The sequence below is a fragment of the Xiphophorus couchianus genome, chromosome 19 (genome assembly GCF_001444195.1).
Source record: "Xiphophorus couchianus chromosome 19, X_couchianus-1.0, whole genome shotgun sequence".
Classification (NCBI taxonomy): Eukaryota; Metazoa; Chordata; class Actinopteri; order Cyprinodontiformes; family Poeciliidae; genus Xiphophorus; species Xiphophorus couchianus.
Window position 1 is genome coordinate 5,991,937 of NC_040246.1, and position 60,948 is coordinate 6,052,884.

The 60,948-nt window shown below is 39.2% G+C and overlaps 2 protein-coding genes across 2 annotated transcripts; one reads left to right on the plus strand and one right to left on the minus strand.

Moving 5' to 3' along the window:
* Positions 1-16,166: 16,166 nt before the first annotated feature.
* cldn11a (claudin 11a) lies at positions 16,167-19,598 on the plus strand. The gene is made up of 3 exons (XM_028000625.1): positions 16,167-16,392; positions 16,519-16,683; positions 18,594-19,598. Exons 1-3 carry the CDS (start codon positions 16,167-16,169, stop codon positions 18,860-18,862), a joined length of 660 nt encoding a protein of 219 aa, XP_027856426.1. The 3' UTR covers positions 18,863-19,598.
* A 2,568-nt stretch (positions 19,599-22,166) lies between these two features.
* slc7a14a (solute carrier family 7 member 14a) lies at positions 22,167-54,441 on the minus strand. Its single transcript, XM_028000624.1, has 10 exons — positions 54,178-54,441; positions 39,829-40,360; positions 39,291-39,527; positions 37,132-37,349; positions 36,246-36,392; positions 32,353-32,561; positions 32,116-32,263; positions 30,596-31,091; positions 30,278-30,514; positions 22,167-28,850 (listed from the first exon to the last, which is right to left on the minus strand). Exons 2-10 carry the CDS (start codon positions 40,133-40,135, stop codon positions 28,552-28,554), a joined length of 2,298 nt encoding a protein of 765 aa, XP_027856425.1. The 5' UTR covers positions 40,136-40,360; positions 54,178-54,441; the 3' UTR covers positions 22,167-28,551.
* Positions 54,442-60,948: the final 6,507 nt, after the last annotated feature.

A 60,948-nucleotide genomic window follows, 5' to 3' on the forward strand; every position in this document is an offset into this window, starting at 1 on the left:
ATATCACAACATCAATCTCTAATGTATTTTGTTTGAATTTTGTCATATAGCCTGCTACGTTGTAGAACAACCTTTCCATCCCCATTCTTTTTTAAAAATAGCTCAAACTCAGTCAGATGAACACCCATTGCAGCTCTGACTGTGTAGTAATTGAAGTTCCGTCCTGTTGTCCTCCTGTTTTAGAGCCTTTAACAAGTTTGTTTCCTGCATTGGAAGTAAACCTTCCAGCGTTTACTCCATCATTGAATCAAATTTGAATGAATGAGTATTTCATCAGTCCCTTCAGCTGGAGAGTCAAATACAGTCTGCTGCTACACAACATAAAAATTAAACATCTAAAAAGAGATGGACAAATATATAGTGAGAACAACATGTTCACTGCAAAAACACAGTTTCTAGAACAAATAGCTTATTACACTTTAATTAAGATAAAACCAACTTATCAGTAACTTATCATATTTATGAAAACTTGCCAGTTTCATTGGTAGATTGTTTCACTTATAACATGGGCAAATTGTCTTGTCATAACAAAATTTATCTGGAATCAGAACTACTACTGTTTTCATCAATATTAAGGAATTATTTTCTTAAAACAAGCTCCTACAACTTGCTGAAAAGATACTTGTAAGTTAGTTTTGTCTTATGTAATAAGATATATGCACTAGAAATGAGACTAAAATACTTGGTCATATTTGGTGTTTATGCAGCGTTTGAATGGCAACAAACTCTAAAATCACAATCTGACCATTATCCCTGTTCATACTGAAAAAGATTTTTTTTTAAATCTCCACAGCATAATGTTTAAACCATCGTGTTTTACTGTGGTTACATATTTAGGATGAAGTGTTGTATCATGTAGCTTTTCGCATGCATAGAAGCCAAAAAAAAAGAAGAGTTCTGGTCTTATCTGACCAGAACACCTTATCCCACATGCCTCCTGCGACGTGAAGCTTGTAGCAAACTGCAAACGATGGCTTTCTTTCAGAAGTGACTTTATTCTTACCATCCCTCCATAAAGTCCTGCGGCTGTGTGGAGTGAACAACTAGTAATTGCCCCATCAATAGATGATCTTAACCCGTTGAGGTTTTTGTATTCATGCACCGTGAGCGCTCATTTCCATCAAATTTTCTCTCTCTCTTACTAACTCCCTTCCATTTTGTTTTTCCCCGCACCAGGCTTCCACCTCACTTCCTCCTATACAACCCCTGTGACCCTCCAGGCCAAGTTCAAAATATGAATTACTAAAGTCCTTGAGAAACCCTGATTCAGACAATTCCATGTCAGCTGCACAGCCCTCCAGCATCCCCTTGTGATACTTGCCTGTCCATCAATTACTTCTCTTTAGACAACCTTGCTTCTCTTCCTCCTCCCCACCTGCTACACTGATACTAAATCACTCCAGCAGTTATCTCTGCCTGCAGGAGGTGAAGGAGGAGAAATACTGAGCAAAGTAAAAAAAAAAAAGATTTGCAGCTATAGCACGGGGGATCTTCCGAGCCCATTCCCAATTCTTTAAGATTCTACGCGGCTACGCACAATTCAGTTTCATTTGCACTTTCTATAAACAAAATAAAAAGTTTCATTTTCAGCTGCCTGTCACTGAACATTTCTAATAGTGCGCTGACGTGGAGCACATCTATAACACTTAGGTGAGCCAGCAGGACGGAGCAGTCCCAGTTGTACAGATGCAGCGTTTGACTTGAATGCCAATCGAAAAAGACGTCCAGGGTAATTAGTTTCCAAAATTCCCTAGCTTCAGCAAGTTCAGTTGAGATTACATCTTTCAGAAAAGGAATGCATGAAAAAAAAAACAATAAAAAATTCTCATGTCTTGCCAGACACACATCCACCTTCTTCATGTAATGACTTTTGAGCTACCAAAAGGCTTTAAAATGCATATGTCAACACACAGAGAAAGATTGAGTCTCAACTGTATTGTGCTTTAAAAGTTTCTTACTCTCTTACGATTGCCTAGGTTACTCTTAGAGGCTTCATAAGTGAGTTTCTGTCCGTATGGGTCGACATAAATACAAGAGAGATGAATAAATGATGTGACCCAATTCACCTTTCCAGTAGAGATGAATCGGGCAAATTGTGCATGCACATTTACAGAGTTGTGCAACGGCATTCATATCTTGTCACCATATCGCCACAAACTTCAAAGTATTTTATTGACAGAAACAACAAAGTATCGAATGAGCAATAAAGTTTAGGGTAAATAATCCATTGTTCTCACAATATTTCAAAAGATCTGAAAACATTGGTGTGCATTTGTATTTAACCACCCTGAATCAACAATGTGTAGAACTACTGTACTTTCCACTGTAATTCCAGCTTCCAGCCTTTAGAGGTATGTCTGTTCCATATTGCTACAGATTTTAATTTCTAGACTTTCTTGTTTGCAAAGTGGTTGATTCTCAGTGAGACTGGATGAGGGGGATCAGTAAGCAAATGTTTTAAAGTTTTGCCACAAATATTTCATTAGATTTAGGTCCCTACTTTGACTGGGCCATTCACTGGAATATACTTTGATCTAAACCATTGCATGGTAGCTTTAACTTCAGTTTTCCAGCTTTAATGTGAACCAACTCTCAGATCTTTTCCAACCTCTAACAAATTTTCTTCCTGAATTGCCATGTGTTTAGCTCCTCCATCTTCCCATCAACTTTTTGTTGTTTGTAGTGTTTTATATTGTGGAAGCAGAGTTGCTTAATGTATGGATGTCCAAGACAACTTTCCCCCCGGGAACAGCAAAGTATACATCTATCTATCTGACCAGCTTGACTGTCCCTGATGAAGAATAACATCCTTCCAGCAAATGCTTGCCATGTCCACTACATGCAAATGGCGAAATCATTCAGTTTAATTTCAACAATTCAACAATATCATCACTTCTTCATTAATTTAACAACGGTTGTGGAGTACATGACTAATAATAGTGGATGTTTGCAGCTATTCCAGAGTTACCCTGGGCCTTTTTTGGCTGCTTTTCAGATCGTTCCTCTCCTTGCCCAGCCTGTCAGTTTAGGTGGAGAGCCACGACTTGGTAGATTTGCGGTTGTTGCAAACTCTTCCCATTTCAGGGATGATGGATCGACCAGGACTCTGTGAGATCTTGAAAGCTTTGGATTTTGTTTTATAGGCTAACTCTGCTTTTTAACTACACCATAACTTTACCCCTGACCCGTCCGGTGTGTTCCTTGGTCCTCGTGATGCTTTTTTTGTTCACCAATGCTCTCAAACCTGTGAGGCTTTCATAGAACTGATGGGCTTAGGCTGGGGTTAAATTACTCACAAGGGATTTCTGCTTGATAATAAGGAAATTGTTTGGTTGGTCGAAATAATTTATGTTTTTAAGGGTGTTGAAGTAAACAGACCAGAATTAAGATTTCTTTTTCATTTCACAATGATGCACATTTTGTTTTTAGTGCATCAAAATCCTGATACAGGTTTGAGGTAGAGAAGCTAAAGGACTTCTCTTTAGACCCTATGCCTATTTCAATCTTGCTTTATCCCTCAGGAGAAAAATAAAACCATCACTAGTTGTTTCACACACAAGTGGGCACAAACTCTCAGTGGCATGAGACTTCATGAGTAAAATTTAGTCTTTCACTTGGTACTCCGACAACAATATCCACACAAGACCATCATATGTCATAATTACTTATTTTCCATTATAACACAGTCCATACTCTTTACTCACACCTTGTCTCCAGCCTGGTGTCTCCAGCCAATGCAGCCGTGTTAATGGGCAGTAAAAATGTCCTGGTGGACCGATGTCAACCCCACTTTCATGAGAAGTTATTTGTGTGACAAAGAGCCCTGTAGCGAGCCAGTCAGAACAGACGAAGGGCTCACAGAAGGATGCAGACCATTTTAATATCAAGATGATGGAGAGTCTGCTCTGGTATTCTACAGAAAGGCCCATAGCTAGACGGCCTGTTTGGAGAAAAGAATTAGGCTCGGTCCGGCCCGCAGTGCAGGAAGACAGAAAGTTTGCAAAAAATAAAAATAAATAAGTAAATAAATAGAATCAACACAAAAGTCACGGAGTTGTTAGTGGGGAAATGATTGATGAGATGCAAGGTCAGAATTTCCGTTGGTTTATTTGCTGTGGCCTGACTTGAAATGGGAGGATCATTGCTGTGTTTTTCGATTTCTTGCCTTGAATTTCATAAAACCTGGCTGTCCAAAGTGTGTGTGTGCGTGTGTGTGTTTTAGCATTGCTCACATTGTAATGCCAATTTTTCCAGTAAATACTATACTATGGGGACCCAATGTATGAGTGTGTATGTGTGCATGTGTTTTACCATTTGTGTGAGTGAGTGTGAGTGCAGGTTTCTAATCTTTATTTATCCACCAAGGGTTTGCTCAGCACTTAGGCTATTTTTGCTGCATGTTTTGCTTTTCATTTCTATCTAGTTAAAAACATTACCATCTAGGCATTTTCGAGAGCATTTTCAAGGCCGATGTGTCAGCTGCTGAGCAGTTTCTTATGAAGCAAAAAGGGAATAAGCATCTGATAAATGCTGGATGAGTTTGGACACTTATTGAAATGATTTTGGGGTATTTTTTTCCCCCTCTGGCTGAGTATGCTTAGCTGTAATTTGCCACACTTAAGATGTGACATTATGCAATCACTATAGAGTAAAGGTTCTGAAGCTTGGTCCTTAAGGCCCAGTGTCCTGCATGTTTTAGATGTGTCTCTGCTCCGTCACACCTGATTCAAATGATTGCGTTACCTCCTCTGCATGCCCACCAGTGCTGCAGAAGCCTGTTAATCTCCCATTCGTTTCGGTCAGATGTGCGACAAAGGTGAAACATCTAACGCATGCAGGGCAGTGAGGCCTGAGGATTGAGAACCTCTGCCTTCAGACTTGGAGGGACAGTTCAGTATTTTGGGGATAGGTTCTGTTCAACCTAACATTCTAAGCACTGCATTTCTTACCTGGTAGAATCCAGATTAATTGGTTCTGGAGTTTGCCTATTAGTTTGTACCCACCATGACCTCTGTCCTTTCTGTCAGCGTCTCGCTACATAGATGACAATTTGAGCCGTGTCCAGTGGTGTGCACTCTCAGTTTTGGCTAGTTTTTTAAAAAAGGTAATGTATTTCTGAAAATGCTTAAAACTGACACTCATGCCCAAACTTTGTGGGTAAAGTTTGTGCAGATGACTTGGGATAGTTAATTCATACCAAAACATTTATCTTGATCGGAAATGTTTAACGTGTTCCATTTTAAGTTTGCGTTTCACACAGGAAGGTCATTGTCGCAACCTCCAACTACCTAAAGTGTTGCCAGGTGCAAATATGGCAACACTTTAGGTTCATGAAGTAGTATTACCATTGTCTGCTGTGACGTTTTTCAGATTAGAGTTTTAAAACAGTAGAAGATGGTTTTGACCTTGTCTTGTGTCTTGGATTAGCTGTTAGTTTAAACTTCTAGGACCAACAAGTACTAAACAAGTCTAGATTTATAATGAAGATGGTGACATGTTAACTATTTAAACTGTTTGCGCCTTTATATATATATATATATATATATATATATATATATATATATATATATATATATATATATATACCAGAACCTTGGTTTGTATCCTGAACTACCCAAAATCACAAGCCAAATTTGACTGGCTGAAACTTTGCAACAAAGCCAGCGCAATCTGAAAGCGTGTGCTGGAAAAAGTCATTAGGATTAAAGGCCCAATCAGATACTAATCAGCTCATCTTCAGGGACAAAACGGGGTCTCGTTTGTCGTGTTCCCACTGACGATACATAAATAAGACAAGAAGGCAGGGGGACAATGCACTCTTCAGATCTAGCACTGGATGCAGACCAACAAACAGCATCAGAGGAGTAGGTGTACGAGATGCCCTTCCATGGCTGGCTGAGTAGCTGACTGGCAAGGGCACACCGATTTGGGATGAGTACGCTGGGCATCACTGAACCAGGCGCCGACAGGGGAGGTAGAGGATACACGTGCATATTTTCATGCACCCACACAAGCCTGTGGGGATTTCTCCAGCACGCTATCAAACACGCAGGCACAAATACACACCCTGTGACTCCCTGCACACAAACACACAGCAGCACACAAGGGCGACAAAGTCTCCATGATTAAATTGGCTTAAAGACGGGGGAAGCTGGGCTGGCAGTCAGAGAGTAAAGGCAGATAGGGGGTAAATACATTTAAAAGCATTTATATGGTTGGTTGGGATGCACTTGTGTGAGTTGGAGTTGAAGTCGGTGAAAAACTAAAAAAATACAAGTCTTTAAGGAATTTCTTTCTAACAAGTTTTTAGAGAATCATATAAGATCCATCAAATAAGACTTGTAAAATGAGTAATTCAATATATACATTTAAAGTTAGTTAAAAACTTGAAACTCTTCAATCTTTTTAGAATTCATCATGTGCACTAATGACCAGGCCCAAAGCCTGAGTGATGGACACATAAAGAGAATTAAAAGGTCAACCTTCTATCATCTAAAGAACGTTTCCAGGATTGATTGATTGATTGCTGCAACAATGTATTCACGGGCCAGCCTAAAAAATAAATAAATCCTTCAGCTGCAGCTGGTCCAGAATGCTGCTGCTCGTGTTCTCACAAAAACCAGGAAGGTAGAGCGTATCAGCCCAGTTTTAAAGTCCCTACACTATCTCCTGTATTTTAGAATTCTCCTCTTAGTTTATGAATCACTGAATGACGTTGCACCAAAATAAATTAAAGATCTGTTGTTAGAGCCTCAATCTACCAAACCATTAAGGTCTTCTATAGTTCACGCTGCATCCCCAGAACCAGAACAGCGTTCAGCTTCTACGTGCCAACAAATTTCCAGAAAACTGCTGAAGCACTGAATTCCTTTAAAACCCACCTGTTTAGAGTTGCCTTTGATTCCCAACAACTGGGATGTACATCAATATTATTTGACGTATATTTGCTTGATGATTTCAATGATGGCATTTGACAAAATGTAATGTTTGTTGCTTGTTTAATAATGTTAGGGTTAAGTTGAGAGAGCACAGTGTGTCGCTCTCTCTGTTTCTCCAGGCTAACGGCTAATGCATGCTACACTTTTCATGTTTTAATAAGAGCTTCAGAAATGATCGTCAAGCCCCTCTCCTCACACACCTGTTCACAATTACGTGTTACTAATTACGTGTTGGTCCATCCTTAAAATATCTGTTAAATGGGATCCTTGTGAGTTACATCAAAATCAATGGGGGGTACAAATACTTTTGCAAGCAGCTGCAAGTTTGCCAATATAATTGGTCAAGCACATACGCACACAAATAGAGTCCTCACACAGCCACGGTCAGACGTAGGCTGGTGGTTACAGCTGGAGTACTTCCCAAACTGCTTCTTTGACAGGCAGCTAAGCCGCATTAGCTGAAACAATGGAGCACTCAATCTCTTCCACGTTCCCCGGGGAGTCCTGGCGGGGGTTAGTGGGGTGAGTGAAGGGAGATTTAGCCTTCTACACATGGGGGGGTTTTGGCTTCAAGCTTGACCCTGTTTCAGGATGTCTGTCCGTCAGGCGGTAGCTGAAGATTACCAATGTGCCTGAAACAGATGATAAGTACTCATCTTCCAGAGGTCGCAACCCCTCGCCTTTTATTTCTAATCCAATCCGTCGAATAAATAATGAAATTCACCTTCGAGGTGATCCTGGAGTGGATCGACATTCTCGTCAGCTATCACACTGAGAAGTGTCAATGGTCTGCCTTCTTCAAAGCCAGATGATTCCCATGGATCAGTTACAGGCGTTTCAAATGCCAGACTGAGTGAGGAATCCTGCTCCAATCCTTGCCTGTTTTCCTGTCAGCGTGTCTTTCAGCCAGTATTGATTCCTTTTTTAGCCCATTGGGTCCAACAGAACACAGCACTGCCATATCGTATAAAGTTTATATAGAAAAACTGTTGTTCAGCAAACACAAAGCCTTTGGAGTTGTGTCTTTTGATGATCCAGTGAACACAACTTCAGTGTTTTGAATTAGTTGGAGCACATTTTTGGTATCGACCAAAACCAGGAATATCTCCAGTAACTAAATGCTCCACAGAGTTCTTTGGTCAATTGGTGACTTGGTCGTGTAGTGGAGGACATATATAATGAATTTACCCACTAATTTCACACAAACAATGCTGTTGTGCCTGCAATAACATTTATTTATTATTGTTGCGCCTGCAATAACATCTTCTGTCTTGTTCAGCCATGTGGCGACTGACACATTGCTTTCTTATCGCTATCACAAAGAAATGCTTCAGGCCATTACTGGTCAGCAGCGGAAGGCAGAGTAGCTGGAAAATTTGCATAAGAGTTGCATGTCTTAATTACTCAAGAGTAAAAAGTATTTGTTCAAAAATCTACTCAAGTACCGAGTAAGCATTTAAGCATATAATCTATTGCAACGCATAATTACACCGACAATTATTCAATCCCCACAGCAAAATTTGGTTTACTGACAAATTATACAAACAAACTGCAGTTTGCTGTCTGTATCTATAATGTTGACTATATGTGGGTTAGGAGAAATACATAAAACCTGATTGTGTGTTGTGTTATCCCATGGAAAGATAAGTTCAAATAAATTATTTTATAGCTCAAATGAACGTGACATTCTTATAGTTGCAGATTCTGTCCAGAACTCTTCTTACTGTTGGTTCTCTTGTAAAAATGACCATGACAGAGGAATAATAGAGAAAGTGAGGAAAGGTTGGAAGAAATTAGTAAAATGTGCACTTTTATGTTGAAGCGTTTTTTTAAATTATACTTTGCGATCCCTTGGTTCCCATTCGGTCCAGCTTCAGCTTGGTCTACAGCTGCGGAGCCTTTCATCAAAATGATATACGAGTCACGACACGGCCTCCTCTCTCTCTCTTTATCTCTCTCCATCTCTCCCTCATGGTCTCTCTCAGTCCCATCGTCCGACACGTTCCCATCTCCTATATTAGATAATGCACATCCCACTGTGTAAAATTCAATAGATTATTCTCTATTCTTAGTGACAACAGAGAAACAGGAAAAGAAGGGGGTGGGGGAATTACGAAAAGCAGAATGATGAGCAGGCTAATTTAAGCAGTTTCAGACTGCTGTAGATGGAGTGAAATGTTGAAGAGTGAGAAAAAATGATGCAGAGTCAATGAAAACAAGTTTTCATGGCATTGTTTTGAATGTGTTTGGGGGAAGAAGAAGGCACCTTTCCTAATCCAGTCTCCTCAGCTCTGCCACCGAAGTAAATCTCTTCCCAGTAATAATGAGCCATTATGACAAATACCAAGAGTATATTTACTGCGTTGACAGAGTCTGTGCTCCTCAGTCCCAGAGGGCTAAAAAGAATTATAAATCACCTTTGTTTTCACTGCTCTTCCCCGTCCTCCTCCTCCTTGGCCTCCTCTTCCTCCCTCCTGCTTGTTCAGAGTTGTAACGTTCTCCTCTCCCACTTCTTCAGCCATATGGGGACTGACATATGTATCTCTCATCTCCTCCCACGGAGAGACAGAGCTGTGCCGCTCCGTTATGCTCTGTGTGGTGTGTCGTTAGCGGAGTCTGTGGTTAGGTACTGAGCCTAATGGCCAGCAGCGTTTGTTTAGATTAATTGATACTAATGGCTAACACAGTTAGCAGTGAGTGATGGCTGCTACACTGCAGACACACAGGAGGACCACACACAAATCAAGTTGGGACTCTGCCGCAGAAACAAGCTCCATCTGGTCGGCGGTACAATGGACGGTCTGAAATATGAGACTGAGATGCACAATGCATAAAGGATAAACTAAAGCTGCAGATGTACTATACAGGAAGATTTGTTTGGGGGGGGGGAGTTATACTATCAACTCATACCTGCTAATAAAAAAAAAGTAGGTTCAACAGCTGTTGAAAAATAATATTTTATCCAAAATGGTACAGACAGAAATAAAAAGGAAATTCCTTTTTGTGAGGCATTGCATGAAGCTGCAATGCCTCACTCAGTCCCATTTGTACGTTTTGTTTTTATTTTTATTTTTCGTCAAATTACGAACACAAATTGCGATGTTTTTTCTATTGGGATGTATTTTGTTAAACCAACACAAAGTATTTCATAACTTAAATACTCATTAATATAAATAATAATAATAATAAAAAAAACAAGTCAAGTTTGTTTGTATATCACATTTCAGCAACAAGGTATTTTTTTTACATCTTAAAGAAACATCAGTCACCAATTGTGAAGTAGGCAATGAACATTACATTTTGTCAAATGCCATCATCAAAATCATTAATACACATCAATATGTTAGCAAATGTTCCTTTTACTAATAATTAAATGCCACTCCTCTAAACAGGTAGTCTTGATTTAAACGGAACAACAGTGTTTCAGCTGTTTTGTATTTTCTGGTTTTGTTTGCTCCAGATTTGTGGTGCACAGAAGCCGGATGCTGCTGTGAAGTTGAAGTCATTTACATATCTCATAAGAGCTACAAATACTCCAGGAGAGATTAACTCGGGGCTTAACGCCACCGGAGAGGTTGACCATCAGGTGAAGACTCATTGATCAGCCGCTCCTTAAATCTCCAGTCGGCTGATGAGATGACTGCAGCCCGCTGTGCAGTCGGCAGCGACACAACTCCAGTAGAAGTCCTCCAGTCCAGGGAAGAGCATCACACATGCTTTAAGAAAACACACCCACACATCAGGATCCTGACAGCCACAGCGTCCTTCTTAGTGCTTATGTGTCGACTCTTATGTTTCTTGGAAGGGAAAAAGTGTCCCTAAAAAGATTAATGATGTCTTCTCATGTTTGGGTGTAATTTAATCTCGGTATAAGTGCTGTTGTTCTGTGAATGCCTTGGAGGTTTGCTACACAGCACAATTAAATAAACAGCCTCACAAACTCAACGGAACACAGCAGACAGGCCAGGGATGAAGCTGAAGAAATGTTTGCTGCAGGTGGATTACAGAACAGTGTTTAAAAACTTTGATCGTCGTACTGAGCAACGTTCAGCCGTCCAAATGTGCAAAGAACTGGCAAACCTACAGAGAGACGGACATCCATCGTGGAGCAAGCACAGTAACCAAGAAGAAGCAGCCATGAGGTCAGTCTTCCAGCAGGACAGCAGACCTAAACAGACAGCCAGAGCTGCAACAGAATGGCTTGGATCAAAGCATACTCCTGTGTTAGAATGGTTCAGCAAAAGTTCAGACCTAAATTCAGTTCGCAATCTGGGGTAAGTCTTGAAAATTCACTTTCACAGATGATTTTTATGCAATCTGACTGATTTTGAGGCATTTTGCGAAGAAGAACGGGCCAAAAATGTTTGACATTGTGGCGTGTCACAATGTCAAAAAGTGTGAACACTAATGCAAAGAACTGCAGGTACAATTCATTTTAATTTAATGTTTGCATAAAACATTTAGTAAATCTTTATGACACATAGGTAAAGGGTAAAGTTCAGGAAATAAACTGACTTCTCAACGCTGTAGAGAATTGTAACAGAACCTAAGGAGAATCAAGTGGATTATGAGTTATGCCACAATTGCCAGACCCACAAAAGCTCAACAGAGACAGCTTCTGCAGAACATCCCAATGAGATTCTGCAAGTTTCCAACTTTTAGAAAGACGGCTGGTACTGTATATCTGGGCGCGCAACTTTAGGGAGAATTTAAATAGGTTTTCTTAAACATGGGACAGTCTCGCCAACCAAAAAAGTCCTGTGCATTTCAGAACTATTTTGTTAAATGTTTCTATTTTTCCTTCTTAGAGAATCAGCTGCAGAGATGTGATTGAAACCTTATCATTCTGAGGCATGTCATTCATTCGTGGCTCAGACTGATCGACGCTGCTTGGCTTCAGCTCCTGTTAATTATAGAATGTGCCCTGACAACTATTTGAAAAATAGTCATCAGCACGGGCCGGGATGACTCATCCAGTATATGGCTGTCACTCAATCACAGTGGGCCGGCCCCAAAACGCTTCACTCTCTCCTGCATCATTCTCCTGGTGCTCCTCTTCACCTCGTCATCCGTAACTCATTTTTTCTCAACTTCATGGCCCCGTCTGAGCTTGAACCGCTGCTCGTGGTTTGTCAAGAAGAAGAGCCAATCATTGCTCTTCATTTCTTACACCTGACTGTCAGGCAGGTCTGACAGCATTAGGGGTGAAAGAGGAATATCTGTGTCCTGCCTTCACTTCTTCCTACCCTGATTTCTCGCTCGCACAATACACATGCTTCAACTTTTTTTTTTTTTTAATTTCTCCCAGAAGCACAGGGATCCGTCCCATCATCCCTCAGTGTCAGCACTGTCGTAGCAATCCTTACCTCATTATCATATAATTCCCACTCTCCTGCCTCGCTCCTCGTACATGTCAGATGAGAGACCGCTTCTGGGAGTCACAGAAGGATATCTTTTGCTCATGCTCGGGTTTCTTCTTTCTTACTTTGCTGATCACGCTCTTATTTCCTCATGCACACACACACACGAGTGTGTAGTTTTCGTAATGACATTTTTTAAACTAATTTGTGACATCTCTGTTCTTCTTTTGATGAAAAACAGGGCAGATGTGCTTTCTTCCAGTACACTATGATTCATATAATGAGGGAATAATTCTTAAATCGATAAGGCTTGTTTTAAGACCGTCCACCATTAATTTTGAAAACCATGAAAAATGGAGAAATAACGCACAATTGAAAGGGGTCTTTGTTATTACAAAACAAAACAAACTACCACTGTGAGCATTTAGTTGTAACAACTCAAACATTTTCACTCTTTAAGACTTCTTTGTTCATAAAATACAATAAAATAACAGAAGTTTAACAAAGGGCTGTACACACACACACACACACAAGCAATGGTAATTAAAAATAGATAAGTTAAGATCATTAATAGTTTGCTTTTGTTGCTTTTAGTACAGAAAAGTCGAATATTGACTATTATAATTGTTGTTATTACAGTTATATAAACTGTCAAATATAAGGAGTAATTGACATAAAGCTGTTCTTTATTAATGGGTTTAAAAGAGGACTATGTAAAATTTACTTTTTTAAGCTTTATATCATGTTACAATGTAATTTCATCAAAAACATACATGAGGTGTTGATTTGATTCTTTCATACCTGTTTGAGAAATTGGTAGCACTTTATTGGAAGGCGTGTGCATAAGACTGACATGACACTGTCATAAACATGAGATAGCACTTATGAACATGAAGGAGTCCTCGTGAATGTTTATGACTGTTGTCATGAAGTGTCAGTCAGGAAATAATTACCTTTTTAATGGACTTTTAATGCAAATTGTAATAGAACTTTGGATTAAAAGGTTCATTATTGACCAAATAACGCATTGCTTACACTGAGTGGACTTCTAATACAACTTTTAGTGCAACCTTTCATTAATAGTGTCATTATTTACCAAATGACACTTTGTGAGAACAGGGGTAAACATTCATAAAGACTCCTTCATGTTCATAATAAGTGCTATGTCATGTTTATGACAGTGTCATGTCAGTCTTATGCACACCCCTTCCAATAAAGAGTCACAGAGAAGTCCTGTAGTCACTGGTCGCAGCCAGTTGGTGGAGCCTAAAATGTACATTTTTCAAGTAATTCTTGCTTAACCAACGCTGATACACCCACACACACACACACAGACCACACAGTAATTTCCACAATACACATGTAGAAAAGACAGATTTTGCTTTGCAAATGCATTCTGGGCCAAAGACCTTGCTGGAGCAAAGATGTGTCCAGATGGATGAGAATCCAAATCAAATTAGTAACAAAGTGCTTTAAGGTTAGCAAATTCAATGTTCATTATCACCGAGCCTTGATCTAAGCTCCTTTGAACTCTTTTGGGAAGAGATAAAATGCCTCATTGCTCTATCATTTAGCAAACATAATAATTTTGATAACCTAAAATGACCCTAAAAAAAGGGAGTCAAATTTCATTTGAGTCAGTGAAAAAAAAAAAGCCTTTCACAACGTTAAAAGATTTCGACTCTATTGAAACTTGTACTCTTGTCTTATCTGATTGACCTTTTCCATTAAACTTTTTTCCCAATAAATGTCGGCTAAAAGCCTAACCCATGGTAAAAGAACAACCACCTGCAATGGCTGCAAAAAGACACATAATCCCTACTTGAGTGTCAGCTGGAGGTCATGTTGGTGCTGGCGGGCTGATCAGAGTGGAGTCGGAAGCTTCTATATTTCTTTTTTTTTGCTTAAGGGAGAGCTGTAATTGCCTAAACTCTGCAAAGAGCCTGCAGCTCTCCTTCTAATCTTGAGTAAAAGTCGTCTGCTGCTCTACGACTGCTGGACACAGTGAACAACTCGTATATCTTTTAAGAGATTATAAAGGTACACCGAGTGGCTCCACCTCAATTTCCCCCTGCAGTGGAACCAGGTTGAAAGCCTTAATTGATTATCTTCAGTGCAAGGTTTATCCCTTTGAAGCAGCAGCAAGAAATATTAATGTACTAACGAGGTGTAGTGCCATTAGTCTGAAAATGCAAAAAAAGAAAAAAAAAAACTGTAGGAGATACATCACTGGAAGTGAAAGAAGTATTTCCAGTAAATTCCAGAGGAGCAATAAATTGTTGCAGACAGAGTCATACATTAAGAGAATGCAGTCTTTCTAATATTCGTGGCGTTCATGCTGAAGCACAAAATAACCCTGAAAGTAACAGATGCAGAGAGTCAAACCCAATTTGAGCCAGCACTGCTGGAGACCTGAGGGCCAAGAGTTGGCCGAAGCTCCTCAGATGTTTTCAGTCCATATACATTTTAGACTGATTGTTATGCTCTTGCGGCTTTACAGTGTCCTGATGTGACTGATGGAATACGACTTGACTCCATCCAACAGGGGCAAGTGGGAGGAAACAAATACAGTAAGTCTTCATGTTTTGCAGCTGTCTTCTATCGCCCCCTGCTGTGATTTCTGGCATTCGATAATTAGTTCTGAGATATGAACTCCAACAGGATTAATAGTCAAATTAAATAGCAATTTAGGGATGCAAAACAGACGAACCTATTCTCTGCAATGGTGGAGCTAACATAAGCCTTTTATTATAGTGAAACATGCGCAACCCTGGCTAAAGTTTACAAAACATACTCCGAAGACGATTGTGGGAAATTGTGAGGTGTTGTAGTGAAGATATCAAGAGAAACTGAGACGTTATTTAATATTCAAGGAATAACGTTGAATTCAACGTCATCTTCAGGGTTTTTGCTAACCCTGAAAATGAGCAAAAATAATTTAGACGAACTAAAAGTCAAAGTTTTTGAACAGTAGAAGCTAAAAGCCAAACCTAAATGTACTTGAAAGTCTATGATGTAAAAAACAATGTGGACAAAAGATACCATAGCAAACTCACAGATTCTGAACACCCAGGAGTGACTAGATATTGCTAACACATTTCTACAAGACATAAGAAACAAATAGACTTGAAACGTCTGAGTGCAGTGATAAAACTAAAATCAAATCTAAAGGTGCTTTGGCAAGGTTCGTGAGTGTAATCAACTACGTTGTTTTTGTTTTCTTTACTTATTTTTGGGCTGAAAAGATTTTAGTTTGTTTTCACTTGTGTTGTAAAACTCAAAACTTGTGATTTAAGTAAAACTGAATTATTTCGTTTTTCTTTTCTCACAGTTTAAAATCTTAGCACAATAACAGCGTGTAGACCTTTAAATCCACTGTGCATATGTATACCACTTGCAGAAATACTTTGCAACCAGCAGATGGCAGCATCTTTCCTATTAAATATTCTCATCTCCCAGCGTAGCTACCATCACACATGATTTATTTTAAGAAAGGGGCAGTGCAGTCTCAGAGAAGTGAAAAAAAAAAGTTATTCTCATGCATAGCCTCTGATTGGATAAATGTTTTTGGGATGTTTTGGGTTTTTTTTCTCTCTCTCTCTCTCTCACTGAGGCAGTCCTTAAAAACCTTCTAATACTGCTAGAGTTTTATTCTTTTGACATTTGCAGCAGACCTGATTTTCTGGATCCACCCCAGGCAAAAGCTTACATATTTAACTGGATTTAACATTTTTTATTGGAATATTAACCCTTGATAAGAATTTTTCCACCTACCCCCACATTTTAACAGAATTATTAAATCCACTCAGACTTCCCCAGAAGCGGTTTGTGACTTTGGAACAAGCTCTCTTGACGCAAACTTTGTGCCATGGCAAACTCTTGCCTCCAACTGTGCGGCTTTCTCCTGAGCAGCCTGGGCTGGCTCGGGATTGTGATCGCCACGTCCACGAATGACTGGGTGACGATGTGTAAGTACGGCGTGACCACCTGTAAGAAGCTGGATGAGCTGCAGTCCAAGGGACCCTGGGAGGAGTGTGTCATCTCCACAGCACTCTACCACTGTGTCTCCTATACACAGATCCTGGAGCTGCCAGGTAGCTGCCGTTCAAACTCTCACTTCAGCTAACGCAGATGGAGTCATTTTTGTTCATAATGAGCCCAATAACTTGGCATAAATGGAAAATAAAATGTATAAATTAAAGAAGAATTTTGTTCCACAGCCTACATCCAGACCACTCGAGCCCTAATGATCCTAGGGTCTATCCTGGGTCTCCCTGCGGTGATTCTCCTTCTCATGTCTATGCCCTGCATCAGCATTGGAAATGACGCGCAGAGCGCCAAGAACAAACGGGCCATCCTGGGAGGCGTGCTGATGGTTGTTGTTGGTGAGAGACATCATTATTTTATTCACTTCTTTAGATACAGTGAATGTTAACAAAATGCCACCATGAATACGGTCAGCATGATGAGTTGTACGTCTCTGAACTTTCCTCATTTTGACCTGTTTGAACCTGAGATCAAATAGTTACAAAGTGTTGAGGATAGAGTTTGTAAAAAAAAAAAACAATTATCCTCCTCTATCTCACCTCAAAAAAAAAAAAGACATTCCTACAATCCACCTACTCTCATCCACACCCTGCGTTTGTCCTGAGTCACATAAAAATTTCCCCAGGGGGCCAACTTTACCAAGATTATAAATATGGGACTGTTGCTACAGCGTTTTTCCACCGCCCCGCTTCCCTGGAAAGCAACTTTAGCACCTGTTTCCCAATCATTTCTTTTCCAACGCCTACATTTTCACACACACAAAAAACACTCTTGCCAACCCCTGGCTGATGTCTCCACAGCTCCTCCATAAAAATACAACCTAGACACATGTTTGATTTTTGTGTAATGTGTTTGAGGATTTATTTTCTATGTGTATTTTTGTTCTTATAACTTTACCCGCTGTGTCAGGTCCTTCCACACCTTCACAGAGCGTTAAGCAGCATGCTAGGAATGTGGTAAACTCTTACTGCCTCCTATACCTTTCAGATTTCCTGAAGCAGGAGTATTTTTTAGGAGCTATGCAACCCTTGAATAAAGCTTATTTGTGCTGACTGCACTCTAAAAACTATTGGGTTAAAAATAGACATGCACAAATTTCAGACTTTCAGACTTTCAGACTTCCAAATCCGTTTTCCTCAACAGCTGTAAAATCAAGAAAAGAAAAAAAAATATCAAAACTTTTTAAAGGCAAAAGTTTTGAATTCAACTGAAAAGATTAGGGCTTATAAGAAAATGCCTGTTTACCCATAAAGTATATGTCTCTCATGTTTACCTGTTTTTTTCTTTTTTTATCAAGGCCAAAAAATTGTTAGAGTGAACGTACTGTTAGTTAAAATAGACCAAAAACGATATTTGGTTTTGATGAAACAAAACCATTAAAACCACTGATAATTTTTACTGATGTGAAATTCTGCATCAGCAAAACAATTTTGCTTGTCTCCATTCTGACTTTTTGACCAATTCTTTGGTCAAAGTGTGAGTCTTGATAAGAGTTAACTACTGAGCAGCTAAAAGGGTTACCTGAAGTGAAAAGTTGTTTCCCAGAATGGAATAAAGTGATTACCACCACATCAACAATATTAAACAACATAACTTACCTTCATACCATTTCCTAGTTCACCTTGTAATTTACAGTTTTATAACACAATATGGATATATGTGAAGAATCAGGCTTGTACTAAACTCTTCTCCAACTGAACCCAGTGTGTAAGATTTTTTGGACCAATCTTTGTCTAAAACTACCCTTATTCTGTCCCAACAACATAAACCAAAACACTTGGGTTATAAAATAACCAAGCTTTGTGTGTGTATGTGCTCATATATATATATATATATATATATATATATATATATATATATATAACAAATGGGCCTTTTAAAACAAGATATTTGTTTTGGTACATTAATGAAAACATTTAAGCAATTTTACCCCTTTAGTTTCTTTTTCTTTAAAATTTTTGTTTGGCTCTAGTGGCCTTTATTTGAAAGTGCTAGGGCAGGAAAGTAGGGTAATGAGAGAAAATGAAGGAAGACACACACCAAAGGTCACCTGGCCGGGAATCGAGCCTGCGAGGGCCACGTCGAGGACTAAGACCTCCTCATGTGGGTTGTGCTTAACCCCTGCACCACCACAGCACCCCCCACCCCCCTTTAGCTTCTCTTGGTGCTGTCAAGCACAAGGTCTTTGAGTGTATTCATCTGCACCATATAAATGCCTAACAAGGACCTTTTCTCTCTGCCTCTTTAGCATTGTGCGCTTTGGTGCCAACCATCTGGTTCCCGATCGGTGCCAACCAAGAGCTCGGCCTCATGTCTTTCGGCTTCTCCCTCTACGCCGGATGGGTGGGCACCGTTTTCTGCCTGCTGGGCGGAGTGATGCTCATGTGCTCGTCGGACTCCTCCACCTCCTCTCCACGCAGCTACCAGGACAACAACCACTATTACTACTCCAAACACGGAGGTGGCAACCTGCCAGCAGCCTCCTCCAACCATCATGCCAAAAGTGCCCACGTCTAAGGTTGGAGATCCCGTTGGGTCCCATGGGGATTCTTGTACATAGAGACATTTGCACAAAAGGCAAACATTTATGACGTCCATGTTTTACCGTACGATGTGAAGGAATACAGACGCGAACAACAGAGATAGAACATTTAATTACAGTTTGATCCTTGTTTTTGTCCTAAATGCCAATTTTCCAACCTCCACACAAAGAGGTGTGGTGTGGACTCACCCCACTGTTACATAAATGTACAATCTCATAATACAAAGGCTTGTTTAATGAGAACCCTGATTCTCATTAAACAAGCCTTGGAATCTCATCAATGTCTTTTTCACTGAGTACAATTTTAAATCTGTTTAATACTTTTGTTTTGATCAAATATGGGTGTGGTTGTGTTAATTTTTTTTTTAAGCTAAATTGTTCTTTTTTCTGTACATGGATTTTTTGGACAGTATTACTAACTCCTGAGTGATGGACTTGATTAAAACGATTTATGACTGCGTTCAGCTAAACTGAACATGGACCCTGACGTGAAGGTTTACCAAGCAGTGTTTATATCTCTGTAAAAGAATCGGAATTTACAGAGTAAATGTATTTTTTTGTTTGTTTTAACGGTCAACAAAGAGCAAAAATTAAATGTCACGTTTTAGATATACACTCTTTATTTTTATTTTTTCTAATTTTGTTGTTTTAGGTTTAATGAACACTTGTTTGACATAAACACATGCGGCATTAAAACATTTCTTAACCACACGTCCTAGTGTCGAGCAGCTATTTCTGTTTTGCAGGCATGTTAAAAAACAATAGTTGTAGCAAGTTTATTTCTTAAAACTGTTGCAGTAATGGATGTGATTTCGGAATGGAACTACATCACTAAAGCATAACAACTAAGTTCCTAAATTGTTAAAATTGGAGGCTCCTTCCAGTCTCTTTCAAAGGCAAACCAGACTTGTGAATACTAAACAACACAAAACACTAACTCTACCAGAATGTGTCTTTGGATCAGTTTTGCAGGTTCTAAGCCCAGATAAAGAAAGAGGACTGAAATTTAGTTGGATGTACAAAATGGATAAATATTTTCCATTTTGTACAAAAAATCATTTCAACCCACAAAGACTTGTTCCCATGGGGATTTTAAAATCAGTCTTTTCAACTCACTCTTTGGTAGTTTCAACATTTGATGTCACTTTTTTATTTATTTATTTACATTTTTTTGTGTTTAGAATCTAACCCAATGTGCTAGCTAAAACCCAGAGTCCAACCCTGTGTTAAATCAAACCAGGTCTGCTTCTATTTGCAGACTAGTTTCTTCTGAACTCAGCAATTTTTAAGAGTGAAATTTTCTCATCTTCGGTTTTCTGATGTGATGGGTTTTTTTATCTCACTCGTCATGTTTTAAATAGTAATAGAAATTTGTTTGCATATGGAAAATCCCGCACGCATTGAGATAAGCGGCAATGCGTCTCGCGATGACGCCATACGATTTCCGCTGCAGATCGGTGACTCAGATTGACTGTCTTAGCATATCGGAGTCTTTGTGCAAACAACATTAGCAATTTGTATCTAAGCTAAAACAAGAAAAGATGGTGTATTTCTGTAATCTCTGTGACCTTGACTGAGATAAGCACAGAAGAATCTGTCCCACAGACTCAGCCTCCCAGTCTCTTCTGGTAACCACACACACACACACACCCACACGCACAGTGGGTGATAACTGTGCCCAATGTGTGTACTCCTTTGCCTAAATCAAGGTCGCTGAGTCACTGCACAGATGAGAACATCGTGTGATTTCTCTTTGTCGTCAGCTTATCTTTAAACAGATACAAACGCGCGCACACATCACTGATCTTCACTCAGTTACTGTTTCATTTTTACTTCTTCTGTGATTTCCTGGCATGTCTGTGATTTCCTGGCATGTCTGTGACTGCAGGTATGTCATCACAGCCGAGCGTGTGTTCCCTGTAAAGGGAAGCCATTCCTGGTACAGAGCCATCGACTTCACAAGAGACAGATGGAAGAATCCTGAGCAAATAAGCTGTCCTGTGTTGATGAAATAATAATATTTAATACACTATGATTAAACACATACCAAAACTCCCCAGCTCTTTATGCTTAATTAATTTTCTGCTCAAGTTTCTAGGATCCATAAGCAGTTGGTTAACTATATTGCATCGGGAAGCACTGCTAATCCTCTTGATTCCGAAATTAATTAAAGAGGTACAAAAATTATACTTTTTAAGAATTGCAGTAAGCGGCCCAATCAAAACAGAGCAAAAGTGACCTCTTTTTGTGCTCTGTGTAATTTTGCTATTACAGTTGAAGAAAATGGCTCCCACAGCATGACGCCACCACCTCTTTGTTTCATGGAGAGACTTGTTTTCCTTCACATATACTGTAGAGTTATTCATGTAAGATAAGTAAAATTTACATCCCATCTGCCCAGAATACCTTCTTTCACATGTTTGGTGAGTTTCCCACCTGATATGACAGCCTTTGCTTTCATTCAACTGTGAGGTTTTCTTGCCAATTATCCGTAGTAGCCAGACTTGTCCTCAAATTATATGTTAAGTTGCGAGTTATATAATAGCTTCTTAGCTGTTCTTACGTGTTAATTTAGACGAGTCGCACATTTCCTTAAGATTTATGCTTTTTTCAATTATTCTTCCATATTCTGATAATAGACTGAGCACTCCTTCTTGAGAGATTCAAAACCTATAATAAGGTTTAATATCCTGACTTTGCCTCAAAATCTGCCACCGTCTCCTGGAAATGAGAAAGAGTTTTTTGGGGGTTTTTTACCCCACCCATAGCTCCTGTTGAGTTTGTTTTACTAAAATAAAATAAAATAAAAAAATCCTGAGGATCATTACTGACTGCTATCTTGCTCTCCTTTACTTTGGTCATGCAGACCTGAACATGTTTTGATGTAGAAGGCTTGTATGAAAGAACCAAAACAGTGCAAAGGCTAACAATCCAAAGGCAACGTTAGAAGTCTTGTTAGAAATCCCTCTTCAAATTCAGCATGTGAATTTGAAGAGTTAAAATAAGGATTGGTAGAAAAAAGTAACTATAGATTTTTGTCTCACTCGTCATGCAAACATGACATAATCTGGCTACTAGAAAAAACGGTAACCCTACATGAACTAAAACAGGAAAATATTTGTCTGAATGAACATCAGTAATAATTAATTGATCATTAACAGTGATAATTGCCATTTTGTACAGTGCATGCAAGCATCTGGTTTGCACTGTATGCAAGACTGAAAGTGTGTGCACTTTATATTCAGTGACTGCATGTCTCTATTTATTGCATATGTTAATAAATGAACAAACCTCTGCTTAATCTTTTCAATAAATAACTTTTCATTAATACATGGAAGCAATATTAACAGTTCAGAAAAAAAATAAAAGAAAAGAGAATTGTGCACCTAGGATAAAAAGTAATCACAAATTTGAAAGAAACAAACACAACAATAGTATACAGCTTTGTGGAAAATTTACAGAAAAGCAACAAAATATTTAGCTAATGCGAGGGAAGCTAATCTCAACAAGTCTTACACACACTGACTGGACACTTGGCTGCAAACACCAAACATGTGCAGAGCATGGCATTCCTTCTCCAGCACAAAATCAACACAGAGTAGCTGACTTGAAAAGCAACAGTGGCAAAAGACTAGATTATATTATTAATTTTTTGTAGTTTAGCTCATATAGACTGATAATAAAATAATTTCAGCATTGTTTTCTCCCTAGTATGCCTAAACCATTTGAAGCCCTATCAACATCTACAGCAACCAATTCAAAGATCATTAAAGAAAGTTCACAAATTAGCTCTACATTTCTAGAGACTATATTTATTCAAAAAATAGATTTTAGCAGTTTATATCAGGCCTCCTTGTGATTAAAGAAACGTTCATGAAGTGCAGACTAGTGACCCCACCTAGTTCGGCTCGGCACACCCACCCTAGGAGGACGTGTAGATGGGAAACAGCTGTAGAAAAATACTCTCTTTTTTTTGTTGGTCAGTCTACTTTAGCACTGTATTTGTGTCTGGATCTTAGCTTTTGCTTGTAGCTGGTGACTGACAGAAAAACATAGCATTTTGTCTCGTGATTCTCTAATAACATAAATTTTGGGTGTTGTAAAATAGCTTATAAGCTGATCATACTAAGAAAGTCGGCACTACTGCAGATAAGGAAGCTATATTTCTGTAAATTAAAAGTGAAAAAAAAGTACTTTGGTTTGGTTGTGTTTGAGATGAGAAATTCACAAAAGAAAAAGAAAAACTGCTGGGTTGTTTCTTTAATCAGAATGCTAGAATAATGTTGTTAGGTGGGCAAACAAACTGGTGGTCCAGTTTTTTTGGGGGGGTGAGAGAAGTTCTGAACTACACAAAGAACTGATCAGAACGGCTTCAACGGGACAAAATAAAAGCTACTAAGATGTGACTTGTTTTTTCTATGTGTCTGAGCCAAATGAATGACAGACTGTGAATCCATAGTTTGACTTTCCTTCCAGTCACCACAATTGGTCTGGTTTTAAACCCAGCAGGTTTTAGTGTGTATACAGGAATTAGGCATTTTATAGATGTATGAAAAAGGGTGTGAAGGAAGTCAGTCAGGAAATCAGACTGTTTGCTACATTCTGTCAAATGGAGCCATGGTTTCCACACATAGTGGAGTGAACAAGTGGGTTTTAAAATTTTAGGTTGGAATAAATATAAATATATATATTTAAAAAGAGAGAGATTATTAGAATGAACAAGAGAAACATCCTAGGCAGTGCTTTTGGTAGCAAAATAAAAAAAACAACTACCTGTTTCATAATCTCTGAATTAAACAAACCAGGGCTCCAAGGCAGAGAAGAACTAAGCCTGAATTTGGTTTTGCCAAATGTCTATCATGTCCTGTTGAGATCCATAACCACATGCAAGTACAATATTTAGAAACTGAACCTTGTGCACAAAAAACATGCTGGACATTCACCAGACGGTCACATTTAGGCGCAGGCGTGGACCACGAGCGGACGTCAGAACACAGTCACATACGTCTGCACTGCACATGTGTTCACACAGTCTTTGATTCAAAAGTACAGAACAAAAAATAAATAAATGAAGAAAAAAGATGACTGTACAGTCCAGAATCTGAGATATGGAATCAATTGAATCTGCATGTTTGTTTTGGCTGTGACTATAAAGCTTTTGAAAGTTTTGAACAGAGACGGGAGGAAACTGATATGGTGATGTAAGATATTGCAACTGAGCATAGGGGTGGACGATATAATCAAAATATCATACTATTTTTTTTAATAGTAAAATCAGGAGGAAAGATTTTCTACGCAAATGCAGTTAAAGAAAAAAAAAACATTTAGGCAAGAGAACATTACTACAAAGATATTTTTCAGTTTACCTTAAAACGTAATTCCAAAGACAAAAGCGACACAACTCAAATAAAAAGCACTATTTCTACTCAGTCATGATGTAATGGTACACAAATATATCATGATTAGTGGGTTCGGTCTGAACACAAACTGAATCGTGTTCAGAATATTCACAATTCATCACATTACCAATTTTATGTAATCTAACGTTATCAAAATCAATATATTTCTTTTTAAATAGAAACTAAAATAAGTGGCCATGGTAGCATCTCTATAAAGAATACTTGTCACGGAGAAACTATGGTCTGGAGTCCAAACTCACAATGCACCTAGGATGTTTTGGCTGCAGAAATTATGATATTACAAGTTTGACGGGCTTTATGCAACTCTTTAAACCTTTTATTGTAAAGGTTGGAAAGAACTAGTGTCTCTGTTGGCTGTTTTGATACTAAAAGTAAACTGTTCTCATACGGCTCCTGGCAAAATGCATATTATCCCGGCAGCACAGAAGATCAAAACAGAAAATGAGGCAGATATTATAACATACATTGCGCCCTTTGAACAGTTTTCTGAGTAAAGCTGTGTTTTTGTATTTGTTTTATTTATTTATTTATTTTTTACATGTGCCGTTTCATCCAGGTTCTCTTTCCATCAACCTTGAGCTGTAACCTGAAGGAGCTGAAGACAGTAAAAAAGATAAAAGGTATCAAACAAAGCATGGGCAACGGGCAATTATTTTTGAGAGATCCTTTGGCTCTTGACTACTGTAGCCGCTCAGACGTTTCTTCCTTCAAACTTCGAAGTCTTTAATGTCAATGCTACCACCGCCTGTTGGTGGAGCACACCTATTAACTCCTATTGGTTTTTTCCCCCCAATAGTCTAATAAACTGTAGACGTTCACTTTTTTTCCAACAATATAGAGCAAAAGCATCTAGAAGTGTAGGTTGGGTCTAAAACTGATATTGAATTTGGTATTACAATGCTAAATTCTAATTCTTCGCAATTTGACATTGTTATATCACCCGCCTCTAGCTTAGCGATATAAAAGACAAGAAACTGCATGTTTCAATGTGCGCAAATGCCAAAACTTGCAGAACAGGAATAGTTGCTAACTCTTCACGATCTCTGAATATGTTCGTTTCTGCCGCAAACTGGCTTAAAACTAGATAACTGATGGTATTTTACAGTTATCTTCAGCTTAATTTTGCTTAAATTGCTTAATTTTAATTTCCTTTAAAAAGGAAAATTGTTGAGAACATTCAGTCCTTACGATAAGCCAGATCATTGTGATGTTCAAATCCTTACCTTTGACAAGTCGTAGCCCTAAATATGACAGTAAGTTCATGAAACACAGAGCTGTCTTCATTTGCATAAGAACGTTACTTTAACATTTCCAGTACCGCAAAGAAATTCTTTTTGTTTTTCAAGCTTTCGATGATTACGGTAGGGGGAGTGGGGAGGGCAGGCGGGAGGGATTTAGTGTGGCATCCTTAGATTTAGTGCATTAGACAAATAAGGCTTCCCTGAAAGGGACCAATGCAGCAACAGGGGCAGCGAGGAAAAGGTAGAGGAGCAACAATTGATGCAGACAGCAGCACCACAAGCAATTGAAGGAGCATCCCCTCCCCCCAGCCTCATAGCATAACAGTGTGCTATTTGGTGGTTTGTAAAAATCCCACTTACTGTATAAAGAAATATCTCTGCATATGTTTCTCAATGCCGTTTTTTTTCATGTAAAGCTCTTTCTCCAACAAGTGCTTGTTTTTTTATTTTTAACTGCAACAACAAGCCCACCTTTTGAATGCAATAATTAAATCTCTTTGGGACGTTGAGACAATTGTCTGTATAGGCAACATACATACAAATTGAAAAAGCACAAGAGCAAAAGTATAGTCCATTTACTCTAGTCCTGGGACAACACTAGAGATGAACCGCCAGCGGCAAAATAAGTGCTGGTTACGAATCAGATGACAGATAGCAGAGACTATTAAATCAAAAACGTAGCGAGCGAATCGACAGACCATAAGCAGATTGCTGTTACATTTCCAGAGTGCAAGCCAATTTTTGGTGGCCTATTACTCGCGACTCAGAGAGGTTACTTTCTGCTGACGTGGCCCGATTGATATCAAGAGGGGAGCAAGATGGTAAATGAAAGATGAAAGAGCTGGGCTGGAGAAGAAAACGTCAGATGGAAATGAGAAGAGATTATATAAATAGGAAGGATTCGATTTCAGTTTCTCTTTTCTCCTCACCAATAGAAAAGTTAACCAAAAAGAAAAACTTTCCAAAAACTAAAGAGAGAATGAATTACTTACAGGTCTGACATAGAGAAAGAACCTCATGTGCTCGAATACAAAAGCTCACAGAAAACACTGCAGGTTGCCAAGTAGGATTCAACCTATTCTCTCTTTCTGTGTATCTACCGGGTTTAATCTCTAAAACTTGATTGGCAATTCATGTTGCACATTGTGTTTTTGGTAGCAGGTGGATTGATTTGACTTCCATGCGAGGGAATAACAAAATGTACTTTGAAAATAAAAATTCTGAAGAGTCCACTTAGTGCAAACACGGACAGAGAAATTCACATAAAACTCAAGTTGGGGTGCACTTACTGTACAATGCCTTGTAAAAGTATGTACACTTTTCTTTTTTTACATTTTGTAAACTTCAACCTTCTGTATTGTATTGAGAGTTTGCGTGATAGACAAATACAAAGTAGTGCGTCATTAGGAAACATTAGAGAACTAACAGCATAACGAACAGCAAGAAAAATGCCAGGCAGGGCAGAAATGAAGTTGTAGGAATGACTTAAGCATTTGAAGACTACACAAAGGGTTGTTTAATCCATTATTCAAAAATGGGAAGAATGACACAAATGCAAACATATGAAGACGTGGCCACAAACCTAACCTAGCAGGGGAGTATTATCAGAGAAGCAGCCAAGAGGCCCATGGCAACAATGAAGGAGCCGCAGAAACCCACACCTCAGAAATAAGAATCTGCTCAAATGGCAACTATTAGCTGAGAAGTCCACAAATCTGGACTTTAGGGAAAAGTGGCGAGAAGTAGTAAGCAGTAGGAAGTCCCGTTTGCAGTTTGCCATCTTCATGTGAAAGGCATCTTCCACATGAAAAGGCTTGGTCAGATGAGGTCAAAATGTCTGAGCACCTCTCACCCCCTCCACCCACCCATGGTGAATAGTGTTGGTGGCAGCAAACATGATTTTCTTTAGTGGAGCACATAATCTAGAAAGAGTTGAAGGACAGCGGGTGGAGTTAAAAAAAAAAAGGAAACCTGAAAGTTAACCTGTTGAAGGATTCCACAAACATAAAACAGAGGGGAAAGACTCCCCAGCAATTCCAGATCTTCCAACAATTCCAGCCAGAGCTGCAATGGATTGGTTAGACAACAAATTCTCTGTCACTTAAAGTCCAAATGAAATAGGATGACGCCTATAATTGGAACAGATCAAAATATGGACAGTTCAGGGTTTGTGAATACTTTTGCAAGGCACAGTACAACAGAACGCACACATACACAGGCCAAAAAAATTTAAAAAATCAAAGTAGAGAACTGACACGACCAGAAAAACACACATAGTTGATGAAGGCACTATTACAAGCAAAGTCCAAGTACTAGTCGTCACAGAAAACATTGACACCCTTTACCCCAAATCCCCGGTGGAAACCCCTCAGGCTAGATGTTCAATTTAGGATTAAGAATGTGTTTTAGACAAATTATTCAGGTTTTTCTACAAAAGCTGAAAACAGACAAAGTCAGACTTTGCCATCGGAAGGCCTTTGTGTTGATCATACTGCCATTATAGTTTCCTGTCTGTCTGCCTGTGCTGGAACAGGAAGACAGTTGCTGACTCATCTTACGACCCTCTCATCACCCTTCTTTTCTCTTCTGTGCCAAAGTTCTTGACTAAACAGTTAAAAAGTTGCTCAGTACAGCATGTCATTTCTGCACTTCGTCAGCAAAACACAAATCTCTCACTTTGTTTGCACTTTTCTCACATGCCCTCCTTTGTTTGGGAAGTTGATTAAAGAGTCTGGATCTGTGAAAGCGTGAAGACATTTATGTCCACATTTGTGTGGGGGCAGCATCCCAAGCAAAGCCGACTAAGGTAAAAGACAAACTGTTATACTAACCAAAACCCATCTAGCCCGGGGGGTTTGACACATAAAACAAATACACACTCGTGCAAGCATGCAGACACACTCGCACGCCCGTAATCAGTCGTGCACTCACACACGGCCCCTTCCCCCTCCCCCAGGCAGCAGACAAGGCAGTACATTCAATGTAACACAGAAGTCAGTCCCTTCAGAAGTCCATGGGATCCTCCTCCGCAAGGCCATTGTTAGCAATGGTTCTGCCTCCACCCTTTGATGAAAGCCCATCACTTTCAGGCTTTGCCTTCGGAGGTGGAGTCGCCTCTAATCCCGCCCCGGGCGCGCCCCAGGCGTCAGTGGAGGGCGGGTAGAAATCGTCGTCGAAGCCGCAGAAGCCTTCGTCCACGCCTTGATCGTAGCGCTGGTAGGTGGAGGCATGCACCTCGTTTTCTCTGGCCGTGATCTCCAGAGTACTGTTCCACATGCCGTAGCCGAAGTAGATAAGCACACCTGAAAGGATACATGGAAACATCTTGCTGAACATAAAAGAAACAAAGTAATACCCCATATGAAAGAGCACGCAGGAAGAGTAACTTTTTCCACTGATGTCTAAAATGCTAGAGTAACAAATTTTGCACACACAAACAATCTGCGATCATCAAGCAAATATAAGTTTCATGCACAATGAGGAGCTGTTAATTTTTACTGAACGCAAGCTTGATCTGTTATGACCACAAAAACTGAAATGCAAATTAAAATCAATCTATTTTTTTTTTACATTACTTTTAACCATGCAGTAAGACACTTGTAAAGAAGGATGTGACAGCTTAAACAGGTTATATGTTTAACAATTTGTTGTAGTTTTCCTTATGTCTGTGGGAAGCTTGTGAATAGTACTCCACCACCTTTTGTCACATTATAATCACAAACTTCAATGTGTTTTAATGGGATTTCATGTTCCAACACAAAGAACATCAAAGTGTGCAGTTTGCTACGAACCAGATTGACTGCGCAACAAACAAGTGGAACAAGGAGGTTTGGTAAAACATAAATTTACTTTTTTGTCCTTAAAGCATAATTTGCACTGCACATTACCCAGAGCAACCACTTTGTGTTTGTATGAAACAACATGAAGTGGGGAGGCATTTCTTCAGCAAGAACTGGAAAGCTGGTGTAAACTGATACAAAGTTGGACTGAATGAAATACAAGGTAATCCTGAAAGAAAACTTGGAAAAAGTTGCTAAATTATTGTGATTTGGGCAGTGGCTCGCCGTAAGCAGGACAAGGACCTCAAACATACAGTTATATAATGGAATTGTTTAGATCAAATCATTCACCTTTGTTGAGATGGTCTAGTTAAAGTCCAGAACAAAATCCTATCAAGAATATGTGGCAAGACTTAAACATTTCTGTTCACAGGCGGTCCCATTAAATCTAAGTGAGCTCAACATATTTACAAAGAATAATAAGAAAGAATAGGTTATTGCTGACTTTGATTCTACAATGAGTGTCACATTTTTCACACCTTATTTGGTAAACCTGCCACTGGGTTGTGTACGCTGCCAATAAAATACATTTGAGTTTACGGCTAAAACATGATCAAATCTGAGAAAGCAAGAAGACTAGAGAAAACTATGGCTTTTACTCAATAATATTAAAAGAGGAATTGTACAGTTTAAACAATTTGCTTACAACTGAGGAAGAAAGGAAAAGAAAACCTGATACGCTTTTGTTCCGGCTAAAAAATATAAACGTTAAGGTTTCTTGGCAAATTGAGCCATTAAATGAATAATTTCTTCTCTTATTGGAAGTAATCTGAGCAGAGTTCTTGCTTGAAACCAAAACATTGCTCTTATCTGTCCTGGATAATACCTGGATTCTCTCCGCATTAAACCTTTTTCTGGCAAACAAAGTGTTTGGGAATGTGTCTGCTTACCAACGAGGCACCAGATTGAAAATCGAATCCAGGTGATGGCAGATAGCTTAAGCATGAGGTAGATGTTGACCAGCATGGCTGAAGCAGGTACGAACGGCACGCAGGGTGCCATGTAAGGCAGCCGCTTAGGGTTTTCTGGCTGCTGGAGGATAATGATGATCAGCAGGGCAATGAAGATGATGAGGAAGATTAGTAGCAGCAAGGCCCACCAATGACCCTCTGTGATAAAGTTCGCTCCTGAAACAGAGGGAACAAATGGTGATTGGACATTGCAGTACCCTTGTACCTTGGACTAAAGCATTGCTGATTTGCTCTTACCAAAAATGATGAAGGAGCAGAAAGCGAAGAACAAGATGAACAGCAGTAGCACACACACGGTGACGGTTTTCCCCGTGACCGGAGTTGGCCTGTCCATTTTTCCAGGGAGGCCTAGACGGATTCTCAACGTGTAGTAGCGAGGTCCGATCAGCTTCTTGAGCCGTCGAGACATCCCTCCTTCTGACTCCTCTGCTTCGATGCCGGTTGTCATATCCACTGTGCCGTAGTTGGGATGGCCGGCGCTGTACGCATTTTTATCCGGTTTCCCAATCAGCATCTCGTTGTCGCCTAGCGATGGCAGGTTTTTGGCCCCGCAGGTGTTCGTGGTCTGCCCTCCGTACTCGTCAGCCTCACTGGTCGGCGAGCAAGCGTCTTTCTCGCACTCAGCCAGAATGCCTTCCTTTTTCTTCTTGTTCTGCTCCTCAGAGAGAAAGTTTACAAAGCCGTGGATGTCGCCCTCGGGTTGGTAACGCAAGAGGAGCACGCAAAGGCTTACCTGTGCCGAGAGAGGGGGAGAGGGAAGTTTGTTTCTTTCATAGACAGAAATCAAAATCAAAGACTGTTTTGTGCACATTTTGTGCAGTTGTGTTACACTAAAACCAAAGTTTTTTTCTTTACTACCTCTTAAGTTAACATACACATACAGAAGCTATCCTGCATTTGTTTTAAATTATTACACCTGATTTTTGCTGATATTTTATTGGCCCTCTTACAGATCTTAATGTTTCCACTGCTAAACTCAGTTCAATTTGCATACCATATTTGTATACTGTGTATATTGTGTCCTGTAACTTTATACATGTCAGTGTTTAAAAATGACAAACTTCTGTTGTTTTCATTGGGATTTTATGTCTTAGACAAACGCAAAGTAGAACATTATTGTGAAGAGGATGCAAAATAACACACTTTTTTGAAGGTGCTTTGATTTGGCTTATTATAAGAAATTTTCAATAAAATACAATGAAATTTGAATTTATAGTGTGATTAAAAAAGTGATAAAAGTACAAGTAAATATTGCAATACATCATAATGCCTCATCTCTGTATGGTAAGACATGGGTCATTGCGGTTCAGTAAGCATTTTTGTCTGCTTCCATTGTTAACGCAGCTCATCGAAATGACCTATCAAGGTCAGCTGGTGCTGAGCTGCTGGCATCATATAAAACAGTCCATTGATTGGAGGACGGAAAAATGCCACTGCTTGCAACAAGTACGAGACATGCTAGTGCATTAGGTTTGTTGTTGCACTAGTACGATGCAATGTTAGGTATTTGGGTTTAACCCTGCCTGCTCAGTGAGAGTCCACCTGGCGGTGGAAAGCTCTCCTGAATATGCCGGGCCATAAAATGGCGAACCCCACCAACTCAGGCCATACAGCTCAATGTAACCAAGGCATAAGTTTAGTTATGGAATCCATAGCAGCTAAAGAATTAAAAGTTAAAGAGGAGAAAAGCAGAAAAAGAATGTGGTAAGATATTACACATATAAAACATGTTCCCAGCACCGGTACTTATCACTCACTAGAGTGTAGGCCAGCAAGGTGCCAATGGACATCATCTCTATCAGGTCTCTGAGGCTGACCAGAAGGGACAGAAGGGCAGCCAGAAACCCAGACACCACACAGGCCACAGCAGGGGTCTCCGTGTATGAAGAAACATTGGCCAGGAACCTACACACACAGAGTGGTAAAGATACAGAAGACATGTCATTTCTCCAGACACAAAAATTAAACAACATACAGTAAGAGTATAGACTTACTTAAACAGAAGACCATCCCCTGCCATAGCATAGATGACCCTTGGCATGGGGAACAGGGACCCCAGGAGGGACACAGTGAGTCCAGCTATGGACCCCACAGCAACTATGTATTTTGCAAACATGCAGCCATGCATGGAAAACATCTCCATCAGTGGAGCGTCTGAGTCGATTTCATTATATGGAACCATAAGCGTCAGTATCACAGAGACCTGAAGGAAAGGCACAAATATGGTGTTGCTATTGCATGAGAATGCTACGGCCTTTAGCTTTTGACAAAGATGAGGACATTTAACCATTTTATATACAAAAATACACAAAATATTTGTATATTCATCAAATTCTTACTGAAATATGAAGCAAAAACTTTTCATGAAAGAGAAAATTTTGCAAGGTCCTTCGACTCAGTCGAAGGACATTTTATTAGACTCTGGCTGCTGCTGAATGAGAACTACAGACTTACAGTTTGGCTTTACAGTAATATCGTGCTCAGCTCTCCCCATCGCATGCAAATTGCTCATTAGTCATTATTCGCTCTCTTTCTGTGTGTGTGTCTGTATGTTTTTGTCCTTGCGTCTGATGTGTGAAATCACGCAGGGCCATCTGTCACAGTTGCTGTGCTGCAAAAGAGTTGGATTTGCATAACTGCTACAGAAAAGAGAGAGTGATTAAAAAGATGAACCCCACACAGCTGAAATAAAGAAATGTGTTTCAGTTAAAGATTTAGCCCTCTGGCAGGAAACGCCATTAGAAAATTTTTCATTTTTACTAATAGCTCTGTGAGAATACACGTTGGATTATTATAGCACTGTGCGCATTTATCGGTACCTCTGATAAATATGTTAGACAAATTAACAGGCATTATCTCACCCTGAAATTATTATTTTTTTATTATTATTTTTGTTTCAGGGCATTTATTTAATCAGGAAGAAAAATAGGAAACAAATATTCTTTTGGTAAAAACCCAACTTTCTAGCATTTATTATATGTTTTCATTTACTTTTTTTATATTACTTAACTGTTTAAGTTGATTAGAGTAATAAATAGTTGCTTTCTGTTTCTCTGGAGTTTAAATATCGTGTAGGAGAAAGGCACGTTTTTTTAACAACTCTCCAAAACAGGAAATATAAAAGAACAATAAAGAAGGTCTATGTTGCCCACAGTAAGTCAGAAACTGGTGGAATGACAATAGGTGCTGTATTAATCTTGCCTATATCCACAGGCAGAGCAATAATTAAAAAAAAAGAAGTTTAAAACAACCAGAACACCGACATGTTTACCTCATCACCACACAAGTCAAGGTGGTTAAAATAAAATAAATTAATATTGTTAGAATAAAAATGTAGAAAAGCGCTTGATACCTTATCAGGTTTTATGGCATACACGGCTGTACAAAATATTAACAGCTGTGGTGATGCATTTCATTTTATGACTGAAAATTACATCAGAAATGTACTTAAAAGTAAAACTTTCCAGGATTTTCAGTGTGACATTATTCTACTGCAATAAAACCTGCAGAATCTTTAGCAGAGTGTCAGTAAGTCTGGCGACACAATTAATATTGATTGAATGTATTCTTAAGTTTGGCAGCGCTATTGAACATAGTAAATATTAGCAAAACAGAGTCCCATCTCCTGTTTTACATTAGATGCATTAGATGCTCTGGAGCTGTGCAGTTTATGACCATTCTTAAAAATTAATGACCCTTATAATATAAACCTTCAGTCAATCTGGGGTTAAATCTTTGGAATTTTTTTTTCTTTTCTCAGCAATGAAATCCTCACCAGGAAACACAGATTATGTAGGATCTTATTTCCCTTAGCCAATGCAATCGAGGTTCTAAAGCATAAAATCGTCACAGTTATTCCCTAAAATCAAGATTCATTCTAAAAACCTTCAGTCATAAGAAAACTTATCGACCCATCATGTTATGCTGTGGTTGTTTCAGCAGATATTATCCATAAGCCAATTAATATTTACAAAACAACCAATATTAGAAAGTATTTACTATAATAAAGCCTGCCTGTGTTTCAAGAAAAAGTACAAAGAAGACCTCAGCTGTCAAGCTTAAACTCAAATTGGATCCATTGTTTTGTAAAAGAACAGTTTGTCCCTGACTACCATTATGAATTATTTAATAACAACAGCCAAAGGATAATTACAAAAAAATATACCTGGAATACTCGTCTAAGAAAAAAACAAAAAATAAGAATTTCTACCATCATGAGTGAAAACATTAGCTACAGTCTGTCACTCAAGCATATTTCAGAATCTCTGTCACCAGAGAAATGAGTCAATAGCTTTACTCTAATTCTACAGTATCCCTCATGGGAGCAAGAAAGTTTCTCCCAGATGCCGACAGCGTGAGGCAGATCAAAGAAAGACAGAGGTTAAAAATAGGGGAAAACCATTTTCCGAGCTCATGATAGGGGTAACATGTGGAAGCTGATGTGACAGGGAGACACGATCTAAAGCTGATGTAACCTTTGCTTCAGGTAAAAATTTTTAAAAAGAAAAAGATTCTTGTGTTTTAATTGGTCGATATTCCCCAGAACCCACAGCAACATCCACTCACTGTACACAAGGGAACCCTATGTTGTCTGAGCTGAGTACATGATTGTGGTGGAGATGCGTGCAGGGAGAGGCTCTTTTTTTTCTCCCTGTCAGGAATACAACATTTGAGACAACCTTCTCAGTTTGTATTCATTCACAACCAACAGAAACTAAAAGTAAAAGTTGAAATTTAGGTGTGAAGATCAGGAATAAATATGAATTTATAACTGGAAGTAAAACATTGCTTTTGTCAGAGACAAAAATGTAGGACACCCCTACTTTATGCTATGATATTTAAACGTATTAATGTTGTACTGAGGCATACAAGTAAGATTAAAGTGACATAAGTAAGCAATCAAAATAAAGACTTTTCTTTTCTTCTAAAAACTGAATGTCTGGTGTGGGAAAAAGTTAGGATAACACATTTTGGTTTCATTTAAAATTACACACAGACATAACAAGTGAGGATGACTGGAACATCTGTACTTAAACTTCTTAGTTGAACTTGGCATATTCATTCCTGCTGAAGTGGGAATGGCAACCATGGTGATATTATGGTTTTCAGAAGAAAATTATGATGATAATTTAAAAAATTCCACTGTATGGAAAATCATCAAGTGGAGGAAATAGAAAACTATATACCCAGGTCTGACTGTCCAAGCGAATTCACCATGAACTCATAGCGCAACATGCCTAAAGAAATCTTCAGAATTCTAAAATTCATCTCAGCTTGAGATAAATGTGAGACCATATTTAACAAAAAAACAATGATCTTGATCTCATTGAGATGGAGTTGGGTGACCTGAAGTAGATAATACACAAAGAAAACCTTTCCGAAATACTGTGTGACTACAAGAAATGTCTAACTAGACAATGTGAAGAAGGCTGTTGTAACTTTTTTCTTAGTTATAATGCATTGTTGTTTATTTATTTATTTTTTTTCACAAAAGTCCAACACGGTAACTTTATAATATTTACCTGTGATCCAACATTTTACAGTAATCTATGTGAGCACTTCATAATATAAAAATGAATGTTTTCTGACCTGGCCTTTTTTCAATATGACTGTGTATGAAAATAGCATAAAAGCCGATGAAAAGAACATATACTGCAGCTAAGAAAAGGAAAATAGCAAGATATGTTTTGCATAAATGAAGTGTAAATTTATTAACAGTACATTAGGTAAATCATATTGACATCTATATATAGCAAAGTCTTATACGAAAACTCTTTAAACTCACAGTAAGAAAAGTGTTAGACTACAGCAGTTATGCTTGATAAAGAAAAAAAGCAAAAATTGAGTCCAAAATACTCTCAGAGAATTACAAATTGAAGTAACTCACAGAGACATAGGCAGTGAGGCAGGTGATGAGTGAGGCAGTAATGGCATAGGGGATGGAGGTGTTGGGGCTTTTGGCCTCTTCTCCTGTTGTAGCGATGATGTCAAACCCGATGAAGGCATAGAAGCAGGTGGCTGCACCCTGCATCACCTGCACCAAACAAGAAGAAAGTGTAGCTCGTAGAAAGATGACTGGCCCTGCATGTACTTGGACATTTCGGATTGTATACACATTGTTACTTGCATTCATGAACACCTGTGGTAAACATGTTAAAAAGATCTTATGATGAAATCGGGTTTTACTGCAGAATCAAAATCTCACGCAGAAAAGATTTTTCACACACATGAGCCAACATACATTCCAATCGATATAAGTTTTTTTTTTTTCAGCTAAACCAACCTGGAGTATTTGTTGCTGGAAAAGTCTGCAATGTTGTGATGGACAGAAAATGTCCAAGAATTTCTTAGAAAATAATCAATTTTTAAATAGTTTCATGCTAATTATGGAAACTCTGTTACAAAACAAAATGCCACTCTTTGCTGAAGTTCTCTAACACAGAGCTTTGACAATTTGGTACCATCCTTGACTGTGTTCACACAATATAAAATTAAATAAATAGTTCTTTTACATTAAAACACTTGTTGGGGGTACCAGTTATCGTGCTTTGGATGATTTTGTCAAGGCAATTTTGAAATCCAACAAGAAATGTCCCCAACTGATCAAATTCACTCAAATTACAGATATGATTTTTTTTTTTACAATTCTTTCTCTTTGAAATTATGCCACTGTATTACAAGATACATGTACAGTAAGGCTTCTTACACATGTTTACCAGTGTTGCCGTGTTGCAGTGTCACAGATAAGTGTGGCTGCGAGTGTGCATGCATACCCCTGACCAGCCAAAGGGTAGGAATTTCCCTTCATCCCAGTTCTCTCCGTTGACAAAGAACAGCCCAGCAATCATCATGAGAACCCACACGATGAGATTGATGATGTTCAGTGCATTGTTGAAGCCAACAGAGTTCTTCACTCCCAAAGCCACGATCACTGTCACCAGCAAGGCTATCAGAAGGGCCAGCAGATCTGGGTATGACTGCTCCCCCTTACCTAGAAATAACACACACAAACACACGCACGCATCCATGCACCCCAAAGCATTATGATGTATCAATGTATTTCATTAGGCAGCAGTGGTAACAACTAGAATAAAGACTCCATATACAAAACAAAAAGATGGACATGATTCTTTTTCATTTGAGGGATGTAGCAGTGTGCTAGCACTGCTGTGCTGCAACATAAATGTCCTGTGTTCAAATCCAGGGCCTTTCTCGATGACGTAAACTCATTATCCACGACTGTTTTTTTTCTAGATACTCTAACTTCCTCCTAACATCCTAAAGTATGTATGGTAAGCAAACTGCTTTCTGTAAGTTTTCCTCTGGTATGTGTGTGTGCAGGTGTGGTAGTTTGTCTTGTGTGCTCCTGTGTTACCCTATTATAGACTGGTAATGTGTATAGATAGCAGATACTGTAGGAGAATATGTTATCCTGAATAATAAATAAAATACAGTTAATACAATCCTAAGAGTAGAATTGTCCAGAGGTAGATTTCTAAAATTATGAAAAGACATTTTGTGTGGAATAAATGTGTTGTTTTATTCCTAGCCTCTACATTTGTCTTTATCTTATTAGCAATGCAATAAAATTAAGAAATTGCAAAAATGACAGTCAAATATTATATTAGTTATGTTGTCAAGAAGTTAACAAAATCTGCTACAATATGTCATAACATATACTTTATTATATTTGGCAATAAAACAAATCCATAATGTTTTAATTGAGAGGCATAAAGAGAATTGTTATTTTGACACAATTTTTTTGTGTGAATTACAAAAAAAAGAAAAAAAGCTAACTAAATTTCATGTGTAACGCAAATCTTTATATTTGTGTTGGACAGACATTTTAAAAGCCCAAAATTAAGAGTACATTCACAAACATAATGAGTCTGTTTGCACGTTTCACCAGAACTGTGTATTTTTAGCAAAATTCCACAACTTCCCCTGGGCGGGGAGGAACAATTCACCAGCTGGAAAGGGAAACAACACTTTTCAAATAAACCATGGAACAGCTGGCCATGCTGCAAGCCATGTGACCACTCCCACCATGTTCTCAGTATCCACTGGTAAATTCAACTGGGTCTACCAGAGGCATGTGCAAAGGGAAGGACACTTCATGGTTTAGCTGTTGAGCTAAGGTTACTTTGGGTCAGATGGTGGAACTGCTTTTGTCTGGCTGTATTCATCATCATAGACTACGACGTAAGACTCTGACAAGTCAGTGACAGCGAGGCTGACAGAGCAATGGTTCAGAAACAAAGTTGTTTTCACCAAAGAGAGCAGCCTTCTTTACATGGCTTCAAACTGGAACCAAGTGGAAAGCTATGTTTGAGGATTTATTTTCATAATTCAAGATGGAGCAGCAGATGCTATTTTTCATTAGGTCTTGGCTTCTATGAGTGGCAGTAAGATGGCATAAAACTACTCCTGCCAAAATTTATGGTTAAAAAAAAAAGCTCAGCTTGTGTAGTTTTGTTTTTCATCATCAGGATGCAAAATATTTAATTTGGCCAAATCCGACCAAGAAATGTTTGCACCAAATAGCACCAAGGGAGAGAGTTTCCTAAACCTATCCAACCAGGACTGTTTTATCTGGCATTCCAAGGACTTGTTTTCTGATTCCCTGGCAAAAAATGCTATCTCTTTGATAAATATTTCATAAACCAAGCCTGTTGTTTGAAATTAACACAGGGTTGGATCAGTCTGTCTTTTTCAGAACTGGGTTAGCAAATATAACAAGCATAAGGTGGAACCTCGAAACATCTGACGTTAACTGACAAACTGTGTGTTATGATTACCCTGCTTCTATGTGTCCCAAACATGGCAAAACTAAAAACTATCATTTCCATTTCATGAAATTCATGAAACAGCCAACATGAAATAAAACCAATGAAAACAAAAAAATAAAGCCCAGTCAAAAGCAGCCTCTTACCCAAGCCGTTGAGTGTGCCAATATGTGAAATCATGAAGTTGCTGATACTGTGATTGGCCAGAGAGTCCGCCATGCTGCTGAGAGCCGACGCCCCCGCCGCCGTGCCGATCAGATACTCCAGGATTAAGTTCCAGCCGATAAAAAAAGCCACGCACTCTCCCACGGTTACGTAGCTGTATGTGTAGGCAGAACCTGTGGTCTTAGGCACACGCACTCCAAACTCTGCATAACACACTCCTTCAGTAAAGAGAAGAAGACACACACACACAGGCACCCCCTCTGATATATTGCAAGGAGTAAAAGGCTGAGTTAAGGGAACTGATTAGAACTGTAGGGTTATGGTGAAGCATCCCTTGAGGATCTATCAAATTAAAACTATAATGGCGTTGACCTTGTAATAATATGCACACTTACTGAAGGCTCTTCGTGAATCAGAGAGGTTTAATAATGGTATAAATGTCTGCATTCTATTGCTGCTTTAATCACCCAAGTGTATGTAAAAGACAGAGATGGCAAAAGACTGCTTATCCTCTCTCACCTGAAAGTATGGATGCCACAGCTGCGATAATGAAGGACACAATGACCCCAGGGCCAGCCATCTCCTTGGCAACAAGCCCCGAGACCACATACATCCCCGTCCCGACGCAGCTGCCCACACCGAGCGACACCAGATCCACCGTGGACAACACCCGGGCCAGTCTGGTGCCGTGTGAGCTGGTGCCAGACACGGCCGAATCCAGCATGGACTCCACGGGTTTGGTCCTCAGCACCCGCGACGTGAAGGTGTTCCATGCCGAGCCCCACTGTATCCTGCGAGGGTCCAGCTTCCCCACCAGTCCGCTCATAGCGAGGGCGTGAAGTCAAAGAGTGGAAGGCTTATGAGGAAGACTGCGAGACGGTTGTTCTTTGATGCTTCAGTTCAAGTTCTGGAAATTCACTGTAGACAGTGAAGTTATTCTTCATCCATGTGATGGAAGAGGATCGGATTTTCTGCCGCTTTCTGTGGCTTTCTTAGCAGTCTAGCGGAAGGCCTAGTTTGGTTCTACCCACATGACGACAGAGAAAGTTACCTGAAAGACAAAAGAGAGTTTACTTTCACACATGGCTTCTGTTACTGTGTGAGAGGTGCTTATATTTTCACAACACAAGCCTAAAAGTAAGGCGCACTTTCACATTGACCGCAAATGATTTGTACCTTAATTAGTGAGCAGCCAAATTAAAAGGCCATTCCCTGTAGCTCTGTTGCCATGGCAGCTAAGATCATCCACGACAACCGCAGTTCATCATTTCCTTTTAATGTTTGTGCAGGGAAGAGAGAGTAGTATCTGCATGCTGTGATGTTACCAAAGTTCTTAAATGAACATGCTTGTGTAATGTTTACTGAGCAACGTGAGATTAAAATGTTGGTGACAACACTTTGTGACGTCATTGACAAAAGAAAGCAGATTGCTGAAAAACAACAAATGAAAATTATCACATGCTGATAACTTTTGGTAAAACCCGCTCCATTACCGAATACAATAGACTGTTTAACTAATATTAAACAATGAAAGGAACACATATGTGTGAACATTAAAATCTCAAATAAAACAAAAAAGCAAGTGAAAAAAATTTAAAAATCAAACTACCAGCAATCTCAAGCTGTTTATTGGTATTAAGAGACTAAATGTTTCTTTCTTTTTTTTTTAATGAAATCTGAAAAATGTCCCAAATTAAATGTGATTCTAAATAAGCAGATTGTGGCACAGGGCCACCGAAATGTTTATGCAGCAAGCAATATGACATAATTAATATCATATCCCATTAAAACTAAGCATTGTTCAGTGACTTTCAGAGGATCCGCTTTAACTTTTACACTTTTCTCTTTTTACAAATATAATGAGCGACTTCAGGGAGTGCTGTGGTGGCGTAGTGGTTAGCGCGACCCATATTTGGAGGCCTTGAGTCCTCGATGCGGCCGTCGCGGGTTCGACTCCCGGACCCGACGATATTTGTCGCATGTCTTCCTTCCCTGTTTCCTGTCAGCCTACTGTCATTTAAGGGACACTAGAGCCCACAAAAGAGCCCCTGGAGGGGTAAAAAAATAATGAGCGACTTCAATGTGACTGCCCTTTATGCAGCGCCATCCATCTTGACATTACACATAGTGGTTTGTATGTAGACCAGAAAGTAAAACTTTAATTTAATTTTCAAGGTGTTAACACTTTTGCAAAGGCTTGTAGACGAATAAGTGGAACGATTAAATATTGCTGAGTAACACTGCTCTATAATTCCTTCCTCTCACAATGTTTTTGTGGATAATGATGAGATTAGGCACACTGCTGAAAGGAGAGCTATTACAGTCCTCAATTGGAGCCCTCGTCTCTCACTCCCTCTGAGCGGCGCTGGACCGGCAATCAGCACTCATCTACTTTAGGCGGCAAACGCAAAGTAACTGAACAAACACTCGTATGCGGCACACCCACGGTGCCTCTCAGCAATGATGACTGCAATTATCCAGCTGTTTAACCGGATCACAATGGGGGCCACTATTGGAGCTGCACTCAGTGGAAGCACGGGCATGTGAAGCGGTAGAAAGGGCTCCGAGGGTGAAGTAATGCGAGTGTTACGGTGAGCACTGAGTGGAGTAGGAACACTTTAACTGACACAAGGGGCAACATATGCACATGCTAAACATGAGCTTGCAAGGCAAGCCAAGTCAGCATATTTACACAGCAAAATAAAAACTGAAGTGTTAAAATAAAGTTCTTTTTTAATAACGTAGCATAATCTCATGCTAAAAGTGTTTGACCTTTGATTTGAGATGATGTATGAGATGCATTTTATATGTTTGAAAGATGGCAGTAAATTTTTATTTGAAAAGTCAAAGTATTTTGCTGATTATTTTCTAACAGTGAAGCTTTGCAGAGAGCTTTTTACCTATATTGCCACTGAAGGCCAAAGGTATGATTTGTTAGACAAATATCTTGGGATAAAATTTGAAACGTATAGATTGAATGCATTAATAAATGCATCTACTGCAATGTTTTGGTAATTTATTAAATGCAAAATAACATAATTTTTTTAAATTAAGAAAATATTAGTTTTAAAAGCATTTATTTTAGACAGGATTTTTTAAAAATTTATTTCTATTAATAATCTGCAGTTAACCATGGCTGCACAGCTGATAACGCCATTGCCTTGCAGCAAGAAGATCTTGGGTTTGAATCCTGGAGTGGCATCTTTCTGCATGGAATTTGCTTGTTCTTCACATGTACTCCAGCTTTCAGTTAACCAATGAGATTTAAGGGTCTATTTCGTTTTAGTAGTGGTTTGTCAAGTAAGCACCACGAGATTTAGAAATCACATACTTTAGGTCACTAAATGTCAGGAAGAATCAAAACTAACACTAATCAGATTTTCTAAAATCGCCTCACTCCCTTACTATTTGATTTATTTAACACATCATCAGACAAGGTACTCAAATGCTTTATAAAACGCTGTTCTCTAGTGTCCAAGTAGTTGCTAGTCGCTAAAAGCAAATACATATTCACTCTCATAAAATACAGAACAGTAAAAATCTAACTGTATGCCATCTATCAATCTTAAAAACAAAAACCCAACTCCAATAAATTTTTCTCTCGCTAAACCACAAAACTATAGGATGACAGAGATCGGGTTATAATGCAGCTCTCCGCTGGGCAGCCTGTGACAGAAACACCACCTAAACATTGTTGTAGACTGGCGTCTCGCCCACCTTTGCAGTGGCACACCCTGAAAGCAGGAACTGCATCCTGCCAGACGATGTGCTCCAACACAGTGCAAAAAGCCCCAGTCTGAAGGATCCTGATAAATGTGGCACAGAGTCAGCAAGGCACTGGCCTGCAAACCCAGATCCCAGTTTGATGGAGCATCTGGTGGCTGTGCCAAGGCTCCACCCTGCAATGCAACCAATCTGCTGCCAACATTGAAGGCTCAGTCATTGTGGAACATTTCTGAGCTGGTCAGGTCAAGACAGGGGTTTTACTGCACCATCAACACAGTGAAAAACATAGTAAACAGATTTGTGTGTGTGTGTGTGTGATATTGGGAACTATATCGGTATTGTCAATAAGATGGTGCGTAACACAGCGAGACGCTCCACAGACTTTAGCAGCTTTAATCTGAAACACTGACTGCTGTCCACGAATCCAATCACCTTCACCAAAACAAAGACAAAAGCTAATAAATGAGTGTGGCACCAGCACGGCGGACACCTTCCAGGCTGTCATATCTCAAAACAAAGCTGCTCAGTTTTTACAGGACCTTTTACATGTTCATCTTTCAACCTCACCTTCTGCCCTCCCAGCTTCTTTTACAGTGACCACCACCTGCCCTGCGCTGATTGTATATTATTTGAACAAGCACACACCAACCAAACAGAGCTGAACAAAGGAGGACGGCAGCAGGTCTTCTACCTGTTCACTACTGCAGCAAAGACTTTAATAAAGGCTACTTAGAGAAAATGTCTGCAAAACATTATTTCCAAAAGAGCCGAGGTAAAACCTTCAGTGCTTCAGTGTTTTTTATTGTTGTAACAAAATGAAGCATATAAGCTGCAGAGTTAAATGCCACTCAATCTTAGTTATGTGAAGATCTTTAAGGTTTGTTAGAGAACATCAGTGTTTAGTTTGAATGGCCTAGTCAAAGTCCAAACCTAAAACCAGTTGAGAAGCCGTGCCAGTTTAACAATTAGGTGTCTTCTGAAAGCAACAGGTTGAACTGGATTTGATTTAGGGGTATCAGAATAAAGTAGGCAGGATACAAATGCATGCCAACATTTTCAGATTTTTATTTATAAAGACTTAATCCATGTATCAATTTTCATCCCTGTGACAAAAAAAATCCAATGAAATGATGATGATTTGTGCTTGCAATAGCATAATATATCTGCAAATTCGGAAATATTAACTTGAACCTAAAAGACAGTAATTATTTCTGGAAATAATTAGGTCCATCACTATGCAAAAAGTGACCAAACAGCCTTTGTAGTTCATTTTAAGAATTCCTTTTACCAAAAAGAATGCTAATTGAAACAAACAGTTCACTTTTATGAACATTATGCATCATTTCCTTCTACATAAAGTACTACGGTACTTTCAGAATACTACAGAATCCCCTTCACCCATTAAATGCAATGAAGTTTTCGGTTGCAGTATGACAAGCTGTGGAAACGACTGGTTTGAATACTTTCGGAGGGCACTGTAAACTTATCTCAACTTGAAATCAGTGCCCACGGGTCAGTGAAAGGATGGCAAAACATGAGTAAATTCACAGAAATATGAGAAATTTTGCTGATTTTGGTGTTCTGCCACAGGCCATTTCCCCTTCTGTCAGCCAGGTTTTGTTTTCGCGAGGGCCGGAGCGCTTCAGCCTAGGCAAGACGCCAAGTGGGCTTAAAGCTATCAGATAAGCTCTCGTGATTATTAAGTCGATGGAGGTTGGGTTTGGAAGAGCAAGATTTTGGCAGAGGACATTTTTAGCAAATTTATGAGCAAATTCTTAAATTCTACTAAATGTTTGTAATGTATTTGTCTTCTTCAACTAGAAACATCTGTGATCTACCATGCCTGAGAAGGCAGCCTTAACCCCCCCCCCACCAAAAAAAAAACAACTTCTGCCAAGCCACAGAGTTACACTGATGAAGGACACCAAAATGATTACTGTGCAATATCCCAATCCTAATGCATTACACTGCATTAGGATGCAAGCACAAATCACAAATGCAAAATGGGTCAAATCGTATCCAGCCAGCAAGGAATTTTAGATAGGTCACTTCTTTTTCTTGTCTATTACAAACAAAATATGTGGAACATTGCCTTTAAACAAAAAGTATGGGAAAATAATGACCGTACGGTCTTGTACAAGTTGTGTCTGTTTGCAAGAAGAGTAGCACCGAGTGGAGAAAAATGTGTTTTTATTAATCAATGTTGAACTATTGGGAAAAAAACATACATTTTTGCACTTGTTTACTGTAATTTGTTTGGGTGCTAGAGCTTCCAGTTTAAGAGGGCGCCTGGGAAACGGTCAGAGGTACAATCCCACTGACCGCAGAGCATGTGTGATTAGAGAGAATTGAAAAATCACAGCCTTTCCACAGTGCATCAGAAAGCCGTTTCCGTGTGCAACAGAATGGTCCACAATCTATTTCTACAGTGTCACTACAAATTTATATACCTTACCAAAACGCAGAGCAGTGGTGCTTTCACAAGGAAATTGATAATTGAATTTTTGTCATAATCATCTCCATTGGTGTTACAGTGTCTGCTCTTTTCATAAAAGAGCCGTCAGAACATCCTTACTTGTGACACATCAGCAGTGACTAAGCCTGTCTCTCCTGGATTGAGCTCTGAACGCATTGACATTTAGAGCAAGAGCTGCATTTACCTAATAAAGGCCAGACTTCTTCTAATCACTCAAAACCAAACTTGTAAACCTGCTTTGCATTTAATGGATCGGGGAAGACAAACCGGCCCCTGTTAAAAGCCCTGGCAAATTCTCACAGAATGCAGACAAAACGGTACGAGTCTTGTTAAGAAATATGAAATATGCTAATTAGGATTCAGTCTGACTGAAGATCGGTGTGAATTTATTTCGAACATGACAGCAGCATAAAATATCAGACGTGAACAAGGAATGCCAAAGACACACACTTTTTGTACCACAATAATCTTCACATGCTCGAAAAGGACTTTAAAGAAATAAAAAACGTATGAACTCCTACCCCATACACTCATACCATGTTTTCAGATGGGCCCTCGTTATTAGATAAAATAAATCAATAAAAACCATGGTTTAATTTTCCATTTTATCTTCTTTTTCTTTGCCATGGACTCACCATGGTGTATTTAGACAAACACACATTTGTCTAAATATATGCATCCATGCATAGATACCCACACACACTTATATGCGTTAGCCTCAATTTACATATTCACATTTGTGCTATCTCTCACCCATATTTCTGTTTTGTGAAAATAACCTCCTTATATTTGACTTTGTTTTAACTCTTCATTTAACTTGCTCCATAATTTTACACCATGAATTGAAAAAGAAAAGCTCTTTCTTGTTGTGCGTATACTGCGAATCCTCAAGTTTGAGTAACCCTTTAAGTCCCCCTTCTCTTTCAAAACACATATGATTTATTTTTTAAGGTAAAGATTTACTGTAAGAGTTTCTGAAATAGGTTAGTTGCAAAGATTGCATAATGTCAGATCTACTGAACTTTGGACAGATGAATACACAGAGGGGGAAAAAACGGCAGCTTATTTAAATGAGAAACTATTACTGTGCATAATTCATGTGCCTTAATGTACAGCTGGATGTCGGTTGCTTACACTCAACAAGATTTATGAGCACTTAGAGCTTCCTACAATCTGTGTGCAAATGTCTTTATCCCATGGCTATCAGTCTCTATAATAGAGTTATGCACGTTTACTTAATTATATTTAGGCAGACTGTTTTGAAAGAAAAAAAAAGATGGAACAGATTTGTCATTTCATAAAGTAAAACATTTTGACATCAACATTTTTGGTTAACAAAGGTCAGATGCAGTCAGATATGCATAGGCAAGTATTTAAGGGGAATTTCCTCCTGAAACATACCAAACTAGATTTGTTACCACAATTGTCAATTGGCTCACTGGAATGTGGAGTTCCCCATTTATTTTTCCTCAGCCGAACCAACATTTGTTACAGTGTGGTTGATTCACTGCCTTGGCAGGCTGACCACTGTATCTCTGTGTGACACGCCAAATGAATCTGACATAGAAAAAAAGGAAAATTGCAGGCTGTCAGAGTGATTCAATTGTTTGGTTCGTCGGCCACGCTCCGACTGCTCAAGTCAGTTGAAATTCGCTGGAGACTAATTTTTCTACAAGAATTTTGACGTTCATATCCGTTTTATTAGCGGGCTGTCAGACAGGCTGAGGGCATTTCTGATGCAAGAGGTATATGATCCCTCTGAGAAATAAATGAAGCATCGCCAAAGGAAGGATCCATGAATCCATCACAGTTTTGCTGTCGTTTCTGATATATATTTTTCAGCGTATACAAGATGGAAACTGGCCTTACTACAATAAGTATCCTTTAAAATTTTAAAGGCTCTTGCCAAAGAATAAATCTCCTTTTATTTCATATTTTGTTACACTTCAACTTCAAACGTCAGTGTGTTTTCTTGGAACTATGTGACACTGCAACAGGAAGTAGCACACAGTGGTGAAGTGCCAAAAAGATGAAGCAGGAGTATATTTGTAACTTGTCCCCTCTGATAGTTACAAAACAGCTGGTTGGATTCTTTTCACTAAATAGGCATTTTCTAGAGACAATAGTTTGCACTGGATTTTAGTTTTTGAAGCGTGAATTTAGAAAGTTTGCTCATTTTTAGTAAATCTTCATTATTAATACTGTTCATTCTCTCTACTCTGGCATTTCAAGATTAGTTAATGAAGTGTTACATGGGTCAATACTTCTCGTTTTGGTATCTTTTAAAGGGACAGAGTTGTTTTTTACAGGCACACGGTGCCATTATATAACATAATCAAGTAACTATGTCACCTTCAGTTGTTATCAAAATGCTCTATATGTCAAACATAATTTTTAAAAAATGTGACACTGCAGTTTGGGGCCTTGAAATTGGTCTCTGTTTCTTTAAGAATCTCCTGGTCTTTCCAACACTCCACCTTCAGCATGTCATCTCAACAGTGAGTCTCAAGTATGCCGTTTAAAACCATTCTCAGGAACGTTGGACTGCGTATGATGAGCTCAGCAGACACACAACTACATCAGGTGTTCGCCAACTGCTGCTGCCGCTAGTCTAGAGGAGCTGTGTGGGAACAGCATGGGGTAGGGATGCTCCGTGAGGCAGAAGCTCAGCTCAGTGGTTGTGAGAGCACGCGTCAAGGATTTCTCAAAAATGCATGAAAAAAAACCAAGAAATGTATACTTTTATTTTAAATAAAAGTATACATTTAATCAGAGCACTAAAGAGGACCAGATGATGAGCAGAAAACAGTTCAAATTACGAGTGCTTAGTCTATTGAAAATTTATTTTCCTGGTTGTTGTCAGTGAAGCACACATTCATATTTTATGCCAAGCAAATCATCTTTGTAATTCGGCTAATTACTGAGATTGTTAATTAGATCAAATGTTTAATCCTCTTTTGTATCTCTGATGGCCACAGTTCAGAACTCATTAAATTTGTTGACCATCAAAAAAAAGAAAAAAGAAAAAACTAAGTAGGGCTACTTCAATAGACAGTGATCCCAGAAAACAGACCAGTTGCTCCACATGAATGCTCTGTCTCCAAAGCTGATTAATCACAGTTTGGGCCGCCACAACCTCCTCTGTCTTCCCTTATTGCAGCGCAGTGGCAGCTTGAAGCTTAAAGCAAAGTAAATCTGCCTCCTGACTGTAAGATAAATAGAAACAACAGTGCCACTCCCTGGAGCTCCAAGCTCACCAGCCATAATGGTGACATCTCTATTTACCCTCAAGTGGTAAATGAACACCAAGGTCATTTAGCACTTAAAGACTACACAGCACTACTTACTGCGTAAGTGTAAATCTCACTGCGGAACGTTCATTCGTAAGACAACAATTTATGAAGGAAATTAGGCATATTCTCTTCAAGTTTTCATCCCCTTTTGTTCAATCAGAAGCATTGTTTACCTCATCGCTGTCACTGACGAGCAGTCTGTCAGAGAGCATCACTTTATCATCACGCTCTCTAACCTACCCGGTGTCTTTCTTATTTCAATTGCAAATCTTTACACACTTCTTCTCTGACAGTGGGTTGTTTATCATCTTACATATGGTTTTCCAGCAAATGAAATCTTGCTGTCTGGCTTGCTTACTGTGTTTAGTCTGCTGTCAGCAGAGGGCTTTCTGCTTGTCTGTCTCTGTCCTTCCACCCTCTTTCACTTTCTTGCGATCTTTTTAAAATTAAGTTGTAAGTATCTCTGATTAATTTTTACAGCTTTAAAAGTAAAATAATAAAATCTGTGTTTTTTATTTGTATTTTTTTGTACATTTATACTTAATAGCACAATTACTATTAATTATCAGGGAAGTTCCTGTTTGGACTGAATTGTTCTTCGCATGATATGCAGACGCAGCTGCACAATCATTAAAATAACATTACGTTTGAAGGCCAAAGCAAACCTCCAGCAGAAATATACTTTTTATCATGTTAAAAATTAAAATGAGTTACCATAATATTCCATGCAGTTCTTTGAATAATTAGTAGCTATATATTTGCAACAAACGTCAGACTCCCATGTTGTGGTAGTTATCAGATCCCTCAGACCCAATGGATTTAATCCTGGCTTCTTTTTTAGTTTCTGTTTTTCTTTCTTTTGCTTTTGTCCTGTGTTTAGAGCCTACTGTAACAGGAGGCTTCATTGTGTGCACTTATAGACATTTAACAGGCAAAAACACAATGTGAGTAACTCGCCTTTATGTGCAGGCAGGTCCTCTGACATCAGTCCTAACCAGTATCTGATTGGAATAAAGGAAGTGGTCGTCCTCCAGCCATTCATAAGTAAGAGTTTATGTGCGTATGTGTCTTTGTAGCATCTGCCACGTATTCAGTTAGACAAGGCAATTTAAAAGGGCTGATCTATAGTAAACTGATCTGATTGACTGAACTGATTTCTGATTCCAAACAGGCACATTCAATTTTCTTTCCTACTGTTTGCTTGTTTTTATGTATCTTATATAAAAACAACAATCCATTTCTTTAAAAAAAAAATCCACTAGACTCTTCCATCCATCTATTTTCTAACACCTTTGCCCCTAGTGGGTTTGGGAGGTGCTGGTGCCTTTCTCCAGCTAACGTTCCAGGCGAGAGGCAGGGTCATCCTGTACAGGTTGCCAGTCTGTCGCAGGGCAACACAGAGACAGACAGGACACACAACCATGCACACACACACTCACACTTAGGGAGAATTTAGGGAGACCAATCAACCTGACAGTCATGTTTTTGGACTGTGGGAGGAAGCCAGAGTACCCGGAGAGAACCCACGCATGCACAGGGAGAACATGCAAACTCAACTTTTTGTTTTTTTTTAAATTCACTAAACTCTAATAGAAAAGAAAATACAAGCCAGTGGTATAGCAGAATATTTTCGGACACATTTTTTCCCCCATCTTCAGCTTTACTATAAATATGATTGACTTTCTTTTTTTTATGTAAAAAAAGAAAAAAAAAGATTTTCCATCTGAAATGCTTTCAGTAAATTCAAGGCTTGGCCTTCTACAGCTTTACTTGGTTTGATTTGATAAACACATTCTTATTTATGGGACGGATGCTCAACGACTAGCAAAGTCTGAAGGTCGGAGGTTTCCTCAGAGCAGACTGCAGATCACTTCATGTGTGGAGCCATTTATGGTGAAACAGAGCAATCCTCAGCAAAGGCTCTCCTTTGTTTTGAGCATGTTAATAAGCTCTGGGAAATAAAAAATGAGTTAACACTACAGCCCTGTTTTACGTTTGGGGCTTGGTGTTGTGTTAGTATTCACAAAGCATTTTATCTATAGTTTTATTTTTGCTTCATCTGAAACAGATTACATGTGGGAATTTCTTTGGAAGTTGTTCTGTTGTGGCTAATTTTTCAAAGGTTTGAAGACTGATGTGGATTTCTGAATTTTCCTGTGTCTTATTTAGCTTTACAGAGCCAAAATGCAGACAGTCAGAAAAAAATAAGAGAATAATTCAACACTGAACAAAAATCCTGAGCTTAAAATACTGAGGTGGGGTTATAAAGTGACCAGAGAAACAGCTAAATGAATCAGGGTGGTACAGCTGTGGGAACAAGAAAACATGGAGACTGAAGGAGGAGACTAATTAACACAGAGAAGATAAAATAAGACTCAAATGATCAAGAAACAAAAAGGGAAAAAATCCAGACAGTAATCTAAGCGATAAATACAAGAACAAACTAAAAATTAAGGATAAAAGAATGACCTAAGATGGCAACTCCTAAAGAACAATAATAAACAGAAAAACGGCAGAATATAGCAAGTCCAATGGAACATTAATAACCCACATGAATATGATCGAAAACACAAAAAGAAAACCGAAACCCAAACGCCGAAGAAACATGACACTTCCTGTCTTACCGTGAGCATCTGGACTGCTTTTCTATAACAAATGTTCTCAATATCCGGTCTGCCAGTATAAGTGGGCAGCCAAGTTTTCATAGGTCGGATGTTTTCCCATACTCTTTCTTTCTGTTTTATTTATTTAGAAGTTGTCATTACACACTCCACAACATGATCATCTAGTTTTCACAGCACCATTTCCTGGTGTTGGTCTGCCATAAAACCTCAACAAAGCAAATTAAAGTTTGTGGTTTTATCATGACAAAATGTATAAAGGATCTGGTATCAGTTATTTTCCTAGATGCTGCAGTGCAACACTCATGCCAACACTGTGGCACACACACAAACCAGGCATGAAACTGTCTCTTAGAAAGCAGCGGCTCCATTATACACCTCCGGCCCTGCATGTGATTCTGTCTTCTTGAAGACCTGCGTGTCTCTCGGAGGCTGTCTGGGACTTTATGTGAGAGATACTCAGGGAGACAAACTGCAGTTGCTAAATTGGGTGGTTATGTAATCATCTGTTTCTGCCTCTCATTGCCATTGCTCCAGCAAATTCATCCTCATCACGTCAACATAGTGGTCATAATGCTTCTTCTATTTCTACGTTTCTTTCTGCGACATATCCTTTTTGTTTTGCTGAAACAGGAAATCGCTGTGTCTTTTGATTTCTTAAGTTTACAGGTGCCTGTAATGTTCTCAACAAGAGAGGCACAAATTTGAGTTTTTTTTATTTTGAAACAATTTTGCAACTTACATTAATGAGTGGTGCAACTAACATCCCTGGAGAATGCAGGACATTAGCTCATCTCACAATCCATCATTCGCCATCACAAAGAGAGTTTCAAAAAACGAAATAAAACAGTTTTGCTGTAGACCTTTCAACCTTCATGTTATTTGCCTTAAGTCTCTCTTTCTCTCGCAATCTCTCACAGAGGAAGTGATCACAGACATCTCAGGAACATATCTGAGGAAACAAATAGTATTTTATGTATCTGATACTTCATTTTAAACAGCTTAACGATACTGACACAGTGATTAACTCCGAGCCTTCTGCTCTCAGTAGCAACTTCCACAACGAAGAGTATTGCTGTCAGCACATCCTGGTACCATTGTTGTGTAGTACTGATTGTTCTTATCGCCTCGTTTGCACATGTGGGCCTGTATGTGTTGGAAAACTACAAAAAAAAACTAAACCATGCAAGAGAACAACCTTAAGAATTTGGTTGACTAATGTGAAACGTGTTTGATTTTTATTTTTCAAACTTGGATTCAAAAACAACTATATGATCAACTACTTTTGAATGTTTCTTAAGTTTTAACATTTATGTTTTGGAAAGGCACTTCTAGAACTGTATGTAAGCGGTTTATTTATTCATAATACTGCTTATTCATTGTCCTTAAATGTAGACACTAAAGTATTGGTACCTCTCAGATGAGGTGATTTGAAATATTTTTTTTAACTCATATGTCTGTTTCTTTTGATTGTTCATGTTTTGTTGATCTTTTAAAGTTTTGAAGTAACCGGTCAGAGGCTTGGGAGCGCCTCTTATTTAAGAGAGAATCGTTTGAAGGTGCTTGCTTGAGCAAGGCCTGAGATCCAAATGTTGCTCAGTTAAATCTCCGAGTTCTGTCAGTGTCAGGAAATTTTGTCTTTTTTGTTCCCTGATCGGAAAAAGGTTGTGACTTTGACTTTGCAGTTGCCCACTTACTGGCCACGCCTGATCAAACTATCCCAATCAACTCGTGAATTCCTGATCGATCTCTAGAATGAGCCCTTTTCCAGAACGAAAGGCAAAACACACGATGTCAACCGAAACATTTCCCAGCGCGACCTTGTTCTTCACCATCTTCAAAATCCTCGCCTCTTGTCTGTGGCACCTGTTGAGCAGTGACAGGCCCATCTAGCTACAACGTATCGCCGAGCCATCTGCTGAAGCCTGCTTTCAGCACCACGGACAGCACGTCGTCACAACTGAGTAAAACAAAGAACGGAGAGGAAGGGGAGGAAAAGGAGACAAGACCTCATGGCAAATTTTTAAAAAAACAAAACAAAACAAAAATAAAAAAAACAGATACATGGAGGGAGAGGGTGGGGGGCGGTAGAGAGAAAGAGAGAGATCTGTCCATGTCATTAGGGATTAGCCTAGTTTGACTGCTTGAGGCTGTCAGTGTCTGAGTGCTCTTGTCCTCAAATAAACACACGCAGGCATCCAGAGGCACAGTATGTTTCCTTCTTACAGACAGAGAGATAGATAGATAGATTTTCTGTCCTACTTTCCATGTTCCCCCACTGCACGACTCACCCCAACATGTTCACTTGGAACCAAAAATGTTTTTAATTATTTATGTCAGCCTTTTTTTTTTTAGTTGGGCATCTCGCTGTACAAGCAGTACAGTTTCCTGCTGCAGCTACAGTCCGCTGGGAGAAGCGACACCCACCCTCAACTCTTTCCTCCTTTCTCTTCCGCAAAGAAACATCACTTTGGGTGGGGTGTAGTAGTAACGGGAAGGGACAATTCCCTGCTGCTAAACAGTAAGGGCTCGCGCTGTTTCTGTCGAGTTTATGCGCCACCCCCTTTGTTTGCTGCTTCCTTATGAAAAGAAAGAAAGAAGGGGAAAAAAAGGAAAACTGCACAAAGGAAGATGGGAAAACAGCCGTGTAGGGAGACGACAAGGGGAGATGATGGTTGAGATAGCAGCTAAGTTTAGGAAAAGCGTCGCTGGGTGAGGGTGTGCAGGAGAGAAGTGGAGGTAAAACACTCACTGTGCCGCGGCCGGATTAAAGGATGCCCATGTCGGATGCTGCAGTCGGTCGCCAACATCAGCAGCAGGAGCAGCAGCAGCATCTCCGGGCTGCTTGCGCGGCGCATCAGCGGGAGGCAGCGCAGGATGGAGGAGGGGAGGAGGGAGAGACAGAGAGAGAGAGGGAGGGAGGGATGTGGGGAGGGTGAGGCCGATGATGTAAAACGGTTTAAATCATTCAGGACGCCGCGTGAAGGCAGACGCGGCGCAACACGCATCCGGTTTGTTTTCCTGTCCGGACAGGATGTCATAGTTTCGGCCCCACCCCTCCCTCTTCCCCATCCCGTGATTTTATGAAGATCCGGCAATAACACAAGTAAAGCCGTTATAATTTGGACCAGGATTCCCTAAACTGCAGGATTAAAAACAACGCTTTTTTTTTTCTTTGCTAACCTAGTAAAGCCTAAGTTAGTTTTACACCAACAAAGTTATGACTTTAATTCAGCATAATACAGTAAGTTTTCAATAATATTTATTATTATAAAACAGGTTAAAGTCACACACATTTATAAATGACACGACCAAAATTGAAAGACCACCCAATTGGATTACTAAACTACTAAATATTTGAGTTAAGGAGCCATTTTTCAGGTTTAATTATGAGAAAATGTGTCAGAATAAAGACACTATAATGTCAGCAAAGGCAGGTATTTTTTTCCTCACACTTTATAAAATGTTGCATGTCTGTTTTGGCTTCATGGCCAATTTAATAAGCTACAAATGATTTTCCCCACGCTTTCGACACATTGCACATCACTGTTTAGTTCATCACCTGAAAATGAAGAGTGTTGACAGATCTACAAACTTATCAGTGTTAAAAGTCCAAGCTTAATTCTAATTGAGAATTTGTGAAAAGAATTGAATATCAATATTAACAAATGTAATCCACAAAATCTAACTAAACTTGAGCCATTTTGCAATGAAAACAATAAACCTTTTTCTACATATTACATCTGCAGCAAAAGCATGTGCAAAGTACATTCCACATTTCTTTAGTTTACTAGGAAAAAAAATTGAAAGCCACACATCGCTTTTCCTTCACTTCCCAATCATACATTGCGTTGTGCTGCTGGTCTATCAGATAGCATTGCGATAAATGAAATTAGAGTTTCAAGTCATAACATGACAGAACGTAGTAAGGTTTTACTTAAAGTATAAACCTAAATTTCCAAGAATCTGAACAATGTTTGCTCCCACTGAGGCGGAGCTGTTCTGTGAACATGTCATTTGGTTTGCACTTACAGGGCAGAAATCAATAAATTGCAAAAGCGTCACAAATGACTTTCCTTTAAATCACCCTGCCCAAGCAAGGGCGGTGGAACCGGTCAGTCGGACAGTTATCAGGCATTTTCTGGTCATTTTCCACTGAAGAAGTGGCTTAAGGACGTCTTAAAGTGCATCACTGGTATTTAATACACCATGGTTAAAGACCTTCACTGTTTGTCTCCAACGGAATGAGTGAGTGAGAGAGAGACATGCAAAGGCCAATTGCTAAATTATTTATCCTGTGCTGGTGAATGATCAAATATTCAGCAGTTGACTAGGTTTTCTCCTTTTTTATAGCCAAAGAAAGCCTGCTTATGTCAGCTGCAACGTGAGCATTCATGGATCCAGCGAGAAAAGGTAGAGAAAAAAATCTATATGGATTTACTTTGATCCATTATGTCTGGTGGTCTGGCAGTAAGATTTACACTCAAAGACAGTTTAAGCAAAATACCACAACCACAAACTCTGCTCAATATTCATACTTTATGCTCAGAACCCAAATGAAAGTACGGAAGCCTATTTCTGAAATTGTCATACAAAAAAACAAAAGGACCTTAAATGCACAAAAATGACTATGCCTCCAAACAATTTAGGAATGTCAAGGTGGTAATGTAAGGGAGTCAAAGAGCCAGAAAAAAAAGGACTAAAGTGCATGAGCTTGAAATCTGTTGAAGTTTTAAATGATTGGATGTCGTTTGTATCCATGTATTCTGTTACACAAGTCACTTTCATTAGTTTTAACGAGTTTCTGTCTAGGAACCTATACTTAGTTCAATTCGGAAGCTGGATACATAAGACTGACATGACACTGTCATAAACATGACAAAACATCTATCATGAACATTAAGGAGTTTTCATGAATGTTTATGACTGTTGTCATAAAGTTTCACTCGGTAAATAATGACACTATTAATGCAAAGTTGACATTTCAATGGACTTTTACTGCAAGTTTTAATAGAATTTTGCATTAAAATGATCATTATTGTTCGAATAATGCTAAATTTACACTTTTAATTGACTTTTAATTGCAAAGTTGTAACTTTGCATTAATAGTGTCATTATTTACCAAATGGCACCTCATGACAACAACTGTAACAACTGTTCATGACCGTTGTTATGTCATGTTCATGTCATGTGTCATGTCAGTCTTTTGCACAACCCTTCAAATAAAGTGTTGCCAAACAATTTGGTGCCCAAAAGTCGGTCCTCGAGGGCCTGCATCCTGCGTGTTTTAGTTCTCTCCCTGGCACCTGGACCAAATGATGGCTCATTAGAGACCTAAGAAGAACGCTGACATGCTGAAATGGTTCTTACTACCACCAGGGACAGAACTAAAACATGCAGGAGGCCGGCTCTCGAGGACCAACTTTGGCCACCCCTGGATTAAGGTATTGCCTGAGCTGCACACGTTTCGCTTAAATGCTAAAGAATGAGGCGAGTTACATTTTGACCGTAATCTTTTGTGCGTGTTGGACACCATTGTGTTTGCTGCTTCCATTTTTTTTTTTTTTTTTTTTTCCACCTCAGCTCCCACTGCTTTCTCTTTCAATGCTAAATGTCAGCTTCCCTGTGGTCCGGCTGCTGTGTGAGTCTGGGACTTTCTGTGAGAGCACGTGACTGCGCATTAGAGAGGGAGGCATGAGTCACTAACCCGACGCCCCAAGCAGCGAGACAGACCTGTGAGCAAAGTGTCACTACCCATAATTCAGAGAAATTTGATGAGGTCATTCGACTGCAGGGCAGGAGTGATCCCTCATTTCTGCCAGATTTGGTGCAAATAAATAGCATCTTGATGAATGTGTATTACATGTCATCATGGGCATGACTCCTATATTAACTTAGGGCCTTTAATGATGAATCGGAATATTTTCTTTTAGGGTTGATTGATGGCTTCAACAACTATCTTAAATGACATTTTATCTTTTTTTTTTATGCAACCGTGGTTAAAAGTATGCATGTATAAGCCCACCAATATTTGACCATTGATCAGACATTTGCAGAGAAGCTGCACAACTTTTACAACTGAATAAGCTTCTTTGCACAGTTCTGGCTTCATGTCTGATCACTCTTAATTCGAGAAATGGTGGAGTTTATTTAAATCGATTGACTTCCCTGTCATGATCCAGTCTTGTTAATAGAAGTGCTGGAGTTAGTCCATTGTGACATATACCTATTCAGTCTAGAGATAGTCCAACTGGCCTGAAGGATTTTATCTAGCAGGTGCTTTTGTTCAGTAAATAGGGCGATTACCTTATAAGTACCCTGGTAATGGCCTCAACGCATCTCACAGTTGCACAATTGTTCCTTAGACTTCGACTTCGACTTAGACTGACTTTGTTGTCATTTTCAATGCACAGAGTGTATACAGAACGAAATTTCGTTGCATACGGCTCAGGATAATGTTTGAGGTTCCAATGTTGTGAGTAAAATAAAATACAGTATAAAATATGAATATAAATCTAAATATAAAATATAAAGTGCAGGACTGACAGTAAAATAGAAGTTATTTAGCTCTGTACATGTGCAAGGTATAAAGTGGAGACCAGTTTTTGAGTGCAGTCCAGTTAAGAGTTCAGCAGTCTGATGGCAAGTGGGAAAAAGCTGTTTCGGAACCAGGTGGACCTGCACCGGATGCTGCAGAACCTCTTTCCAGAGGGCAGCAGGGAGAACAGTCCATGGTGGGGGTGTGAGGGGTCACTGATGATGTTTCGGCCTCAGGACACGCATCCTGCATCGATGGTTGACCTGACACTTCGCCCTTTTGCCTGAGCTGGGTGTGGAAGGTTGTTGCCGAAGCAGTTTCTCCTTGTGTGCCTTCTTCTCACTCACATGAGAGTTACCAAACTCTTTTGCAAGCTCAACCAGGAAGTCCACCCGTCTCTCCTGCACCCCAATGCATGCCTGATAAAGCACATGTGCATTCAGTGCTGCCATGTCAATCATGTTTGCCAGGTTTGCTGACCAGCTGCCACATAGTGATGGAACCTTGGTCACCCCCCCGCAAGATTATGACTGAAATAAATGCCATTAGTTCTTGTGAACTAAATAGGTGAAGCAGTCACCTATTTATCCTCCACAGCACAAAAGGCTGCATGCAAATTTGCATGTGCAAAGTCTCCCAGATTTCTTTTGCTTACACTTTTTGCATGATTTTTTTGAGGTGGATCAACACAATTAATTTGGTTAGTTTATTTCAAAACTGTCATTTTATACCCTCTTAGCTTTATTTCAAAGAGAAACATTACTCATTTCTTTTAGAAAAACCTTTGCATATTTTTTGAAACAGATTGTATGTTTTGCAAACTCTATGTACATTTGGCAAAATGACCTGGATAATGCAGCACAACATCATGGATCAGCTGCAAAAGGTCACATCTCTCCAAAAACACTTCATGTATGCTTCAAAACTAAACTGACTAATTGTAGGTATCATAGATACCCACCCCCAACATGGACTATCCACATTCCTACCTTCTGGCCTGACAGTCAACGGCCACATTTACAATTGAAGAAGAATGCTAATTTGAGCCATCAGAGTCGTCAGTTTGGACTCAGGGTCTTTTGGCCCTGTATCAGTAAGTCTGGGGAGAAATCAAAAACCTAGTACTCCTAGTATACTTCACAGATTTTCAATTCAACTGCGGTTTATATTTCCGACAGTTTTGTCCACGTTTTTATAATCTGATAGAATCTTTGACCCCCAAACTGGTGCTTGTGCACCCAGTTCTTGTTTTAAATTCCTTGAAATTTGTTATTTAGGCAATTATATGACAGTTCAAATCCATTTCTTAAGGGTGAAACAATAGATCTATGTTGACAGTATGTATGGAAATCTTTGGAATGGTGCTGCCTCTGTGTGTACAGAAAAGAGTAAAAAAAAAAAATTGATTTTATTACATTTTCCTTCTTTGAGTGTGAATGTATTAGATTGAAGACTCTCATGTTTTCTGCCTAATGACACAACTGCCTGCTATATTTTATCCTAATAAATCCTCCACACTTACATGCTATGAAAACTTTATATTCAGCTCAGTCTTCTCTCCTCCATCTGTGTCGGCCTTCTTTGGTTTGCTTTAACAGATGTATTATTCACTGAAACGTCCAGAAGTGCTCCTCCTACACTCGCTGAGTGAATCCAGGAAGACAGAAGCTTTTGAACAAAGGAGCCAAAGCAAAAAAAAAAACAACAACAAAAAAAAAGACAGACCGCAGACATACACCAAGTGAAAAGTGAATCTTGGAGAAATGGGTAAGGTGTTGAGACAAGAACGATAAGAGAGAATGACAGCATTAAAAGTCGCAGAACTAACAGCGCAAACAGAGTGAGATGTAAAATGGATAATAAAATAAAGGAAGAGAACTAGGAAGGAATGAAACATGGAGCGTCACTCTCTAATGTATTTTTGAACCGTTTCGTTGCACAAGAACACAGCACTTCTCTCTTACTTGAACATTTTGTTTGATCTCTTTCAATCTATACAGTGCAGAAACAGATTTATTTTTTTGTTTGCTTGTTTCATCAAAACAGGACTCTCTTTCCTCAAGAACAGGAGAGTCAGGATGCTGTGGTTGGTGTGGTTGCTGTCTTCTTATCTGCTGTTTCCCGATGCCCCCTGAGCATCTATCTGGAACGTCCCTTGAATTTCCGTTTGAGTGGTCAACTGACCTTCAGGCCACGTCCTGGTTTATAGCACCATGGCTACACTCACCTGGCAAGTGCACCTCTCTCCACAAACGTAATGCTCATACTGCACCTTAATGACCTTGATATGCAGTCCATTCAAAAGAAAGCTGGACATAAGTACAAGGCTTGCTATTTTCAGCAGCTGAATAACATCTAAAACTGTCTGAAGAAGTTAAGTTCCAGGTGTTATCTGATTTAGGGGCCTAATAGACGTGTCATAGTTGATATATCTACTGTCTGCCAAATTCTCAGCAAACAGCTCTTTGGGAATTGATGCATTTATGGCGTTAAATATTATGAACTTGTCCCACAGTGACACACTGATGCGGTATATTTAATAGACTCAGGTAAGGAAGTGGAAACAAACTGTATCTTTGTTTCAATCTGCTTTTAACAAAGGGGCCAAACATATATTGAAAAAAGATGTCTTGGCTTCATTGCACTTAGACATAACAAGGTTTTCTCCCTCGCACTCAAAAGCCTTTCTGATTCACAGGTTAAATTAAGAAACAAATTAACAAACATCCTGAAAAGGTGAGGCAATGGACTGAAAACCTGCTGAACATTTACAGAATGTTTTCTGTAAATGGAACAACAGGAACAACTGCTTACATGGCAAATTGTGAATGAGTTAAAAACAATCACATGGGCATATTAGCGATAGCATGTTAGCCTTGTTACTAATGAACATGTTGACACCAATGCTGTTCCTTCTTGGATTTATTTTAAAAGTAAGTTTTTCAAACCATCACTGGTTTGCTTGGCTACTCTACTGCAGTCAAA

Excerpts from the sequence above, each read along its gene's own strand:
- slc7a14a (XM_028000624.1), bottom strand. The coding sequence starts at position 40,135 with ATGAGCGGACTGGTGGGGAAGCTGGACCCTCGCAGGATACAGTGGGGC. Across the intron at positions 39,528-39,828 it reads TGTGGCATCCATACTTTCAG|GAGTGTGTTATGCAGAGTTT; the intron begins GTGAGAGAGGAT and ends TCTTTACTGAAG. Across the intron at positions 31,092-32,115 it reads CCTTGCTGGCCTACACTCTA|GTAAGCCTTTGCGTGCTCCT; the intron begins GTGAGTGATAAG and ends CTCTCGGCACAG.
- cldn11a (XM_028000625.1), top strand. The coding sequence starts at position 16,167 with ATGGCAAACTCTTGCCTCCAACTGTGCGGCTTTCTCCTGAGCAGCCTG. Across the intron at positions 16,393-16,518 it reads ACAGATCCTGGAGCTGCCAG|CCTACATCCAGACCACTCGA; the intron begins GTAGCTGCCGTT and ends TTTGTTCCACAG. Across the intron at positions 16,684-18,593 it reads CGTGCTGATGGTTGTTGTTG|CATTGTGCGCTTTGGTGCCA; the intron begins GTGAGAGACATC and ends CTGCCTCTTTAG.